Consider the following 72,089-nt stretch of genomic DNA (forward strand, 5'->3'; position numbering starts at 1 on the left):
GATTTGCTGGCCTTGTGTTCACTGCAGTTGCAGGACCCGTACGTTACCCTTTCCAGCCCCCCCCCGTGCTGTATCTTTGCCTGAAATTTTGGCAATGCACCAAGCCAAAGCACTGACTTTTGTCTGTTCCCTGGCAAGGTTTCACAGAGGCTGGGGCACATCTGTGGTAAGAGGTATGATGTCTCTCTGGTGCTTGCCAGCACCTTGAACTGTGGTGGGTCTGAGGGTGCATGGGTGGGAGGTTCTTCTTGCACCTCTAACCCAGCAGGGTGCTAATGCAAGCAGTGGAAAAGCCATGCCAGACTATCACCCTCTTAATGGTCCTAGCGGGGACCTAGAAAGGAGTAGGTGGAAAAGGGGATGAAGGCAGGCATAAAACACCATTTCCACTTGCACAAGGAGCTCAGGAAACAGTCAAACAGGCTGCACTGGTTCAAACATTCACGAAGTCCTGATCTCCGTTTTGCCTCTCTCCCACTGCAGCGCGAGCGGTAGAGCCAAATCAGCCCATGTGGTGACTCACAGCTTAGTTGAAATCCACCTCATCAGTAAGGCGGGCTCCTTCATTGAAGTGCTGGAGCTGCACCCTGCTGCGCTGGCATCCCGCGGGGAGCTGCAGGACAACATGGGGTTGTGGGTCCGGCTTCTGGGCACCCCTGTGCAGGGCCTGCTGCTGCACTGGCTGCTGATAGTTGGTTAATTTTGCTTATCGTTGCTCTGCTTTTCACAGGTTCTGGTCGGCTTTTTAGGGTTGCATCCTGCATGGCTGTTCTTCAGCCACGTGGGGCTGAGTTCCCTCTGTGATTCCCCACCAAAAGCGTGCCTGCACACAATGAGGGCTTCACAACCTCTATGCTGGCTCTTACAGGATAGGTATTGGGATGCTCTAAACCAGTGAGGAAATGGGTTCCTTGGGGTGGCTGCTGGCATCTCCTCTGGGCTTGCATGTACTGGGGGACACTTGTGGTACAGCCAGTCCCATGCTACTTCAGCCTGTGGTGGAGAGGGGACCAGGCTTTGCAGGCAGGCTGGCATGTGTATTGCTATACAGGCTGCTTTGGGTAAAATGACTGTTGCTTGGCACATCCAGCTCCGTTTAACTGTGTGAACAGCTTGCTCAGCAGGTACAGCGCCAGCTGGACGCATGGTTACAAATGTAAGCACAAGGAAGAGGCATTCGCATAATCTGAGAAACAAAACGTGACTCTTAAAGGCCAGTTAGTTGTTTTTCTTAAGCTGAGATATACGTTGGCTTCTCGGATTATTATCACAGCCTTATGCCGGAGATATGTGTTAGGCGTGGAAATGTTCGGTGTTACCACCTGTCGGTAACCTTTACGAGTTGGAGCTTGCCAATCTCATTGACTTGATCAGTACTTTATCGAACATGTCCAGAGACATGTTTTCTCTGGAAATACTTATGTAGCACTACCTACATGTGACCTAATGACATTGTTTAATTTGGCACTTCATTATTATTGCTACTGTTACTGTGCCTCTAAAGCACTGCAGCATTGCCTGGAGTCCTCCCTGTGCAAGAGCTGTCCAGGAGGGTGGCAGCAGCAGCTAGCTTAAGGAGCTTAAAGTAGCAAATTAAGTTTCAAAATGACCTTCCAAATATTATTCCTGCCCTGACCCTGGGTTGGATGTTGTACCCATTCAAAGACAGGTATCACCCCAGCCCTGAATACTTCTAATGGCCTTCATTCATAGGTCTCAGAAAGGTAATCACAATGCACAAACATGAGTTAAAAAGCTGTTTATAAAGCCAAAATGTAGGGCATCCTTAGTTTATGTAGATGGATGAAGGCAGCAGGCACTCATTCTCATACAGTTCTAAAATTTTGGAGCTGGAGGCTGGGTACTTACATGCAGCCACCAGTTGTGGCTTGACAGTGGCAGAGCTGAGCAAAGATTATTTATTTCCATGTAGCAGAGCCATAATGAAAAACTTCTTGCCTCAGACAGGCACAGTCCTCACCTGGCTCCTTCTGTGCTGATGGACAGGAAAGCAAATGAGGTTTTACTTGCCTGTGGAAAAAGAATCCACAAAGAAAGCCAGCCTGAGCTCACCTCGGAGGGGCTGCCAGCGACTTTTAAAGCTGTTTTGGAGGGTAGGGCAGTAGTAAAGTAATTATTATCTGAATGCAAGCATACAGTAAAATGGGTATGTTTTCTAAATGTCTCTTTTAAAGCAAAACTGAGTAGTAAGTAGGAATGCTTCCCTGCAGGCTGGCAGAAGGACACAGTTGGTATCACACATTTCAGCAGCTGGCATGTTAATGAGGACATTTTTATTGAAATGAGCTAAATACTATTAACATTTGCGGACTCCCAACTGATTTCTGAAGCATTTATTGAACTTCAAAAAGTGCTTCAAGAATCAATTAAAAATAATTTTTTAGATTTGATAGAAAGAAGACCAAAGAAAATTGTGCCGCCACATTTATGTTTATCTGAACAGATCTTACTTTTGTGTTGCTGACTTTAAACAGTTTCCTCTCTTTGTTTTCCTTTCTGTGCTCTAAATAATGCTGGAAAATATATCTTTTGAGAAAGTGATAAGGTGGTTTGTAGCCAACCTGATTTTGTTGGTGTGGGTTTTCTCCTGCGCGGGAAGATGGTTGGTGTGTGGTTGAAAGTGACTATATGGCTCTGTTACACAGTGATTGCACTTGGCCACTTGTACCTGTGACTATATGGCTCTGTTACACAGTGATTGCACTTGGCCACTTGTACCAGTGAACTTAAAGTGTATTTAAACTATTGATTAAAATACTAAAAAGTTTTAGAGAGGAAGAAAGCAATGTAGAGCTGTCTGCCTTGGCATTGCAGGAGGGGTGGACGGCAAGCAGTGCTTCCCGTCTCTGCTTTCTTCAGGCAGGTCTAGGGGAAACCCTTGAGCTTTGACGTGTTTTGGGAAGCCTGCGCAACCAGGTCTGGCAGCAGTGGTGAGGCGCCGCTTGCCATGCCAGCAGGGCATCTGGTGGTTCAGCACACCCAGCCCCACCACAGCACAGGAGGTGAAGCGCTGCCGACTCCTCAGCTGCTTCCCTTGGCTACGTGAAAGCTGCAGCCAGTCCAATATTTAAAGCGTTGTGACAAGCTCTAGTATCTCCGAGGCAGAGTCAATTATTCGGTGCTAAGGTGAGGAGCTTGTTGGTAAAGACAAATGTTTAAAGGAAAAATCAAGCCACGTTCTTGAAAGCAACATTAATCTAAGCAGCGTGTCAGCTCGCAGATGCTCGTGGAGTCATTATCCCAAGCTGAAACAACAGCCTATGCAATTTTATTTCCCTCGTTTTGTATTTTTTGTCCCAGCAGGTATTCGTTGCCTGCAAATGTGTGTAACGTTTGTGAAAGACAGCCAAAGGTTGTCCTGTGCCTTGTGGTGCATTAGGGTGGCAGGAGCCGGGCATGCCACGGTGGCTGGTGGCACCCCCCAGGCGACGGGCTAAGTGTCCTGTGCAGCTGATGCAGGTGGGGGCAAATTCAGAAAAAGGGATGGCTGACCAATCTGTTGAAATAAATCTAGATAAGGACAATTGGGCCATCCTCTGGCCTCCCGCAGGAGCGGCAGGGGTATAGGTGCTACCTGTCAGGTGGCCTCTACAGCCAGAGCAGAAAACCTGCTCATCAGCAAGACTCCCAGGCAAGCAAGTTTGTGCATTCAATGCTCTTGGAGGGACTGACACAAAAAACTGTAGTAAGAATTCCAGTCCTTGCCATAAGTGCACCTTGCCTATTTACTAATGAATCCAGCCTGTGGCAAAGGAATGCTGTTGGGTCCATTTAGCAGCTCTGGAGAGGAAGGCAGAGCATTAAGAGTATCACCTACAGTTACGTACCAAAAATATGGGCTGTTAGGTCTGTGTGCAATCTGCAAGACCACAGTGTGCCACAAATGTGCAACCATGCAGCAGCTAAAACGAACGGCATTTCAGTTTCTGTACCTGTTCCAAAAAGTTGTATCATTGCTTCTAGTTTTACCTTATATCTAACCTGACAATTACTGGCCACTATGTGCTGATTTTTTTTTTCATTGGTTTCCTTCGGACAAAAAAAAGACAACAAAACAAATCCTCAAAAACAAGCAAAAAAAATCCCACAATAAAAGCACAGCACATGCAAAAATAAACCAGTAGGCCAGAAAGAAAAAAGACTACTTACTGTAAAAATATGCCTAGAGGTGGTTGAGTTTTTTTCTCATTTGACTTGAGTCTTTTCCCAAACTTTAAAAACAGCCTGATCAGAAGAAAGGAGAAGGAAACCAGAAGAAACAGCCTGTCACTCCAGTGCCCTTAATAGCAAACCTGTGCTTCCCCAATCTGCCAGGCAGTCACCCAGACAGCACTTGGGTGGTGGGAGCGTGACACCAAGGGAAGGAGGCCAGAGCTCACCAGGCAGTGAAGGAAGGAGCTTCTCTCACCCTTAAATGCTGGAGACAAGACATATAAGCCTGGCAGGTTGGGACGGTGTGGAGCTGGAGCTGGGGCAGTGGCACAAGATGGTGTAGGCTCATCCTGCCAGCTGAGAGCAATGTCCCCCACTTGCTTCCTTCACCCTCCCTTGCTGATGGCATCCCCTGCATGCTCGTGCTTTTGGCCATCAGGGGGTAACAGTGCACTGGAACAAGTGTGATGCACCTTGCGTGGAGGTTTTTGGGGACCTAGATCACAGCTGACAAAGTCAGCAAACTACAGCTGGTATAGGAGAGATACTTGGTTTACATTTCTTCACTCTTCCTGGTCGAGTTTTGTCATATGAAAAAGACACATGGATGATGCAGTCGCCTAAGTTAATTGCTAAACATTGATCTTCATTATTTAGCCCTGTGGCAAAATCTGTTTTACCTGTTTGTTGTCTCTCAGGCTGCACAATTGCTTCAGCCTTCATGCAGGGAGGCCTTTATCCTTTTACCATTATGAAAATCATAGACTGTTTCTCAGTGTGTGAGACACAGCATCCTCGACAAAGTACATGCAGACTTATCCTCCGTTGGGCACAAACACATGTGAGCACCCAAGGTGCACTGAAATTTCGCACTCATTTACCCACTCTCTCAATGATCTCTGTGCTTGCATATTTTGCATTTACCTAAAGAGTCCAGGGTCAGTGTTTCAGCTGGCATAATTTGACTTCTTTTCATTAATATCACTGTCATTCCGCTGATGTAGTACAGCTGTGGGTCTTGATCATTCTCTTTAAAATACAGATTGAAAACACTCTTAAAATGCTTTATGAGTACTTTCTAAATAACTGGAAACCCCCTTCCAACTCCTTTTTGCTGAGCTTCACTCACACAATTTGCAGGACAGGGGCAGGGTGCAGGTAGCTCTGCTAAATGAGGGCTGTGAGCATCGCCGTGGCAGAAATCAATCCAAGATGTGCTTGTGGCTGTGCTGCAATTTCAACACACAAGTAATTAACATGTTTAAATAAAAAGCCCAGCCGAGGTATTTGGTGATAAAGGCAATGTTCAAAGCTCCATAAACTAATCCCTGGGCAGGGTTGGGGCTCCGCAAGACCAGGAGCTGCCATGAGGCTGGAGGCTATACAGGAGTAAGGGCTGGCTCCAGCCCTGGCATCATGCAACCAGGCACAAATCCAATGGGTTATCGTTTGTTGGTTTTAACATTACTTAGATGACTTGCATAGGCCTCTTTTTAGATGCTGAATGGTTTTATGGCAGCTGCTGCCTGGAAAGCTTCACATGCCAGGGCCCTAATCTCGAAGTAGTCGTTTAGGTGATAACTCTTAGTAAGATTAATAGCTCCATTCACGGGATGGGGATGGCTCCTAGTAATTAATTGTGCAAAAGTGTGGTGGAAGATGATGCAGCTGAAGATCTGAAATCAGCAAGAGGATGTAATAACTGATAGGTGTTGGAGGAGGCAGAAAGGATAACTGGGATGATGTCATTAATGAGACAAGATTTCATTTTAATTCTCCTTATAGCCATATAACTTCCCTCCTATAGTTTATTCTTGGTCTTATTTCTGGTTTGGTTGATTGTGTTTTTTTCCTTTCTACAGGTCTCCATTTCCATGTGTTATTGTTCAGGGAAATCCACCTCACCCAGCCCCTGGCTGTCTTGGTGCCTTTGCTGCTGCAGGGAGGTCCCTGCCACCCTGCCCAGTTTGGCCATGAGGAACACTGGCAGTGCCTCCGTGGCAAGCTTTGCAGTTTGGATGCCTTTTCATTTATTTTTAATTTTTTAAATGAGAATATTTACTAGTGGTGGGTACCTTGCCCACAGGACCCCAGTATGCCAAAATGAGTGGAGCCAAACGGTGCCGGTTGCAGCTCCCTGTCTGTGCTGGGTGCCAGATCTGAGCAGCGTTTGCAGACGCTGGGTGAGCCCTGGGTGGGTTTGCTGATTCTTGTATGACACAGGGAGAAATGTTAAAAAGCGGGGCTGGCTCTTGCCTACAGAGAAGGTAGGTAGCTGCTGATGAGCAGCAAAAAAAGCTGTTTATTACCTGAGAGGGCTAATAGCTGCTTTCTCTGGCAAATGAGAACTTAGAGTTGGCACAAGTAAAGATTAACTTTCCCTGCTGCCTCCCATGTGTAAGGCTGTCCCTGGGTGAAGGTCTGGGAGGAGGCTGGAGGGTTTGCAGGGTGGGGAGAGACCTGCACAGGAGCTTGAGAGGGGAGATCCCAGAACAAACACTGTGGCCAAACCCTTCTCCTCTGGGCTTGTCTTTGCCTCCCTGTTTGCTAGGAGGGTGTCTCTGTGACAGACAGCCCTCACCTGGCCTGTGCGACAGGGAAGAGCTGCAAAGAGCTGCTCCCTGAACACAACAATAGGAAGTGAGCTCAGACGGGGGCTGGCATCTCCTTTGTTGCTCACGGGGTGACAGCATCAGCCTCAGCTACTGTATATAACCCAGAGGCTTTAACTCGAGGTGACTTGTTCAGGAAATACTGTTTTCCCTCCGTCCCCCTCCAACCATTCCTGTCTTCCAAAGTGGTGGTGCCCTCTCCATCTGCTCGGCCCTTCCCCAGCCCAGCACATGGGAACAGGGGAACGGTGGCAGCCTGAGCTCACCTCCCTGCCTGTGCCTGCTGGTGGCTTGCCCCGGGCAGCAGCAAGGAGCTGAGGGTTCCCCTGCAGACATGCAAAGCATTTTGGATGCTTGCCCAAACCCAAGCAGACTTCTCAGTGTGATGTTGACTCCAGCTCCCACACCTGGGCATGTGCCTGGCGCTGTGCCGAGCCCCTGGTTTTTCCAGTCTCACTCCGTTGTGTTCAGGAGGCACCACTCTGCCTCCCTAAAAAAAAAACCCAAGAACAATTAAAAAAAACCAACAACCAACCAAAAACAAACCAAAAAGCTCCTGCGAGGTGGAGAAAGGGTGTTTTAACAAAATGAGTCAAATGAAAGCGCTTTGATCTGAGCTTTGCTCTCTAATGTCACAGTGTGGTCAAAGCGAAGAAACAAAAGGTCAGATGTTTTTGAGGCTTAAATAAGTAATTTTTAGCACAAACAAGGCATAAAGGCTGGGTCCAGACCTAATACTGCCTGAGTTAGTAGCAGGTGCCATTAGATGTGCAAAACCAGGGAAACTGGGACTCTTTGAGGAGCCGGTAATGGTCTGTTCATGGTAAAGCTGGACATGAAATCATCGTGATTAGTAAAACCAACTCTTCTCACAGGATCAGCCCTTTTGCAAAAACTTCCTACATCACCACCTCCCACTCATAATGAAGAACACAAGGGGCCACCTTTTGAATTACCTGGCTATTTCATTTATATCTAAGCACCTTGAAATCGTATGATGGTGCTGTAGCCTTCTCCAGAAAAATGCTTCTTTAAACAGAAACCTCTCTGCCCACAGAACTGTAAAAGTTGTATGGCTCTGTAAACAGAAACTAAAAGGGCTGAATTTATTCTTCCTGTAACTTCGATAAAGCTGATGCTATGGTCTGTGTCTGTACGAATGAAATCAGCCTGAACAGCAAGGGAGCCAACTTTATACCAGATTATTGCAATTGTTTGCAAATACTCTGCTTTGCTACAGAAGCGCATTGCTTTCGTGCAAAATTTAAGTACCATGTATCACATAAAACCAGAAATAGGAAGCTCTGCTTTGTTAAATGACTGCATATCAAGTGTTTATTATGTACACTCGGCTTTGTGAGGCATTGGGAAACTGCTATCACATACATTTTAGGAGCTCGCTTGCAGACCAGCAGTCTCTAGGAAAACACAGAGTCTCAACCTTGACTTTGCAATGGGGTGGTTTAAATGGTTAGTTTTGGTGAATTTCTGCTGTTCTGGATTTTAAGCAAAGTTATTGTCTGCTGCTGTTCCTCTCTTCAGGAATGGTGCTGCTATTTTTTACTTCCCGGTGAATGGCAAAAGCATAAAGCAAGCTGGCATCAAGGATTGTGCTTTATAAGAAAGGAAAGATAAAATGGCTGCATATGGCAATATGGACAGTTTCCAACTTAATGGAAATAAAAGAGTCTGATTTTTTGCAGCGTATACTGAGAACTGAACTGTATTTTTATGCAAATGCTATAGAAAATGCAGCTCAGCAAAGGCTGTTTTCCTAATGTTGGTTGGAAAGCGTTTTGAGCACCTAAAGACTTACATTTTCCATGAGAACTTGGTGAGAAAGAATGTAAAGAGATAACAGAACATCTAAAAATATTATGCCTACCACAGTGGGTTTTTTGTTGGTTTTTTTTTTTTTGGGGGGGGGGGTAAGTTGTTGGTTTTTTTAATCCAAGTTTCACCTCTATATTCAGCTAAGAGGAAGAAATACTACTGAGCCTTTAATAAGATGAAATAGTGATTATTCCTTGTTTGTTTGTTTTTGTTTTTTTTTCTGAAGTGCAAGTCAAGAGCAATTTGTTTGTAAGGTAAAACACCAGAAAGATGGTGTATGTCTGTACAGCATGATTCAGCCCTGAGGGCAGCCACCAGAGGTACTTTAGGTGCAGTATAGCTTTGATAGTGTGGAGCTTTATATAATCAGAGGGGAAAGGCAAAGTATAGCAGCATGGCACTGGTGTGCAGTGCTAATTCATCTCTGCTACTGAGAGGACCCAGCCTCACCCAGGTACCTCTGTGCTGAATGACATTGTGCCACGCCAACTGAAAAACTCATTGCATGTGATGAATAAAATGGTACCACCATCAGAGGGAGCCGATAATCTAGAAACGCCTTTGGGATAGGGTAATTGGGACACATTGGGGTATGGATGAGCGTGGCTCAGAACCGGGATGCTCCTTAGAGAAAGAGTTGAAGGATGCAACCCCCTTTACTAGCCTGGGTGGGATGGGCTGACTTCCTATATAGTCTGTTAATGTGAATATAAATGATGCAGCGTTAAGCCTGGGGGCCCGTGCAGGCTATCCCAGGGAGTCTATCGAAGAAAAATTTCTAGAATAAGTCTGAAGGAAATGAACTTGCTGCTATGGTGTCCCAGAAAGGAGAGATAAGGAGTTTTAGGCTGTGTGCTTATCGCGGTAACTTTTCAATATACCTGTTTGCCATTAGAGTTAATTGTGTCTGAAGGAGACCATCTCCTGCTGACAGGCAGAAAGTGGCAATATATAAGTGTAAACCAGACTGAAAAGCAGCATGCTAGAGACCTGCCAGGGAGAGGGAGCTCACAGGTAAAACACTGAGTCATATTTAGGGCAGAGATTTGTTTTATAAGCCGGCACAACAGGAAGGCTGGAAGGAGCAGGCGATGCCGTTTCTCAGTTTGTGTGAGCGAGGGTAGTGCCATTTGTGTACGGGAGGGTGGCTGCAGACATGTGGCCGGACGGATTGGAGGAGCAGTGGGATGGATTGCAGAGGCAAGGTATAATTTCACCTGCAGTGCCAGAGCCAGGGCTGTACCAGCCATATGTGCTCCCAAGACCCACAGTGAGGTAAGGATTTGTGGGAACTATAAAGTTACTGTAAATCTCCAGCTGCAAATGGATCAATACCCAATTCCTACACCATAAGATTCATACACAGAAGTTTCAAGAAGTGGGGAATTCATATCTCCAGCTTGCTCCCTGGTCTTCCAAAAGGATCTGATAGTGAACGTACCCAGGGGGCTATTTACAAACATGGTATTAACCCCCAGTGGCCAATCCATATGCCACAGGATGAGGGGGGTAAGAGTTAGTTGGTTTTTTGGATAATGTATTAATGAACGGGATGAGCTCAGAGGAACACTTCTAAAAGCTGAAGGAGACACTAAAGAGATTGCAAATATATGGCTTTACTACTAACAGAAGTAAGCATGTTTCACTTCACCAGACTTGTCTGGAGCACTGTATAGGTGCAGAAGCAATCTGCTTACTAAAAGGGAAAACAAAAATTACTAAGAACATACCATTACCACAGAATACTGCCTCTGGTCATGTTATGCTGTTGTAGTTTAGAAGTGTGCTCCAAATATATTAGCTTTGATCAGCATGATGTCTGGCTTGGTTTTTTTTCTAAAAAAAGCTTCATTTAGAAGAGTGAAATTAGGTATTTTGACAATCAAATAGCTTGAGTGAACCCTTTGACGCATTTTATTCTTTAGCATTAATGTTAGTACCTCCACTGGGAGGGCTGGTTCCTGTATTTTCAAGTATCTATTAAGAGATGAGTAAAAAAAACCCCATATAGTTATTTTACTGAACATTTTCAAAACCAGCCAGCGTTCCTCTTAAATAATACTGCTCTGCTTCCCACCTTTCACTGCAAAAACCTTTTGTCCATCATTTGCGGATAAATGCTAAAATGACCTGTTGGGATGAAAATATTGTCCTCATTGCCAATCCAAAACTACTGCTAGAAGCATGGAGGCTGAGAATATGCATTTCTCTGCTGGCAGAAGCCAGATAGCAGATGCTGAGTTTTGTTAGATAAGCATTTTACCAAAATATTTTTTAGAATAGACCCTCAAAAATGCTTTCTTGTACTCGTAGGGGGTGGGGAAAGCAGTTCAGTGTATATTTTCTACTCTACAGACCTTTTCTTAATAGTGCTGAAGAAATTGTTCTGGAAACAAGAAAAAACTACATTTTGGTTATAGTTTTACACTCTGGACTTTAGGGATGGCTTCATTACATCACCAGAAGCCAGCTTAAGTCAGAGTGCTTTTCGAAAATTTGTGGTCCCCTCAGCTCTTTGCCAGGGGGAATACTAGGGACGATAAAAAAACGCTTACAAGGAGACACACCAGCGTAATTACCCAAGTAACACTAAGAAACTATTGAATTGAAAAGGAGGTAAAAAGTAATTTTGTGTGCCTACTGCTGGTGCATATTGCTGGTGCCAGGACGGGATGTGCAGGACAGGAACCTGTGCTGTAAAACAGCCCAAGTGCCTCATGAAGCAAAATTTGCTGAAAACAGACCCAGCCAGCCCCCACGGTGCCCACAGTCCTGGGCTGCCCACCCTGCCAACAGGACCAGCTACACGCTTCAGAAGGGAGATGGTAGGAGAGACTCGCTTTGGTGTGCTGCTACAGCTTCCCTCGGTGCGCAGAAAAACTATTCCCAGGCATCCCTAACGTAACACATTCCCCATGCTGAAATCAAGCAGATGCAAAACATCTGGCAATAGAAAATCCCCCTTATGGTTTTCTGCTTCCCCATGTAATGCCTTAAGTTTCTGCTTGGGGCTGAAGGTACCAGTATGCAACTGGATGGGACAGAGAAATTTGGGAAAAGGCATGGTAAAACAGATTTTGGTGCCAGTGACTTATTAAGTAGAGGTTGAAGGGATGCACTGATTAATTGTCTAGGGAAAAGCTTAGAGCAGATGTAATATGTGGCTCCAGAAGTTAATAAAAATGGCTTTATCTTTACAGATTTTTGTTGTGTCAGAAAATGATAGTGAAGGAAAGAAAAGGATGAAAAGATGTGCTGGGTCCCAGAAGGAAGGAAGAATAAGATTAAATTCAGATGTTGGATTCCCTCCTTGATGCCCAGCACTGACCACTGTGAATTCAGAGAGCTCCCTCAGGGTTAGGCTTCTGATTTATTTTTCTATTGGGGATGTCATTCAGGTAATGCACAAGGGAGAAGCATGCTGTATTGACAAGCTGCGTGTTAAAGCTTTTGGTGCTGCTGATTTCCAGTTCACTGGGTAAAAAGCATCTAAGATTTTGTTCCTCATTTCCATCATGATTATGGCACAGTGGGGGCTGATGGTCCTTCTGCAGCCACTTCCTCACAAGAGTTAGTGGTTTTTAACTTCTTCATATATATCAGCTACCTAACTGTTTGGAAACAGAGCATAGAAATTTATATGGAAGATAACTGCAGTGATATAAAAAAACTAGATAGAAATTAACTTTAAAGGTAATTGTAGTAATCTCCTTCAGATTTTTGCAATGGGCAGAACAAATGACTTAAAACTGATAATGTTCTTTGTCAGAGAGATGATACGTTGCTCACTGGGAAGACAAACACCCACACGCCTTTAAGAGGCAAGTCCCCAATGGGCCATAAGCCCCCACCCTTTCCCATGCTGTGACCACTTGCTGGGGCATGAGCCATGGTTTGGTCCAGGTAAAGGGATGCTACTCAGCTGATGGCCCAGGGGGAACCTGGTCAGATACTGACTTTGTTGGTTTGTTGACCCTCAGGCAAAGGCAGGAGAGGATTTGTGTTAGGTCCTCTGTGCTCTGGGTTTGGTGCATGAGCAGAGGGCTGCGGCAGCCCTTCCCCAAAGGCAGAAGGGCAGCTGTGGACAGCTCTTTGCCTCTTTCTTTAAGGACTAAGCCTTGCAAGACGTTTATACTCCAGCTGCCTGCTTTTATAGTCTGCCACATTTTTCTCCTACGTGATTCAAAAAGAAAAAAAAATGTCAGATTGTAATTCTTAGCTTGCTCTTCCTAAAGGGATGAGAATTTGCTCCTTTGGAGGCTATTAGTATTGCCAAAGTTTACTTATTAAATGTTTATCTCTTATGGACTGTCCCTGTAAATCTCAGAGCTGTCTGTACCTTTAGCACTGCCAAATCACAAGCTGAAGGGGAAAGAGCTTTCCTTGAAGCTGTAGCTCTGGGATTCATATGATTAAAGCCAGATTCTTGTTTTCCATTGAAAAAGTAAGTTTCCAGCTGCTGTGATTGCAAAGAAAAGGTTGAAAGTGTAAGCCTGAAGTATGCAAAGGAAGAGAAGCAAACATAAAGAATATGAGGGGTTTTTTTTTTCATTTAGTCCTATGTTTTGAACTACTCCTCCATTCTCCAGGAGACTGATTCATTCTTTTGAATGGATTGTGCTGGCAATACCTTATTTTTTTGTTCCCCAAGGGATAACTTCAGAGCTTTTCTTTCAAAACCACTTCGCTAAGTTTAGACATCTCTCAGAAAAACTAAATGAGAAGGAATTTTTAAGAAAAAATAATGATCTGCTACATAAATTTTTCACAACTTTGTACACGGATGGAGTGGGTTTGTAGAATTACGGAACTGCAGTGACTAATAATAGTAATAAAGTGTCTGATTGTATTATGTGGTTAAAGATAGTCATAATACTCTCATTGTCTTTGCCGTTTTCCCACTCCTTGCTGTGACATCAGCCCATCCCAGACCATCACATCCTGCTCATGGCTGTGTCTTTGTTGATAAATAATGAGTCATTATACACTCTGCTCTATGACTCGTACAGCTGTATTGCCCAATTTTCCTCTCTCCAGAATGAAATCCCTCTTTGCAAGGATTTAGTATGCCTTTAAAACAGCAAAGTTTATTTGATGACAAATGTGCACTTCAGCAGAAGGAATGGATGGAATAAGGTTCTTTCTGGACATTTGGTACCTGGAGTAGACTCACCTACTGTAAATGATGTGGTTTTATTAATGACAAAACCCCACCGCCACTTTGTACTGATGGCACAATCCACCACATGCTGAAGCCGTGATTTCCATGGACTGTCCCTGCAGGGCACATTCAGTTCAAAGAGCCCTGCTGCTGCACAGGCATCTACACTGCATGAAATATTTGGATGTTTACATGTAAATAGATACACACAAAGTTGCATGTTTTCTCCACAATTGTCAAACTGATTTAGTAATGCTGAAATCAAAATTTCTTGCTCTCCAGCATGCTGCTATCTACACAGCATGCTTAGGAAGCTCTCCTAAAAAATTGATAATAAAATATATTAAAAAGTGCAAGAATTAATTGTAATGTTTTCCAAAAAGGCCAAAGTACACACGCACCCTTTGCTCTGACACCCAGAAAACTGAAGAAGTACCATGAGCAGCCTGGCACTAAACAGCTGATTTGCATTGTTGGGAGGTAGTTGTTTTCCTTCATTTTAATTTGAAAGTATGATCAAGCATGTGGCATAGCAAACTTCTGGCTCTGCAGACCTGCTTAACTAATACAAATTTCTTACTAACAGCCAATGTGCAATCCAGTATGCCTGCTTTGTACAGATGAGTTGCAGGGGGAAAGATCCTAAAGTACAACAGATCCTCAGTGAGGCAAGACGTGATGCATTTGGCTTTTCTTCCTCCATTTTAATCAGTTATTTTGACACTCACCCTTGCAAAGTATGAGAGATCAGGTGGCCTGGGGAGTGGCAGTGAGAGCATTCATGGATAAAGGAGGGATAAGCAAAAACCAGACAAAACATGTGGTCCCTGGGGCTGCTTGATGGATGGATGGATGGATGGATGGATGGATGGATGGATTGGATGGATGGATAGCTGGCCTTCAAGCCCTGTTCACATCTCTGTTGCCATGCCTTCCCTTTGCTTTCTCTAGATTGAGGGCCCCAAACCTCAGCCTGCCAGTTGCCAGGCACAAGATGCACATAGACAGGGATCTGGTGTGGAAAAAACCCTTGGCCAAAATCTTGGCTGTAAATCTTGCTTGGCTGGTGACCCCCTGTGGGGCTGCAGCTGTGTCCCTCAAGGGCTTTCCACCCCCTTTTCCCTGTCTGTAAGCACAAAGGTGTAATATCCATCCCACAAGCATGGTGTGAGGTGGTCAGGTGTTGCATGAGTGTGCTGCTATCAAGCAATATGTACACTTGCCAAATATTGCATACTGATGTTCAGGGGTGGTGGAGTGGAGGTGGTTTATTGATGCCTGTCACCTTGCTGGCAGAGCCCGTGTGTCATGTTGAGCATGCCTTTCCTCACAGTCTGGCCTGCAGAACCTCCTCATGCACATCTCTTTTTCACTAGACCTGAAGTGATCTAGGAAAGTCCCATCTTGAATCTCTTCCAGAATGATCCTGAGCGAAGCTTTCTCACGCCTGGCCCATTCTCCATGAGCTGGCCTGGGCTGGGTGCCAGGACGCCGCTCTCACCTCACTAACAAACCTCCTGCAGAAACAAAGATGTTTAGACGGCAACAAACTGGCATACATAGTTCACTGCAAAACAACTCTGTTGTTGACTGCTTGCGTGCCTGCAGCTTTCTTCCCCATATCACAGCCACCTCCTTTGGGTGTCTGAGGGCTGGGGGCACCATAAAGTCCTGCTCATGGTGCATCAGGGATGCAAACCTATGCAAGGCACCCTCTGCTCCCTAGCCCCATTTAAGAGCCTTTCTTGTGCAGAGGAGGGTTCGGCCACACAGAGAAGTGCCCCTGCAGCCATGCACAGGAGATGAGTCAACTGCCCATTTGCTGCCTCTCTCTCTTCCCGTTCCTTCTGATGTATTTTTGGGTGGAGGGACTGCAAATTTGATTTGTTAAATAGGTTTAAAAAAATGTAAATGATAATTATAAAATTCCACGAGTCTTTTTTTTCCATGATAAATTTTATGTGGCTGGCAGTTAAAATAAGTGATTACCCCATAAATACCACTTTAATAGCCTAGTCAACGGTGTAGCCTTTGCTGTTCTGAGATTTTTATCTTGGGAAAGGCAGGGAAAAAAATCCTTTTCCATGGATTTATATTGCTGTAGCAGCTGCTGCTGCCGCTCGTTACTTGCCGAGTAATTTGGGGAGAACGTGTTTCTACCGTGGGCAGTCAGGGATGAGTGAGCATGGATGCTGGTGGGGGCCGGCCACCCTGCACCCATGCAGCCAGCTGTGCCCCGGCTGGTGGTGGCCCCAGCCAGTGTGTCAAGCGCTCTGCCTGATTCTTTTGGGGTAACAACGTCCTGTTTTCCAAAGCCTGTAGTTTCTGTGCACAGGCACTGCCTTCCTCCATCAGCAACAGCCAGGCAGGCCAGGACCCTGCCAATGTTCTTGTTGCTGACTTGGAGAGATACGGGTTTGGTGGATGGGCAATGGCTCAATGTCCAAAGCAGATGGGTAACATGGGGTGTCCCTCAGGTGTCTGTACTGGGACTGGTACCGCTCTGTATGTGTTTCGATGCCACAGACGGCAGTGCTGGGTGCTCCCGCAGTGAGCCCGCAGCCGACAGCCAGCCCAGTGGTGTGGTGGATCCGCTGAAGGGAGCGACAACAGCCAGAGGGACCGTGACAGGCTGGAGGAGTGCCCCCATGTGAACCTCATGAACTTCAACAAGGCCCAGGGAAACCCTTCCGACCCCTTTCAATACACAGAAGGGGCTTAAAAGAAAGATGAAGAAAGACTTTTTACTAAGACCTGTAGTGACAGGGCAAGAGGCAACAGTTTTAAACAGAGAGGGTACGTTTCGGCTGGACATGAGGAAGAACTGCTGTACAATGAGGGTGGTGGGACACTGGCCAGGTGGCCTAGAGAGGCTGTGGATGCCCCATCCCTGGCCGTGCTCAGGGCCAGGCTGGATGGGGCTCTGAGCAACCTGGTCTAGTGGAAGGTGTCCCTGCCCAGGGCATTGGGGTTGGGACTGCATGGCCTCCAAGGGTCTCTCCCAACCCCAACCCTTCTGTGAGGGTGGCCTGGGGCACCCTCCGGTTTCAATTCACAAATCCTTAAAAAACAAGGCAAGCACCCCCCCACCATCACCGGCTTCCCAGCAAGCGGCCGCAGCGGCTGCGCCGCGGGCAACCCGCTCCCGCCGCCCCGCCGCCGCCCCCCAGGCCGGAGGCAGCGCTGCCCCTGCCCGGGCTCGGCCGCCGCCCTGCGCGGTCCGGGCCGGCAGCGGCGCCGCCAGGGTGCTGCGGGCGGGGCGGCGGCGCGGCGGGGCGGCGGCAGGGGGCGCTGCGGCCCCGCCATTGCGGCGGCGGCGGCGCGGGGGCGGCGGGAGCGTTGATCCTAATTGGAGCCGACGCGCGGCTCCTCCATAATCCTCCGACATCCCCCCGCCGGCTCGTAATTCCTGGGCGGGCGCTGCCGCCGGCTCCGCGGGGGAGCCGCCGCCGCCGCAGCAGCCGGGCAGGTGTTGCCGCCGGGCGGGTCGCGCCGCGCTGTGCCGCGCCGTGCGGCGCCGCCTCCCCACCGCGGGGGGCCCAGCGGCCATGTTGTCCCTTGGCGCGGCGGTAACGCTGCGGCCGCCGGCTGCCACAGCCGCGCTCCCCGGCGGCGTGACGAAGCAGAAAGGTGGGGAAGAGACACCCGCCGCCCCTCGGGGTTAATGATTAAGCGCTAAAAGTGCCTTTGTGTTCTTAATTGGCGCACGCTGCCCGAGTGCCGCGCGTTCGAGCGCGGGTGCCGTTCCCGCACAGGCGAGAGCTGGCGGAGCTGCCGGGCAGGGAGCTCCCGGCCCTCCGCGCTCGGCCCCCCGGCCCCGCCGCACGGGAGGGTGGGCAGCGCCTCCGCCCTGCCAAGATGCTGGGCCTCGGCCCCGGCGAGCGGCCTGAGCACCCGGGGTGGCCGGTGGCGTGACTTGGGGCGCTGCAGAAGCCTTAAATAAGCTTTAGGCGGTCACAGCCGGTGCGGTACCTCACAGGCCAGTTGCGCGCCTACAGTGTTTTGAAGTCAGTATTTTGCTGGACAGACTGTTCGGGGGCCCGGCGGTATTTGAGGGAAAAGTACTGTGCAGCTGGGTTAGGCCCTAAACCTGTGTTTGCACAGGTACCAGTACTTCCAGTAGTAATGCAAGTGACTTTCCGGGTTGCATGGGAGCTCTTCCTTTGGCCCAGGCAAGGGGTTGTGGAGTTCAGCATGGCTGCTGGTCAGTAGAAGCAGCCAAGTGCCTTCTTTTCCCCTTGCATCTGGCCAAGGGCCTGCCTGAGAGGTAGATTTTTTTGGTTTGTTTTTTTTTTTTTTCCTCTATGTGCTCCCTAAACAAAAGGTATACATTGATTTTGCTCTAGGCTTTGTGGGGCCCCTGGACCTTGCACAGCTCGTGTGCCAGGGCCAATGCAATGTGTGCATGTTTGGGGGATGGGACGGAGAGATACCAGCGGCTACTGGCTCCCAGTCCTGCTGTTCCAGGCTGTTATTATCAGATGAGCGCTATCTGTATGTTCACATGGGCACTCGTTTTTCCTCTCCATGTGAGCACACAAATTAGTCTTGCTAGGGACTGCATGCTTCTGCAGGTTTGCCAGAAGTGGAAATATGAATTGTTAAAGCTCAGGAATTGTAAAACTCTTAAGGTTGTTTCCACCCTCATTTTAAACAGATGTAAATCTAGAGTTAACTCTGCTGAAGGAAGAGTTATGCAGCACAAAACCAGTGTGCATGTCTGTGAACAGATACAGCTGACTGTCGGAGAAATAAAAATAATGAAGTAGTGGTGAATAAGCTGGGCACCTTACTTTCAGCCGTAATAAGCAGAGTTTCTGAGAAGCAGATGTTCTCCCTCTTGCAAGCGCTGGTCTCTAGCTGAACATGGCTGAGAAGGCAGTGAGGTCCCTGAAGCCTGTGTGAGGCATGAATGTATATACAGGCTTTAATGATGTCTTAGAGGCAGAGTCCCCGCAATATGATCCTTAGAATTACAGTATTAGATACACTGCCAGACGTGTTGCTGACATGGGTTGGCTTTATAGGGATCTGCCTTTGCATGTCTCCTTGTGTGTGCCATAAACTATTAAAGCAAGATTAACGGATGTATTCTTCTGCAGCTTTGTTCTCTTGGGGCAGATTTATATGCCTAGGTGGCTCCTGTAAGCACTGGTGCCATACATTATACCTTCTGCTGACTGCTAGTGCCAGTGTAACATGTTAAGGGCTCTTGCAGTCCTTTAAACCAGGTAGTAGTGCCATTTTCAACAGGCAGCTCTACTGCCCAGGGTATTGCGTATTAGCGGGATTGATGAAGGTTTCTCCTGTCCTTTCATTTTAACATGCTCCTTGATCCCAGAAAATAGCTGTGTAGTGAACTGGGACAATGCTTCTCTGACCTTTACGTGAGCCTGGAATAAGCAGGAGGAAAAACTCTCCACCTAGTCTGTTCCTCTGTTGTTTCTGCATTTGGACTTGGGTAAACATGGCCTCTAAAAATACTCCATTCTCAAATGCTTCTGTTTTTCTTGTGACCACCTAGAAAAGACCGCTTATCTTATGCTTTAAAGAGGTTTGCTTTACAGGAGTTTGTAACAATTTTCTGTATTTAAATTGCTTTCTGTTTCTTTGCATTGACTTTCTTCCCCGTATAACACCTGCATGCTTTCTTCTCTGGTATCTCACAGTCACCTAGAATGGAAAGTAAGGATGTATTTATTTATCTTTGCTGTTACATTGTCAAAGAACATACTGCATTCCCCAACAAGAATTTTATTTTTCTGTTTTGTGTGTTTACTATTGGATCTTCACTTGTGCTCCCAGCCCTTGCACATTTTAATACCTTTTCAGCTATTCTCTTTTCCAAACTGTCAAGTTTTTGTTCCCTCCACCCCACACCCCCAAGCCCCCGCCTTTAACTTGTGGAGTTCTTTTTGAATTTCTTCTTTTTCATTCTGTGGCTGTTTGAAGTCCTGATTCTGCTTTGTCATTGTGTCTTCTAGCTTCTTCATGTTGGCTGTCAGGTTGCTCTTCACAGCTTCACTTCTTAGCCATTCCACTCCTGTGCAAAGCTGCTGGTAAACTGTGAAAGACCTTGCTATTTCTCAGCTTGCACTTCTAGGGTGTTTAGTTTGCTCGTGCCCTATAGCCTTTTCAGTTTGGAGCTGACTATTACCTGTTGTTGGTCACTGCAAGTGAAAGTTTTTTTTCTTTTCTTTTGAATGTTTGCACTTGCAAATGCTGAACAAGCTGAGTGTCATTCTGGAAATTATACATCTTCTGTAATGATGCTGCTGAGCTGTATGGGCCCATACTCCTCTAACACATATGCAAGTGCTGCACTGGTTTCTGTATTCAGTAATTGTGTCTTTCTGTAGCTTTAATAATTTGCCCCTTAAAGCCTTGGCTGTTTAGAGAAGGTCTGTGAAGATCGGTTAAAAAATTATGATTTGCATTGTGGTCTCGTGATCCAAGACAGTGAACTCTCTTGTGGATACTAGTTGGTAGAACATAGCATAGATACTATCCAGTGCCTTGTTCTGCATGTAACATAGGTCTGGAGGAAAGAGATTTAAACGAGCATTTACCTGCCTCTTGCTATCTTCAACAGTGATTTACATAAAGTCTGGAGGGCTGGACTTTATGATTTGGGATAGACCTGGAGACTTCTGAATCTCTCCCACTTTTGTCATTCTGAGCAAATTTTGTTCCAGTTTTGTATACACTTATGCATGTTTCCTTTGGTAAATGGTATTGCTTGTATTTACCAGCAGCAGTTCTGCAGATCTCTGATTTTTTTCCTTTTGGTTCTTCTGAGCAAATTTAATTCTAATTTTGGTGTATATATTTAGAAGAGGGTATCTCTTCATATTTACTGATGTCAGTTCAGCTGCAGAAGTTCCTGAATCAAATTTAGTTTGTCCTATGGAAGGAGCCAACTACCAACCCAACCAGTCATAGAGCTGTAGGATAACCGATAACCAGAGTGGTTTCCAGGTGTGTTCACTTCCAGCCATGCATGTAAGGAACAGGCTACACAAGCTTGTGGGTATGCACTGGTGGTATCTCATGGACTTTGCTGCCACCAGTGGAATCCATCTGTACCTATCACTTTACATAGCTACTGCAGCAGGAGGAAAAAAAAAAGAAAGAAAGAAAAAAATTCAACCTCTAAGTGAAGAACTGTGGCTGTGGTTTTACTTAAAGGAGAACAAAAAAGGAGAGGAAAACAAAGGGGTTAGTATTTATAGTGAGTAGGTGAGGCTGCTAGTCCGCCCTTCAAAAGATGGTACTTGGTACTCTTCTCTCTTCATGGGAAAAAATTCAGCCATCATATTTTAGATCCATAGTGATAGAGTAGATCAGTCTTCTTACTTCAGAAGTCGGTTCTTTCTTAAACAAAAATCTGATTGCTGGATCTCTGTAGTTCAGACTGTACAGTTCTGTTTGTGTTTTTAAGTGGTATGTTTGCTGAAGAAAACAAATACTCCAGGGAGACCAAATCTGCTTCGGTGTGACATGAAATTTGGTGAAGGTTTATTATAGCTCAGCCCCCCACCCCCAAATCAAAGAAAGGGAGAAAAGGAAAGGTTTAAAAAAATGATTCAATTTTGTGGGCTTTTTTTTCCTTTTCAGGTCAAAAATAGAGAACAGAGGATTTACTACTTCAAAGGCAAACATTTCCTTGTTGTTTTCTTTTTTTTTTTTCTTAGCCAAACCATCCCCCTTAGCTTTTATTTCAAGTAGAATCAACTGAAATTTTTTCTGCCCATGATTGTTTTTTGTTTGGCCGTTGAACCAGATAATCCAATATTTGCACAGCTTTCCCTGGAGCTGCACAAAGAGGTAATGCTGTCATTATGACAGGTAGACCTCAGGAGATTATGTGGAAACACGGGGTCTCCTAGCAGAAGCTCCCTGGCCTTTAAATGTTCACTCTTAGATCTTCAGGATTTCCCTGCAGATCTATGGACTGTGTTATATTAGAGGGGGTTGAAGTGTTGAGGGGTCTACATCCCCAAAGGAAGGCAGAGGAAAAATGATATTCATCATCAGGGCATGGAGTTTCTGGACTGTTCAAGAATACTTTTTCCCTAGGGAAGGATAAGGCTTCTAGTGCTAAATGGTAGGATTTACTCATATATGTATTTGAACTTTATTTTATTTTTAGTTTGTGGTTTCTTATTGTTCTGAAAGCATGGTGACATATATACCTCTTTCTTGCTATTGGTTCTTGCTTATGCCAATGTACCTTGGTCTGTTTATACAAAAATATTTGTTACCAGTTAAACTCACCTTCTTCTGTTTGCACCAAAACATCTTAGGCTCATGAAAACTGTCTGACCAATGAAACTGTCTGCTTGGACAGACAATTTCTGCAGATCACTCAGTTTGCATGTGGAAATACAGTTTTTCCAGTCTGGCTTCGATGATTAGTAGTATAGATTTTCTAAGAAAATGCCCACTGTTATAAGCAGCTGTAGGTTTGTGCTTATGAAACCTATTTGCACAAATATTATCAGCCACCAAAGTCTCCACCCAAGTCTGCCACAGTTGTTCAGATCTTCCAACAATTACAATCTAATTAGAGCCGGCATTCAAAGTTGCCTCCAGCATTTCAAACAAAAGTAATTTAGTGGTAATAAAAGTGGTAGATTGACAGCTCTGGAATCTGAACTCAGCTTATCCGCAAAACATACCCAGGGTGGGAAAGAGCTACAAGAATCACGGCAACAACTCTCTGAAGGGCTTGACCCCTTGCCTTGAAATGACAACCTCCAAGGGATGAACATATGGGTAATTTTCTACAAGTCCCTCTACTGCCACTGCCAAGAGTGCTGCTAATTACTGACAATAATTAGTATATTGTCTGTAGCTTGAATACTTTTCCACTAGGAAAAACACCTGTATGATAACAATCAAATGCCCATCATGTAGTGATGGTGTTTATGAAGCTAAGAATTATTCTGAATTTGAACTGCAGCCTGTGAGGTGAAAGGCTTTATCCTATTACCAGTCCCCTGGATCATTCAGTCTACAGTGTGTGAGGCACAGGGCTGTGATTACCAATTCATTTCATAAAGGCCAGCCATTTAAAATTCTCTCAAACTAGCAGCTGCTGGAGGAAGAAAAAAGCACCTGGATCTGGACAAATATATTTTTCTTCTTCTGGGTTAATCTAAAAAGAAAACCAACAATTCTTTCCCCTGAAAAATGAGACTTTCAATCAGCGCTGAGCTATCACTGCAAAAGGATAACCTCTCTTTGCTTACTTGACATATGGGATTCTTCCAGTTCCAGAGGTGGAAGTCATGGTTAGGCTGAAGAGCACTTGAAAAAATAAGCCGCTTCATGCTGCTGGTCAGTAAAAGGAATCATTTGGATATGATGTGGAGAAAAGAATAGGCAATCCACCTGCTTCAGTTTTTTGTGGTGTTGCTGGATCCTTTTATTGCTGTTACATACAAGCACAGGCAGAGACAAGAAATACTTCTACTTCTTTCCTGTCTTCTGGTTCTCTTTCCTCTATCCCTTGGTTTCTATGCTCTAAAACACTAAATTATAACATAGGAAGGACCACCATGACTTCTGAAATCTGACAGGTCTTAGCTTTCTTCCAGCTGAGTTAACATACACCTTACTGCGGCAGGCAAACCTTAATTCAGTTGGCAGTAGGATTACAGCAGGTATATTTACCCTCAAGAACACTCATTTTCCATATCTAATTATCTCCTCATCTGCTGAGTCAGGGGGAAAATCAAAATTATCCTCTGTTTTAGATTATGTTTTCCTAGGACTGACATGAGAATTCTAGGTGACATTCTCAAAACCATCCAATTTATATAGGATCAAGAGACTCTGGCGTTCAGGGGATCATCTGCTCCTCAGATGTATTAGGGACATTAGAAAACAGTACCTTTGGTTTTTAACATTGGAGATGGAGGCACAGATAGAAGATTGCTGCATTTATAGCCATCTTTATAGAAGAAGATCATAATTTATGTTTTCAGATGAGGCTTTGAAAATGTCAATCTTGCATGTTCTAACTGGAAACCGAACTGCCCATGGGGTGTGTTTCAAGAGTATGAATTTGCACTAGTAATTCCACTATTTTTTTTTCTTTGTTCCTTTGCAATATATTTTTCTGGCAGCCGTAATCCACTCCAGAGGAGGAAGGAGAAGGTTGGGAGTTTTGTGTGTGTGTGAAAAAAGCTTTTGATTTATGCTGGGGGCAGCTGGTTTGGGTTTTTTTCTTCAGTTCTGCAGCATTCGTCTGTGATCTGCAGATTACTATTCCCTATTTGAAAACTGGGTATAAGCAAGATGGTTTTCTACCTCCTTCATCAGTCTGTTCCTCTTAGCCTACAAGCAGATTCAGCCAGAAGCTGTCTGTCATTCCAGTAGTATGTACACCTCTAATATCCATGCCTTAATGGTCTAGAAATACTATGCTATCCCACTCACTAGCCAAGGCTGATGTGGAGCGGTTGTAGACACATGCACTGCAGGTCCTTTTCTCATCCAGTTCTGTTCCCTCATCCCTATTTGGGAAAAGCAGGATTTCCTTGATATAGCCATGTCTGTGAACAACTTATGACAGCCAGCAGCCTGGCTCATCTCTGACTGCATGTTGCTGTGTCAGCAATTTGGCCCAGCATCTAACCCAACACCTCCTAAATCTCACCAAAATACAAATGCTAAGATGATAATACAGATGGAGTAAGATATGTAAGATGACAATACAGATGGAAGCATTGAAGTTAATATATGGTTTGTAGAGTAGTTTGGGATCCTTTGGGTTGGTAAATGCTGTGTAAGTTTAAAGCGCTGTTTTGTCTCATGCTCACGTAACTTACATTCCTTGGCTTTGCACTTTGGTGTGTGGATTAAGTTATAGCAGATCTGTCTAGAACACCCATTGAGGCTAAACAGTGGTGCATCTTCTGCTTCATTGTTTAATATCAGATGCTTTATTATGGAAATTCAAATAAAACTTGACCTAAACAAGGCAGGCCTTCCTGCTATTTTTAGAACATTATGCTATATCCCATGTCTGTGTTTCACAGGCTGGTGTGTAATTAATGATGTGTGTCCTTCCTTCCCTTGTTAATTGATGCACAAGCTTTTGGGAGGTATGCATCATTATCTAATGTAATCATGCAGAAAAGGGAAGAAAAGAAAAAATCCACGTGTTTAGATGTCTTACCACATTTGAAGCAGGAGGGAGAGAGCAGGCTGCCCTAGCAAGTTTGGAACTGGACTGCCTCGCAGTATCGCCAGGATCCACGAGTTTTGAACAGTCTCTGGCTCCAAATGCCTCCATGATCCTGTTTAGAGAAGTTGTTTTAAACATGTCTGTTCCTTCTGCTGCCCCTTGCCCTGGCATCTGGCAAGAGGGCAGAGGAGCCTCTCCCTCCATTTTCTGCTCAGTGATCTCCCAACTTGCCATCGTTTGCTTTCAGGTTGGAGGCAGGTGTGCAGGAGACCATAGGTTCCTTTAATCTCTATTAAGAACAGCAGATCACAGTGGCCCCTCTGGCCTTGTTCCCTATGACTATGAAACTAGCTTTAGCAGCACAGAGATTTAATCTTTCTAGTGGAAATGTAGCGCCAGTCAAAGGTCTACACTGCATCTTTTAGGACAGTTTCTTAGCTGTGTGAAGTTAATCGTGAGGCAGTGTCCGTTCCAAGTTGCAGATTTTGGAAGAAGGCTTGTGCTACAGATTGCCTTTCTGCAGCTCTGCTCTCTTCCTTGGGAGAGATCCCAGAGAGAAAAGCCACAAACTCTGGCAGAGGTGCAGAGTGGGCCTCTGGCCCCTCTTGGAGGCTCCTTCTCTCACCTGACTCCTTTTCCCACCACCTATCTGGTGACCAGAGGGAGCGAATGAGCGGCTCTAGGTGCACTGTGAGCTGCCTGGGGATGATAAGCAGGTCTTTGTGTCTCTGTTATCTTTAAAACCTACCTGGTGCAGTCTGTCAGCTGCTTTAGGTTCTCTGAGAGCGCAGATGGGGGCGAGCCAAGGTGGCTAAGCTATGTAGCACTCTGGCTGTACCCCTGCCAGTGCATGCAGCAGGCAGGATGGGCTAATTGGAAGCAGCCAGTCACCCTTTCAGCTGTTGCTCCCAGTTTTGTTCCTCCATCTTCAGTCAATTTAGATCATACCTAAAGTGCGTCCACAACTACATTTAAGCAAAAGTGGTTACCATAGTAACACTGGAGATTTTCCAAATGCAGTCTATGATGTAAACAGCTAAAATGACTGTTACCCCAAATAGTTGTTTATTTCTTCTGTGAGGTTTATTGAGTATTTAAATCTGTTGTAGCACACACAGATTTACCACTTCTAAGTATAACTTGGAGGAGTAACACATTTTTTCTTATTGCTTCCATTTCAGCAGATCTGTTTCCATGTCAACAGCTCACATTGATAAAGAATTGACATTCTGACTGCATTTGGCAGTGTAGGGTACAAGGTGACAATTAAAATAAATCAATGTTTCTAATGATGCTGATGTTAAAACCCTGCCAAAATACTGGGGTCCCCATGCACAGTAGCCAGAGATCGCTTCTTGAATCTGCAGAGAGCGAGTCAGGAATTCTCATGGGAACAGACTTTCTTTGCAAGGTTTTTAAGCCTTCCTGCTTACAGATGCAGAAAGACTGGGAAAGCAAACTCTCACAGAAAAACACACCTATCACTCTGTGTGTGTGCACGCACATGTGTGTTTGCGTTGGCCCATCCACTTCTAATCTAGCTGAGGTCTAGAAATGCATAAAGCATGCAGTAAAAAATTAGAGCACAATTCTTGGTCTAACCTGTTTTGAGTCAAGTTTCTGGCAAAAATTGTGGAGCAGTAGGGCTTAATTAACCCCCCCTCCTTCCACTCCTGATTTCCTTGTGGTGAATATATGTATTGAAATTACTGAGGGACAACAAACATGGAGGCCCAGAAGGGCAGTTTTTAAGCTTGCAAGCCTGTTCAACAAAGACTGGCACTTTGAATTATATATTTGGGGGATGAAAGTGGACTGCTTTTCTCTGTCTGTGTGAGCAGCATGTAGATACACAATCGCCACAGTTGAGGTGTCATCAGTGTGCTTGTTTTCCCATAGTGCGTAAAGGAGCTAAGATCAGTGGCCCACTATATTAAGCATCCCGTTTACACACAATAGGAGAGACAGACACAATCCACAAAAATCCCCAGACTAAGCAGACAGCAAACAGGGAAGGAAGGAAAACTGTTACCCCCATTTTACAGGGGCAGAGAGGGATTAAAAGGATTTTTTTCAAAGCTGCAGATAAGAGTGGTGGCTTCCAGGTGATGCAGGCTCCCCACCTGCACTTTGGATGCCAGAAAATCCCTTACCTGGTGTTGGCTCAGTGTCATACTGGAGTCTCGTGGTAGATGTGGCAATCCAAATCAGCGCTCCTGAATTGAAATGTGCACACCTTCAAGGGTGAGCAGAGTTTGGCAATACATTTCCATAGAGACATTCAGCTTGTCTGAAGGCACTCTGTGTGGTTTGAATTAGGTTTGAATCTGTAATTTCTGTTGCATCTGGGGACTATACATACTTTCTAATGTTGGGCATCTAAATGATTTGCTTAGTGATCTTAGTTGCTGTTGGTTCTCTTGGTAGCAAATGGAAAGAAGTAGTTGTGTCCAAGCAACAGTTCAGGTCACCTTCAGCAGGTGTCTAGCACTGCCTGATACTGCTTCATGAATGTGTAAATTCACTTGTTATGTCTTTCGTATCATGGGATCATATAATTTTTGTGGGTTTAACAAGTCCACAAACTTACTTTGTCTAGTGAGCCTTCTATTTTTAAATGAAATTCTTAGATACTGGTTTAGAGAAAAGAATAAAAAAGCAGAAATACTGTTAAGAGTCACGTGATTCCTGGTACCACTGAGGTATACCAAAATGTGGTGAGTTTTCACTCTCATACATACAAGAGCAAACTCCATACCCCACAACCAGTCATCTGTGTAATGGATATGAATATAGTAAATCCCCCACATGTACAAATGATAATTTTATTTCCAGATTGCATTCTTTGGAGGATCTCTGAGCGCTTCAGAAGGATTAATGAATTATGCCTCACAGCAGCCCATAAGGTGGTAAGTATTATTACTGTATTTTGTAAATGTGAAAGAATTGTGGGATGTTGATAAACAGAAATTGCCAATTCAGTCAAGTCTGTGGCAAGTAACTTTTCCCTGTAGAAAAATGCCACTCTTTCAAGATACAGGGCAGATACAATGTTTATATGTTTCAGCAAATGAGCCATTGCTGAATTACTTTAATTTGATTACACAGGAGTGAGACACTTTCAGGACATATCCTGTGAATGTCACTGAGGTGCTCTAACACAAAAAATAGATTGCAACTGAGAAGGAATGTGTAATCTCTGTTGAATATTGGCAGTGGCTGACAGTAGAACAGCAGCTGGTTGGATGGGTCTGCACAATAACGAGGGTTAAGACGATCTAGTGCTCTGTTGAACTGCTGTTGGCCTTCCTTATCATATTACCTCATCTCCTAGCTGCAGGGACTGGCAATCTTTCAAGGAGGTATGCACAATATTGTTTTCCCCCACTTTGAATTAGAGGTATGAAAGTAGCAGGGGCTGTAAGTGCTGCTTCTCAGAGGTTGAGCTGAGCATGGGGTCCTGCGAGGGGGTAACCTCCAGCACCTGTGAAATTTGGCTTTGGAGGGTGCCAGGGTTAGGGAAGCATCCCTCCTGGTGCACAGCTTCCAGTACCTGGCCCGTCAGAAGCCCTTTACCACACACTTGTGGCTGTCAGCTCTCAAGCTAAGTTTCAGTACCTGCAGCCATTGTTCCATGGAGATGTGACTAGCCATATGGTAGTGCTGTTTCTACCCCCATTTTATTAGCTAAATCTAATTAACAGGCCATTATAATAACCAGACAGACAAATATAATAATCTACTGTCATGCTTCATTGTAAATAATGGCTGTAGTAGCCACAGCAATATTATTTGACTTAATATGAATGTGTTTGACATACGCCATCAAGAATGAGATGAACATGATGCCTCAGACAAACTGTGTATTCACATGTGGTCCCTGTTGTTCAAAAGCTCTGGAAACACGGCTGTAATCAGTAACAGTAAAGTTCTGAAGAATGAAAGGATGGTCACAACCATTTATATACGAGTTAATGCAAACCAGAAGAAACACATAACCAAACACAGACTGGAGTTGAAGAAGAGATATAACATAGTCCCAGAAATTCTGTACTAGAGGCCTAAATTTTAACAGGAGTAAACAAGACCCATTCCTGAGATGCCGTTGAGAAATCTTTGTGTGAAACAGGAGGAATATATAAGTGAAAGATGTCAAATGGTGTTTGGCTGTAATTGGATACAGCATGAATGCTGTGAAAATGTTAACCTAAATCTGTCCTAAATCTGAAACAAAACTTTGCTCTTGCTACCTAAGATTTCTTCTAAGCTTTGCTGAGGTGCAGTTGTGGAATGACTAATTGAAAGAAAACTATAATTCTAATAGTTGAACATTCCCTTTTGTCACCAGTGTTGTCCAACACTAGAAAGTAGAGGAGGAAAGAAATAAGTTACTTTACAGCCGTTTGTGTAAAAAAAAAAAATAAATGGGGTGGGAAATAATAAAAAAATGTAGGTTTTGTAATAAATCAGATATATTAAGCTGAAGGCTTCTGCCCTTCTAAAATAAAAGGAAGTAAGAGATTTTTGGTGGCAAAGATACTACCTTGTGGGATTTTAATGGAATTGTAAAACCCATTCCCCTGACTTCAGGATGATGTAGTGAAAATGCAAGGTGTTAATCACAGTTCTGCTTGATTTCATTCAGGATCTGAGTTGCTTTGTGTCATCAGTGGGGTGCAATTCCTATGGAGTGAAACAACGCATACAGCATGGACTAAAGTGCTTCAGAACAGCTGTGTGCTGCCTTAGGCAGTACCTCAGTGGTTAATAGGACTAATGAATGTGCACGCTAACAACAGCGAACACAATTTAAGGATCAAGACCAAAGGTTATTTTCAGATAAGAGAAAAGAGAAGGTGAAAATATACAGGCATGCAGAAACAGAGTATTGTGAGAAGATTTAGGGCCTTGGCATCAAGCAAAAATCGTCACTTTGCTGTTACTTTGCAAGAAAGGTTGCAACCTGAAACATACCTACGTAAAATACTGCTTCAAGCTTCCTTAAACTTCACAGAGGCTCTGTTCTACTGATGAAGCTTGGGCAGAGCAGAAGGGAAGGGTGGTAGCTTGGGCTTGCTAAAAACTAGTGAGACTTTCTGCTGGGGCACGTATTATTGAGCAGTCACTTTGCTATCTTTTGAAAGAATAGACGTGCCTCTCCTGGTCTGTCCATGCTGGTGAAGATAGGTGTGCAGACACAGAAACCTGGTACTAGAGAGGATGCCACAGTGATTCATAGGCAATAAATTTTTGGCCAAAACCAGAGTGAAAGAGCATGCAGTGACACATGAGATGTCCCCTGTCTACCTCTGCTGCCCTGGATGTGCCAGGTATAGTCTAGTTCTTTTTCTAGGCCACAGTGGAGGAGAAACACAGCAAGTAATTGTCTAGCTGGTTGCTCCATTCACTCCCATACCTAAGATGAAGAGCTGTTGCTACCACAGGAGGGGTAGCAGTGGGTGTCTGGTGACAAGGTAAGCAGGTACCAGGGACTGGCAAGTGCATACTGCAGTGAAAGGGGAATCCCAGGGTGTCAGAAATGTCTCACCTTAGTTCTGTGTCTGGATGTTGAAATGCTGAGCCAGCATCTCAATGCACTTTGTTATTCTGGAAGAAAGTTACTCCATTTACTCCTCAGGTTCCTGGAAGGATTGCTGGGGTCAGAGACTGGCCTATAATTGCAGCTGTCAGCTCACTGTTAAATGGAGAGATGTAAAATACCTCCTTGCACATCATTTATTAACATTTAAAACCTGTCAGGGGACATATAAAACATTCCTTTTTTTGTAGCATTTATAAACTACTGAGAAGCACAGACACATTCCCCTATATTAATTACCCTAATTTAGGCAATGTCCATGGAGGGCCTGTGAGCACAGTAGCTATGATTTCCACACCCCCAACCCCCCCAGTTCTTTTATTTCTAGGCATTGAGGTTCCCCTGAGCCCATTCCAGCTGCAAATTCTGCTGGCATGAAGCAGGGTAATTCTGGAGAGTGAATGTATTTTCAGACCTTGTATACATGAGGGAGTTGCACTAAGATTACTGGTAAACCTGCTTAGTTAAACCAATGCAAAATGTGACATGGACAGTCCTATTTCATCTCGTTGCTTCTTTTAGATTTGGATTAGGTTTGAAATCAAGTAAACCCCCATTTAACATCTTTAAATAAAGATGTATGAAGGCATTCACATCAGTTTAACTTGAATTGTTTCAGTCAGATTTAAATGAAACCGGTGAAATTTTCTTGTACTAAGAGGACTTCAGTAAATACAAATTCCTGTTTCTCTTCTACAGGCCTGAGGTGTTGCAGCTCTTCTGGCTTTTCACAAGGCATAATTTTAGTCACCTATGCTAGGAGTCAGTGGGAATTACAGGCTCTGCTGGATCAGGGTAAATCAAGAAAGGGGCATTTAGTGGTCAAAGAAGGAACATGAAAGGCATCGTTATTTGTCTCACTCAGTGAAAATGATCACAGCAGATCTTTTCAACCTCTGCAGGCCTAGTGCTATGACCGGGTTGGACCTGCCATATATCCTCAGTGTTGTCTTGTTGCTGTCAGAGTATCCAATGGGGCTAGCACACATGGGGTGGTCCAAGTGATGCATCTGAGTGGGGAAGGTTCAGCCTACAGCATCTTCACATGGCAAATTCCTCTCTGCTGAGCTCTGGTATTGGTACCTATGTGTGAGAGCAAGAGACTGGGCAGGTATCTATTCCCCTTGGGTTATTTCAGCCAGCTGATAAAAAGGAAGAAATGTGGCTACTCTCAGGTCATGAAACATTTGTGGTGGGCATGTTTTGCTGCAGTAGTATGATGTTTGGAGAATAAAATGTTATACTGAATGTCATCTTGAGTTTCCTCCATGAAATAATTTGGAGAGTGTTCCCCAGCTACATGTGCTGAGCTGTGAGAATTGTTGCTGAAAGCACATAATGTTGTGTATCCTTAATTTTAAAGGACTCCACCATGGAGAAGTCTGTATGTGTTAGAGAATTACTATGGTTTTGAATGGTACAGATCTATGGTTTTCTTTATCAGAGGTGAAGCCATATAAATGCTGCTTGTCACTTTCTTGCTGTCACCTGTGAATGTTTTGGTGAGTGTCCCAAATCAGTGATGGAAAAGCACTGAGAAATACCTAGAGTAGTTGGGTTCTTGTGCAGAGGGGAGCTGATTAGGTCCAGTGCCTGGAGGAGGATCCTTCTGCAGAGGTATTCCTCCCATTAGCTGTGCCACTAAGCCATATATCATAGGAGGGCTGAAATTTGTTTTTATCAATTCAGGAACAAGATCCTACATCTGTTCCTAATTACAGGTAGGGGTCTCAGAGGAGGTCTGAGTTACAGTGTATGTGGATATCAAAATGCATAGCTCTCATTACTTGAATAGGTAAATAATTTTATTCATCATCTGTGCAGGGACGTAGGAAGCGTAGCCCAGGAGATGTTAACAATTAACTGCAATCTCATTTGCATTACTGGCTATCAATATCTTCAGCTCTTCTGCATAGTAGTTTAATATTGACTACATAAACCTTCTGAAAAGGGGTTAACTTTTTTGTGTGAATTGTGCATTTACAAATATATTTCTATTTTTGTCAGATTGAATATACATGATGTTTTGCTATAGAGGATGTGTTTTTTATAGTGCTTTGCTTTGGGGAATGAGGGACCAAATGTCTTCTGTAAAATCTGGGCTACCACAGCTTATGACTAGCTTCTATTCAAGTCAAGGTGCTAACCACCATGCAGGAATGACTGCTGTGTATGAAACAGATCATTTCCCTGGACTGAAAATTTTAGTTTTGGCAGAGTCAGTGTTGTTGCTTATGCTTTTGAGGGCAGCTGTCTCTGTCCCATATGGTGTACAGATTTTGCAGTCTAGTAAATGCAAGGATTTGATCTTGTTTTTTTAAACAACTTGCCCTCACTGTAGGGTTACTCTGGTTGCCTCCAAAAAAGTCACATGTAAGAAATGCACCAACCCATATTGATACAATTTATTGCTATGGATTCAAACAGACATAAGAGAAAAATATCGAGAAGTGTGGCTATTGGCAGGCAAATACACTACTATTCTTATTTTGAACTTGGGCTGGCTTAACTGAAGCATACTGGTGCCTTTTGCTGGAGTTGTCTGCATGGATGGGAGAGTATAGGCAACAACTTGAGTTAATACCTGGAAAACTCTTCTTTTTCTGTTAGAAATTCCAATTGTATTCCAGGCAGTGCAAAATACTGCTGACAGATTGGTTCTGCTCTTCGTTAATTGTGTGGTGGCAAAAGTGCTTTGATGGTTTGTGTCTATGGGGTTGGGAAATCCCTCTAAGAACCTTCACATGTGCAGTAATGTAAAATGCACTGCTGCTGTTACTTGAATTGTTAAATTTCTTGAGGTGAGCAGTAGCAACCTGCAAATGGGAACAGCAGAAAATGCAGTGATTTCAAAGCAGTGCATTTAACTTGAACTCAGTACCAAGCACATTGCTGGAGTTATTAGTAATCAGTTCAGAAGCAACTACAGCAATACAGGTGGTAAATAGATGGCAGCATGGATTTATTAAAAGTAAATAATACAAACTAACTTAATTTCTTTCTCTGATGGGATAAAAAGCTTAATGGATAAGGTAAATCCACCAGAATAATGTTTCTCTGTTTCATGAACTGTTTTCTTAACAGTTCCATGCAGCAGTCTCATAAGAAAATGAGAAGTGTGGATAAGGTATAATTTTTAGAAAATATGATGGATTGTAATCAATTTTGAGTGACAGTAAATGTATATGTCAAGGTATATCTCAAGTGCTTGTCGCATTGGTGCTTATATATTAATAACTCAGTTTTGTGAGAGGAGAGAGCTGTCTTTCAGGAATCAATTCTGGCTCCAATACTAAGTTAATGTGCTCTATTTTCATTAATTGCTTTGATGGTAGGATTAAGACTTCATTGATCGTATGTGTGAATGATATTAAGTCTTGTTGGGATTGCAAATACCATGCAGAGAGTAGTCATTAAAATATATCCTTCTCTGGACATGCCTCTGGCATACGCTCTAGAGCCTCAGAGAGGGAATATGTGCATGGCTGGACCACTTTGGAATTTTCTCTATAAAGCAAAACTCCCTCTGTCCTTCTGGCTGGGGTCAAGAGATTGGCTCTCTATCTGCAATTACATTAAAAAAACCCCCAACAAACCACACCAAAAAAACCCCAACTAAAAAACCTTACATTAAAAGAACATTGAGGTTGTAAAGCCAACCACTGAGTAATTAGGAAATAATAGAATTCAAGTGGCCTGTATAATTTTATTTCATCTTCCTAATGCATATGTATTATGAGGCAGTTTTTAATTCCAGGAATCCATACTATTTTTAACTCAGGATTCTCCTTTGGTAGCCCTCTGAACAGAAAGGAATTTCATACAGGCTGAGCATTGCTTCATGCGATTTCATTAAAAATTCCTCAGAACATCCTTTAAGGCCAGTTTGCAGCCCACCATTTCTAATGATATTCTTGCAAAATGGAGATGTCCGTGCAGAAACATAGAAGCACTTCAGTGTAATGTTTCAGAAGCAGTGAGAAGAGATAGGAAGTTTTGAAGTGCAACAATGATATAAGGAATTAGTGAAATCTAACATTTTTTGGTAAATCAAAAATTTAAAAATCTTTCCAAATTTAGGTTTCACTGCATATGTTTTGCAATATCTCTAGTTAAAGTCATAATATGATCTGTAATATGTACACTGAATCTTTGTGTCTGAAGGTTTCCACAGTTGCCTTAGATGCATAACAATTAGGCATTTTCGTTGGATGCTCTGGATAATACCATTAGATGCACAATAATTAGGTGTTTTAATCTCATTAATATTCATTTTCATACATTTAAATGCCTCTCTTATAGCATTTGTTAATTAACATACATTTACAATGGTATATTCCTCTTCCCCATTCAGCCATTCTGACTAATTTAATGAGCTGACATATCAGATGACTTCTCTTACAGGATTCTGCTGTTGTATCTTTGGTGGGAACAAAGAAGTGGTTATTGTGCTGTTTGTGAGCAGAATTAGTGCAGTTATTTTTTCTCACAAGGAATCTGGGGCATGGAGAGTCTGTCCTCAGTGATGCTGTTGCAAAATAGAGGGCTCCTTACTGTGTGTTTCCTTTTATTTGTATTATTAACACCTGCATCCCAGAAGCAAAGTTTGGGCCCTAATGTGTTTTTCAAATTGAAAGTGAATATAGTTTGCACCCCTAAAAGTTTGTTTCGTGCATCTTGGAGAGTAGAGCGCAGCCTGCAAAACTGTAGTGAGGGACACACCAACATTAAAAAAATATCTTTCCTTATTCTTGTAAGTAGGGCTAATTTAAAAGGTAAACTAAAACATTCAGGGGAGTTGAAGGAAATCTCTGTCTCCTGAAAACGCTTGCAAGGAGGTGAAGTAGTAACTGAAAAGCTGCTGTATAATTACACCTACTGGGGATATTCATTATGATTCTTGGGTTACTCTGGAGTCTGACTATTAGTATTAAGTTAGACAGCTTGCCTGTTATCATACAAATATTTTAACAGACTGTGCACGGCACCACCCACAATAATGCCTGTGGTTTCAGTTCCTGTGTTGCTGCTGAAGTACAAATAATAATAGTAAATGCATACAGAAAATAAACATAGTTCCTTCTGTAGATTTAGCAGATAGAGTTTTGGGTGATGGTACATTTCAGTTTTTTGAGTCTCATTTCATCAAAAATTAAGGGGAAAAACTCCTGTAAAATTCTTCATACTGATAAATCAAAAAGCAATCTCAGCAGTTAACAGATTATTCAAATTCAAGTGGAAAAAACACACCTGGAGGAGAATTTTCAAAAAGGCTCAATGTCAACTTAATTCTGTTCCCACTGAAGTCAATGGGAGTTAAGCCAGTACAGAGCGTTTTTCAAAATCTTAACCCTAGGATCTGCATACCCATCTAAGTTCGATGAGGTTTATTCTTTAGGAGATTCCAAGTTATTAAGGAAGAGATTTTCAGTAGCACCTGGGGGATTTAGAAGCACAGTTCAATTAGTCTTTCACTGCAATTTGTGCTTCTAAATACCTGAGACAGGTTTGAAAATCTCACGCTAAAACCCTGTCTCAGCTGTTGGTTAAAGCCTCAGTGCACATGTCTATTCTGATAAAAATAGGATTCCAGTCTGAGGCACATGCAGAATTTTGCATGTGGTTAGATGGTACGCCAGGAGAATAGGCTGTCACATTATCGTTAACTATAAATGAAGGGCATTGTCAAGTGAGGAACATTTGAACAACATTGCAAACACTGCCACCACAGTCCTGCGGTGGCTTCTGCTTAATACTAAAGTCATGTTGTGTGACCTGTGTTAAACTGAGAGGTGTGTAGCTCCCTGAAGATGCCAAGAGGGTAAGTTAGTATTCATTTTGAGCACAATGGAAAGATCTGGTGCCCCACTTTTTGGATTGGCATATCATTTAGGAGTGATGGATGCGGTTATACGTCAGTGAACATGATTTACATGGGTTTAAATGGCTCCTTTTGACGTCGTTTTTATACAGTGTTGCTGCAGCCACCCAACAAAACCCTGCCCTGCTAGTGTAGTGAAGATGATCAGTTTTAGGTGTCTTGACAGCCCTCGCTTTTTCTGCTGGCAAGAAAAGACATATCCCTGCTTTCCTGAATTTCATGGACGAGAAAACACAATTCCTTTAAAGTGTCTGGAAGAGAAAAGAAGAGAGAGTTCTGTCAGTGCATTAGAAACTGGGAGAGTTTCAGCCATGGTCCTTGGGAGGAAGGGTTCAAAGCCCAGTGTTACTTCACTTGGGGGCAGCTTGGTTGCCAATGCCAAGTTAACCCCCTCACTGTTAGGGACCTCCAGGTATGATATGCCAGTGGTTCACAGTTCAGTCTACCTTTTGTACTCATAGGATGCAGTGTATGTTTCATACAGAAACAGACATATGCCTCTTTTTAGAGGTCAGATTCTCCATCAGATACATCTCTTCTAAGAACTCCCAGTGATGAAAACTAGTTGGGTGGCTACTGAACAACGTTACTGCTAGAATGATGTTTTGTACTGTACCAGTCCATCTCAGGACCTCTTGTGAAGGTGCCTTGCTTTGCATTTTCAACTCTGCTGCAGTGTAGCTGAACAGGAATTTGGGGGTCAGGCAGGAGAAATGGCAGTAAGAAGCTGAAAAATGTTTTCCTTTAAAAAGGATGGCTAAAAAAAGGAAACTAAATCTGAAATATTTTAGTGTGCAAATACACAAAAATGAAGAGGAAGCTTCATTCATACAGGGGATGTCCTAGTCATGCTAAAATTAAGCCTAACAGGACAGCCAGTCTTAGTCTTTACTTGGGTAAGCAGATGGATGAAGGAAAGTAAGTCTGGTTTTGTACCATCCCTTCTCAGCAGGCCTTGTACTCATGGCACAGGGAGGAGAAGCAGGAACATTGCAGCAGCATACCTAGAGAAATGCCAGATGCTCTTCTCCTGTGAGCAAAGCGGGATGAAGTGGCAGGAAATGAAAGAAGCCTCATCCTGACAAATGCAGGGAGGTATCGAGTTCTGCAAAGCAGGGTGAAATAGCTTCCCACTCTGTAAAAGGAAGGAGGCTGGGAGGTGAAGTAGCTGTAATTCACGCAACCCATGCCAGCCTATTCAAGGCACTACTGTGTAATTCAATACAGAGTGAAGAATTACCATCTTTATACACTATTGAACTTAAACCAAGCCCACTGGGGCCAAACTGTTTCAAAGGAGATCATTTGGACTTGCACTGGAAATTACAATTAACTAATGGCTGTACAAGGTTCACATTACTTTAGGAGCTAAGTTTTACTGTCTGTCCAGGTTATGTCTTTATGACAATACCTTTGTTTAAAATATAGATAGCCCATTGGAGCTGCTTGATAAAGGAAAATATGAAACATTGATGTCATGGCGTTAGCCCCTGAGGGACAAGGACTCTTGCTCCTGAGGCCTTCTGAGCACACTAAAGCAGTGAAGCTCTTGGCTTTAGAAGGGTGGAAGAGGGTTTGAAACAGGCAGCTCCTAAACTGAATGAGACCAGGCAGTGTGGGGCTGACCATCAGGTCAAAGAATGGTTGCATTGTGGGCACACTAATGGCATGGGAACCTAGGATAGGTAAGGAAGCAACTGAACTGGAGGTGAGCAAAGTGAATCATGGAACAGTCTGGGTTGGAAGGGACCTTTAAAGGTTATCTAGCTTACCTCCCCTGCAGTGAGTAGGAATATCGCCAACTAGATCAGGTTGCTTAGAGCCTTGTCCAACCTGACCTTGAATGTTTCCAGGGATGGGGCATCTACAACCTCTCTGGACAACCTGTTCCAGTGTTTTGCCACCCTCTTTGTAAAACATTTCTTCCTTGTATCTAGTCTGAATGTACCCTCTTAGTTTAAAGCCGTTACCCCTTGTCCTGTCACTGCCCTGTTAAAAAGTCTGTCCTCATCTTTCTTATAAGCCTCCTCTATATAAGGATAGGTTTCAATAAGGTCTCCCTGGAACCTTCTCTTCTCCAGACTAAACAACCCCAAGGCTCTCGGGGCTGGGTTCCACCCCTCTGATCATTTTTGTGGCCCTTCTCTGGATCCACTCCAACAGGTCCATGTCTTTCCTGTGCTGATGGCTCTAGAGCTGGACACAGCACTCCAGGTGGGATCTCATCAGAGTAGAATAGAGGGGCAGAATCACCTCTCTTGATCTTCTGGCCATGCTTCTTTTGATGTGGCCCAGGATATGGCTGGCCTTCTGGGCTGTGAAGGTACATTGCTGGCTCATGTCCAGCTTTTCATCCACCATTATCCCCTAAGTCCTTCTCCACAGGGCTGCTCTCAATCCCTTCATCCCCCAGCCTGTATTGATACCAGGGGGTGCCCTGACCCAGGTGCAGGATCTTGCACTTGGCCTTGTTGAACCTCATGAGGTTCACATGGGCCCACTTCCTGAGCTTGTCCACATCCCTCTGGATGGTATCCCGTCCCTCAGGCATGTCAACCACACCACTCAGCTTGGGGTTGTCTGCAAACTTGCTGAGGATGCACTCAATCCCACTGTCAATGTCATTGATGAAGATATTAAATAGTACTGGTTCCAATACAGACCCTTGAGGGATACCATTTGTCACCGACCTCCATCCAGACGTTGAGCTATTGACCACTACTCTCCGGATACGACCATCCAGCCAATTCCTTATCCACCAGATAGTCCATCCATCAAATCCATATATCTCCAATTTAGAGAGAATGATGTTGTGGGGGACCATGTCAGAGGCCTTACACAGGTCCAGATAGTTAGTATCCATAGCTTTTCCTTTGTCCACTGAAGGGATAAGCTGTTGGAGTGGTCACAGGAAAATGTAGCATGTACAGAAGGATGCAAAGGAGTGAGAAGACAAAAGTAGCCCCATGACCCCGATAAAAGACTGAAGAGTTGCAGGCAACTTTTCTGATTTGGGATGGAAAAGTGCCTGACCCACAGAGACTTCTGGTCTGGTGGTCAGTTTCTGAACAAGTACTTATGTAGTCTGTTTTACTTTGGTTTCTGTGAACAACTGCAGCTCCTGATAAATGTTAGAAATATCCTTTTGATTCTGCATGGCTTGCCTGGCCTGTAGGCTCAGTCCAGAGTGATGTGTAATGGGAGCTTTGCTGTGACAGGAGCTCTGTACAGATTGGTGATTTGGAGAGTAACGTTTTCTTCCCTCTTGGCCTAATCTTGGAGGAAGTTGAGTCAGTGCTATCTTTCTTTCATTTGCTTGGAGGTTGTGCTGGTAGGGAGAACACATTATAGAAGAGTCAAGTTTCCCATTCTTCCTTTCTATACCTGTTTCCTCTCTTGTGCTAACTCATCCCACTTAATATGGATGTGTTGTGGTTTAACCCCAGGCAGTGACTAAGCACCACGCAGCCACTCACTCACTCCCCTTACAGTGGGATAGGGGAGAGGATCAGAAGGGTAAAAGTGAGAAAACTGGTAGGCTGAGATGAAGACAGTTTAACAGGTAAAGCAAAAGCTGCACACACAAGCAAAGCAAAAAAAGGAATTCATTGACTACTTTCCATCAGCAGGCAGGTGTTCAGCCATCCCCAGGACAGCAGGGCTCCATCACACATAACGGTTACTTGGGAATACAAATGACATAATTCCAAACGTCTCCCCCTTCCTTCTCTTCCCCTGATTTATATGCTAAGCATGACATTCTACAGTATGGAACATCCCTTCAGCTAGTTCTGGTCAGCTGTCCTGGCTGTGTCCCTTCCCAATTCCCCGTGCCCCTCCAGCCCTCTGGCTGGCAGGGTCTGAGAAACTGAAAAGTCTTTGACTAAGTATAAATATTACTTAGCAACAACTAAAAACATTGGTATCCTATCAGCATTGTTCTCACACCAAATCCAAAACACAGCACTGCACCAGCTGCTAAGAAGAAAATTAACCCTATACAGGAAGAAACAACTGGACTTGAAATGGAGTCAATGAATGAGTGGCTCTAAAAGGGACAGATGAGGTATTTACATAGTGGCGTCTGTTCATTCCTGCCACCTAGCCTAGCCTACATCTGCCTTTAACTGGCTCAAGGAAGAGCGATGATAGGGTAGCAGTGCTGTACTCTTCCCCTACAGGCAGAACCTGAGACTTGTGCAGCTTCTTGGGGACGTAGTGAACCTGCAGCAGTGAACCCTGTGTGAGCTGTTAATCCTGTTGTAAGGATGGTAGCAGTGCAAAGCTGTCTTAACGTCAGCATTAGCCGGATGGGCAGGTATGGTGTAGGGATGGGTTGTTCAAGAATTCCAGGACATTCCAGGAGGCCTCCTGTCCCTCACCTTCAGCTGAGCTGCTCTGACAGCACTGAGGCTGAAGGCTGGGACGCTTTGCATATTCTGAGGTGAAAACAGCAGCATACACTGCATTTTTTGCTGTTCTCTTTCCTGACGTAATCAAGTACTGTAAGTTTTACACACCAGTGCACAGATTACTGGCATTTACTAGGAAGCAGGAGGAGCAGGCTGGCAACTGCTTGGAGGCATGCGGAATATACAGGCAATTGCTCTGGAGCATGGGGACACACAGGCAATTCAATTCCCAACTGGTTTCTAGGCAGGAGCTACCAATTAAAATTAAAAGAATAAAAGACTGTAAGCTTGAGACTGATGATATGCTCTAGAGAGAGGAGTTGCCAACAGCTTGTGCTACAAAGATGCCTCTCTTTCAGTGAATTTCAAATGGTGAAAGAAACTCAGGTAACAGATCATTCTTTTCTTCTGGCTTCCCTGATTTTCATGTACTCAGTCGTGCAGCCAAAATTCCTACAAAGACAGACGGGGCTGCTCCCCATGAATTCCAAGCAGCGAGCCAGCCTTTTGAGAGCTGATGCAGTGAATATGCTAGTAGTCAGCTATACCTAGGAAGCGAGATTCTAAAACCAAGCATCAGGTGCCTGAGCAAAGAGTGTTGAATTATGGGGCTCAGATAATTACTAATGAGAGCATAACGTTTATTTATATATATATGAAATTATTTAGGATTATTATTTAAAAAAAATCTAATATGTCTTTCACATTAATTGTTAATGAGTCTCTGAAGCAGGCCTACCCTTCTGATGGAGAAAACTGATGCTTAACTAGGTGAGGTTATTAGACATACATGGGATCTGCAAAGCTGGGATTTATTCTGTGCCCATCACAGTGGTCCCTGAGGATCATGTAGGAAGTGGGCAAGTTTTAACTGCAATTACCAAACTGCAGCTACCATGGGGTAGATGAAGTTGTAAATCACGATCTGTCATTGGTGATAATGTCGTAAATCATAATCTGTCATTGGTTATGAAGGCAGAGCATGCTTCCCATGCTCCTTTCAGAAGTTGTGTGACTGTTGATGAGCTAGTCAGGTGGAGGTTGCTGGATGGGAGAATTTTCACAAAAAGCAGTGAGTTTGCCCGATTTTAAAAATTATTTGTACAAAAGAAGATAACACAGACTATTAGTGCTTCAAGACATGGAAGTTGTAATGGTGGGGCAAGGCAAGAACTGTGATCTTACCTGAACTCCCTGCCAACCAGAGAAAAAGCTGTGCCCATCAGCCACTGAAAAATGGTGACACTAATCCAAGCAAAATGTCTAGAGGTAGTGTATGCGTTGTTTTAAGATGCATATCGTCACATCTGGCCTTTACTTGGGAAGCAGAGTAAGAAAGTGAAGATTTCAGGCACTTCACCTCCATCAGGTAACTTGGTAATGACCAGACTCCATGCCACAGTACTTCAAAGGCATTATGGTACCTCATGTCTACACAATTCTGCTACATTAGGGTTTGCTTTGTGAACGACTATCTGTGTAGCTTTCAAATTTCTCTCTCAGAGAGCTTAACTCAGAAACTGATCCACTAGCAGGTACAGGATGGAATCATTTATTATTGCTTAGCTTAATAAACTGCATCTTAAATTATGATATCGATTACAATGTTGAATGAAAAGGCTGAGCTGGCATTATGGTATTGGACACAAGCAGCATTTTAAAATGTTTACACTGATTGTGTGATGCATCAGTATTGTTTTTGGAAAGCAATAGACTTTAAATACGGTGTTACATGAAGTGCTAGGTGCTTCTGAATTAATTTGCTTATATTTTGATGTAAAAATCAAAGACACTGTATGGCAAAAGGTGCTCACCCAGAGTTCTTGTCCCCATTAGCAAACACAAACCAACATTTGATGTATCAGTTCACCAAATTAATGACATTAAAGCACAGCAAAAATACATTTGCAGCAACCCTAGCAAGTTCTGTGGGATCTCCTGACAGGATAAACATGTCTTCTCTGCCCTCCTTTTTTTCCCTCCTCCCAAACAAGCAATAAAAACATTTTGCATAAACAAATTCCAAATTACAACTAATCATAGGAAAGCTGACAAATGTATGCTATGCTAGTCTGTGAAAATACTAATCAAAGCAGCCTGTCAATTGTTAAAGTTAATGATTTAGATATGCAAAACTCTGACAAAATTTTTGTGGATAATTACATAATTACGCCTGGGTTAACACAATCAAAAATAGCAATTGCATGCTCCATCTTGAAATCACCATGGCAGTTCCCTGCTATCTTTTAAAGGTCTCTTTACCCTTGTTCCCTCTGCACATGAAGTGTAGTAGGGAAAGGAAAAAACCCTGGGAACCAGCTAGGAAAGAAAAGCAAATGTGATAGGTGCCTCCTGCCTACTCCATCCACTCTTTGCCCTCTGCAGAAACAATCCCCTGGAGAGCAAAGCACCTGCTAGAGTGGGTGGAGGTGTCAAAAAAGCCAACCAGGTAATGGAGGACCAGAAACAGGAGAGTTATCTGTTGTAGCCAGCTGCAATAGCAACACCTCTACCCATGTATTAAAATACGTGTGACAATGAGCTTTTCCTGTGGGAGGCCTTTCCCATTGAAGAGGAGGGAGTTTATACTTTGTTTTAAAGGTCTTGCTATGATACAGGAACGCAGGACTGGTAAGGCTTACCTAGGTCATTCAATTTTTCATTAAATTATCAAATCATTCAAAAGTTCCGGTTCATCCCAAACAGTCCCTTCCCAGGTGTTTGGTGTAGAAGGGGCTATCAACCTCTTCCATCCAAACTGCTACCCCCGTGAGCTATGAAATGCCCCTCCACTTCACCACATGCTTAAAGGTGTTGTCAGAGGAAGGTAGGCTGTTGGTGGAGGGGAAATGAAAGGGGGTAAGCAAGCCAAATCCTGTGGGGCACTGGTCTTTTTTTTTCTCCTTTGAAAATAGCTTTGAGTCTATTATAAGCACCTTTGAAAAGCTTAGGCCTTAGAAATCTTGGATTTTGCTGGCAGCACTGGTGTTTTCCTTTACATGTTGGCTTCTTGTTCCCTTTTTATACTAGATCTAACTGATACAGTGTAGAGATTCCAGATGTCAGGAATCTCAGGGAGGTGACATAGTATAAATAAAATGAATATTGGGCTCTTTCCTGAATGTCACATTGGCTGGGATGGGGTAATGATAATGATGGGGATTTAAAAAGTAATATATCTCTTGTGTAATTTTTTATCATAATTTTTCTATACAGTTTCCATTAAGTAGATAAATGACCTAAATGAAAAAGAGAAATAAAGTGAAAGTATAAAATCAGTCCCTGTCAAGAGCTACATAAAGAGTCAGGGCCCCAGCCTGCTGAAATTGGCTTTCTAAACTCCTAAATCTGCAAGTAGGTATTCAGATGGATTGAATGGCTTTACTAGTGGCTTACTAGCAGTAGGGACCTAACACGTGAGGGAAGCAAATGCACATTGATGTAGATGTATTCCATCCCCCGGCAAATATACTGTCAAAGTCAGCTTCAACCAACTGATGTTATGGGGCCCCTTATTGCTTTTGTTATATTTTCAAGAGTAACTATTACAAATCCACTTGGTGCATTGCTCAGCCTGTAATAACGGCATGAAATTAAATAGTAGTGTGGTTGGATGTCTGAATGAAACCTGAAATGTTGTTTTGGAAACCTCACAAGCACCTGGAGCAATAGCAGGGCTCTGAGGCACGATTCAGCAGTCTTACACTGCTTACTTCTGCTGCATTGATGAAGCAAAAATAAACTTCCTGTACTTAGACAGATTTTAAACATTTTTCTACAAGACAGAAACCAGATGGAATATTTTCACAGCTGACACCAAAATTCACAGTTTTTGTGACTTCTGTGATATTGTGATTTATACAGGGACTTTCTATATCAGCAGCCCTGAGCAGACAGCCTCTTGCCATTCAAGCTTTTAAACATTATTTGGATTGGTGGGTCAAAAGATTGTGTTAGCTGTGTGAAATGTGAAGTATCAGTGGATTTAAATGATGGCTCTGTGGGCTGTTCTGTTTCTGCATCTTGACTGTAAGTCATAATAATAAAATATGTTAAAAGTACACTGCTCCAAAATGGATAGCAAACCCTTAAATGCCTTGAAATTAGTCATTTCTAGAAGCAAACAAAAAATTCTTATGTCAGGGCACGAGCACAAGGCAGGGTATTGTCTTCAAGCATTTGCTTGCTCTCTTAAAGGGAGGACTTGAGTGGCAGAAGGCATTCTACTTGGGGCTGTGTGTTTCACAGGCAGTATTTTCAGTTAAACCTGACAAAAACCCGTTGAAGGCTGGTTTTGGGGTGGGTTTTGTTTGTTTTGTTTTTTTTTCCCTTGCTGGGGATTGAGAAGCCAAGTCAAAGCTACTGGTAGACCAGGTAGAAGGAACTGGTGGAGAGTATGGGACCTGGCAGAGCTGGATGCAGGCAGAGGTTTTCCCCGCGCATCCTGTTCCGTTTGCTCTCCATTTGTGCTTGGATCAGCTTGTTGTTCTTTGCAGTCAAGCTTCTTCCCACCTTTGTGGGAATTCATGGTTTCCTGGGAAACTTGTGTTGACCTGTGCCTGAAGAAAACTTCAGAAACATATTGATTTTTCTGTTTTTACAGGGCTTTCTCTATGCAGGAGAGCAGTATTTCAGCAACCCTGGTGGCTGCCTGCCTGTTTCCAGATGTTATGTTTCCCTTTCGCAGTCTTAGGTGATGTGGCTTTTGGCTGTGTGATATCCTTACAAATCTGGAGCAGCACATTGGTGTTCCTGGTGCCAACAGTACTCAGGGGTTCAGCCTGCTGAGGGAGACAGCGTTGGAGGTATTCCTTGTGCATGTGTATTTATGGGGTCCCATACTCTGAAATCCATCTCTCTCCCCATCCAAGAGAGCTGGTTTGCACAGGGCTCCTGAGATCAGCAAAGTGCCTTGTCTTTAATCAGGTGTTTGCTTAGGAAAGGACGTGTTGTTGCTAGGGGATGTGATTTCTCTTCAGCTCTGAGAAAAAGGCAGGTATATATAATTTTAGGTGCTTATAATATGTACACCTTATCTTTATAGGAGGATTTATAGTGTAAATCGATGACAAAATAAACGGTAATGGCTCCTATGCAGCCAGGGCAAGGGAAAGGCTCACTCTCTAATGCGTTTTTCCTGCCTAACTAGTTCTTAAGGCTACTGGCATACCAAAGCATCCTTCAGTCTTCTGTAATGTATGTGTCAGTCTCAACGCCAATGCAATGGTCAAACGAAGTAGCATAAAACCACATTTATCCTTCACAGTGAAATGGTACTTGATGTTTTTTGGACCTGATGTGTGAGACTTCCCCAACCACCACCCCCATCCCCTCCCCTCACCCCCCCCCCCCCCCCCAAAAAAAAAAAGGTAGAAATATGGTAGAGACAGGAAGAGGTTGGTTATTAATCTGTAGCAAATCTTACTGAATTATATGCTAAATACATGTTGGTTCCAATGATATCTGCTGAAAATTGGCATACAACAAAACATTTGGTGATAACATATGGAAGGAGATGTGGAAGACAGTAGAAGCTTTTCCACTTTTCTGTACGTGTTTATAATCTAGTGTCCTCAACATTATAGATACTACATACTGAAACTGTCTGTATGCAAGTACGCAACCTGGCTTACAAAAAAAAAAAAAAAAAGGAGAAGCGCTGATATGAGTAGAAAATACTGCCATTCTTAACATGTTATTTCCCCACTTGGACATTTCTTCCCTGTTGTTTTTCTTTCTTTTCCCACCCTGCCTTCCCCAGCCAGCTTCAGTGAATACAGACACTGTATTATAGGGCTCATGCTAATGAGCAATCATTTAGAAGGCTGTAGCACAAATCCATAATATTCTCCTTCTATAGACAGCCACTGAAATCCAGGAAACCACATTTTAAATATAACGCTGGTATATATCTAAGGCACTTTAAACAAATGCAGTCACTTCTGCAAGATACTTCCTTTGGCTACGCTGATCTGGCAAATTGCTTAAATATATGCTTAAATCCCATGTGTACTTGCTTTGAAGTCAATGGGATTACTTATATGTTTATATACTCTGCTGGTTTGAGGCCTTAAAACATAGGAGGACATTTGGCATTTAGAAAAACAGGGCTGGAAGGAGTCTGAAGAAGTCCCTCTTCTGCAGAATTGGTTATATTTATGTCATTCCTGGCAGAATTTTGTTTTCTAGGCTGTTCTTAAAAACATCTGGTGATGGAGATTCCAGATTCCATAGCTTTCCCAGGCTCCACCCCAGTGCTTCACTATCTTAATTACCATAAATGTTTTTCTCTAATGGCTGACCTGCATCCATCTTGCTGCAAGTTAAGCCTGTTATTGTTTGAACTTTCTAACATGCAAGACCCCTGTGTGTGACAAGCTTTTACACATTCCAAGTCTTAAAATTGCCTTCCCAAGAATTCTTTTCTCTGAAGACCCCAAAGTTTTCAAATATTTTCTCCTGGACACATTTTCTGGACCTCTGGTCATTTCCGTTGTGTTTCTTCAGGGCCTCTCCAATTAGTCCATCTCTGCCTTGTACTCTTCTCCTCTCCATACCCTTTGAAATTCAGCCCTTTTCTTGACACTGCTGTAATTTGTCAACATCTCTTCAAACTCTGAGCCTCTATACTTGCAGTTGTCCTTTGCAGACCGTTTGTATAGTCTGCAAGCAAGTAAGTGTGCTGTTTCATGGCCAGATTCACAAAAGCACTAAACAGAATCATACCCACAGCAGAGTTTTGCAATCCTGCTGTCCCCCTAGATGGCTTGCTTTGACTAGGCAAATGGTAACTTTCTCCACTTACCATGCCCAGCCACTTTTGTACCTGTCTCACAACCATTTCATTAAGACCATGTTTTGTTAGTGTGCATGTGAGAGTGACATTTGAGACAGCACCAAAGGCTTTACTGAATCACAAAATGTGACATCTCCTGCTTTGCTTTTGCCATGAGGCCTGTTCCCATATGGCAGAAGAAAATTAAATTGATTTGACAGGATTTATTCTCTACAAATCCATACTAGCTGCTATTCATTTCCATGGTATCTTCTAGGCACTTACAAATAGTTTGATTAACTTCTTCTGGTGTTTTTCTGAGGACTGAAGATAAACTGACTGGCTGGTAACTCCTTAGCTGTGCTTTTCCTGCTTTGTAGAGCTAGATATTGTTTGCTCTTTCCCAGCGTTTTGGCACCTCATATTCTACTCTTGCATTCTCAGAGGTGACTGTCCAATGATTCAGATTGCAGAAATGGCTACTTAAGAATCACAAGTTGAAATTCATAGTGCCCAGTCAGTTTGAAGACCTCTGATTTATTTAAGGGCATTTTAATCAGCTCTTTTTAGGCCATTGTCTTCCTGCTGCTACATCTTCTGTGTCCTTTAGAAGTTTCTCAGCAGCACAACCAATTCTTCTAAACTTTTTATTTTTGCCTTCCATGAGACCTCTTGAGTTTAGGTCAACTGCTAGAGTTTAATCCTGCTATCATCATTGTGTTGCTTCTGGATCAAGGCTTAATTGGAGACTATGGAAGGAACTTGCATTTCTGGTTCTTACTGGGACAGTAGTCTTACTCAAGTGCAGGACCCCTGAATGAAACTAAGAACTGCAATAATGACACCTGTGGTAGGCTGCAATTTGGGATGCCTGCTGACTAACTTGCGGAAGGCAGGGTTTGAGCTGGTGTATTGATTCATTTTCAGCTGAACAAATAGCTCAACTGTCACTCAGGGAGCTTAATGAACACTTGTGCTACAGTGTCTGCTCCTCTATGTTAGAGCTGAGGATTTATTTTAACAAATAGTATGTTTAGAGAATGAATTGACCACATTGTGTTTACCTCCTGAAGTTTTTGTTTGTGGTGGCGCTTTCTCATTTGCAGTTCTTTGCTGTCAGTCAGGTACTAGAATGGTATCTTCACCCTTTATGTGTTTCCCTAAAAGAAGTGAAGTAGGGAGCATCGTTAGAAATGTGTACATGAACAAAAGTTCATGAGAGTTTCTGTGATGTCAGCTTTTCCATAGTCAAAAAAAGAAGCTCGATTGAGATTACTCTTGAATTAATAATTTACTGTATATAAACCAAAACTTTCTGTGCTAACTATAATACATATATGATGGCTTTTAGTTTCTCTCCTACAGAAGAGTATTTTCATTCCTATTATGTTTTTGCGTAATCTTTTTTTCTGAAAGGAAGAAATGCAAAAACTGAATAGACAAGGTTGTCATTTTAAGATGTGCAATGAAAGACTAGGCTAAAAGAAACTGCAATATTCTATATAATTTCATGGGGTCTTCTAAAGAAATATGACAATTTTATGGGGGCTCTTATGGAAAAATTCTGATTTCATGTGGATTCAGGTGAAAAGGTAAATTTCATGGGATTTCTGAAAATGTCTGGATTTCACTGGTTCCATGAAATCTATGACAGCCATGGAAAAATGCACAGTTCTTGTCATGGAGTAAATTTTTATTGCGGTCTGCAGAACTTTTATTTTCTGTGTACATCTGTTCCTCTGACACATATTATGCATTCTGGACCTCTTCCTCATCTTGCAGTCTCTTCCTGTGAATATTTTACACTTCTTGATGGATGCATAGTGCTCTGATCCTCAGATGATAGAAATCCATGACTGCCTACAAAGGAGGCTCAGTGTGCGAGTGTGTGGGGGGGAAGGGCATGAAAAATAAGCAATACTTAATACAGTCCTGGGGATTTCATATTTTATGGTAATACCAGCTTATTTTATGCAACATAGGAAGGAAAATAATCAGGAGTAAAGAGTGGGAATGATTTATCATATTCAACGTGAGATCTAAGCAATGTAGCATCAAAAGCAACCTACTTGCAATTTGCGAAATCCTGGCCTGTGCAGAGGGTCCAGCACAAGACCACCCGAGGAGCATATAAAGCTTCAGAGGAGAAAGACTGTGTTGTGGCATCTCAATTTATCCTGTAAGCAATGCCCTCGTTGGCTAGGACACAAGTGTGACTGTAGCATGCTTGCGTTGTTCCCTGTCTTCATAGAGGCAGCACAGCTGAAATAGATCTTGCTTTTCAAGGAGAGAAATTAAGACACAGAGGAGAAAAGGAATGCATCCTCAGACAGGGCTTGAAAATCAATGGTGAAATGAGGTGAAAACTTACAGGAAGGCTGTGTCGGAAGGGCATGGAAAATGACAAAGAAAAAGCAGTATTAGATAAGTGGGGGAATTGGAAAGGAAAGAATTGTGAAGCAGATTAAGCCAAATCTATGCATGGTTTTAAATGAAGAAGTCTGAACAGTGTCTTGAGACAAACAGGGAGCCATCTGATTAGCTTTGATTTAATGATATTCTTGAACATCTTTGTGTGCCTCAGCAGCCAGAACTGAGAACATTCCTGACAGTGGAGACGAAGCCTCTCCTGGGGAATTGCTTTCCCCTTAACTGAGGGGAGATGTGGAGAAACCTCACAAAGTACAGCAGAGGCAGTGGGGCTGTGGGTCATTCCTCATGCAGGACAACAGGGGAAATAAATATCAGGGTCTTGGATGATGTCCTGTACCGCTCCCACTTCTGTGAGAAATGGGAAGCGGTGAGCTGAAACTAAGGCTAGCTATTGATGCACATCAGGGCTTGTCTATATTTAGCAAAGCCAAGGGGAGGTTCTGAGGGGCAAGAGGGACAAATCAAAAGCAATGTCTGGTGTATGAGGGAGCTGTTCATGTTAGCTGCGATGAGCACAGGTATTTGTGCTGCATGTTATGCAGCTCTTTATTGCCTGCTTCCCACTCTCTTCACTGAACCTAATAAGTTCCTAGGATCTGTATTCCCTTTTGCTCAGTTTCTGTAAATGCTAAATAGAATTTTGCCATGTATAATGTTTTCCAGAGAAAACATCATCACCTTTTGTTATATTATTTTGAAGGAGGTTTTGGCCTGCTGGGACCTAGAACTGTTTTCCCCCCTTCCCTATCAAACAGCCTACAATCCAGCTCTCTTTTGCATAATCCTATTTCAAATATGAACAATATGAATCCTCCAGTTTATGCTAGCAAGGAAATTTGGTTGGTTATATTTCATCATTGCCTTAGAGAAGAAGGGCAGGGCGGCTGCCAGGCTGTCTCTGTACAGCTTTTCTCTGCTGAAATCTAGTGAAGAAACTGTAGTCGTCTTGATAACATATTCAGGCTGTTTTTCCCCCTCTTTTGCTAGCTCCGCAGTATCAGCAAGTTGTGGCTGAGCATTTTTCGCTTGCAGTGGATAACAACAGCCTGACCATCTCATCCCCAAAGGGTACAGGTCAGACAAAGTCCTGTTGTCTCTTTCTCTGGCTGCAGCTTCCTGATACATCTGCCTCTGTCTTCGTGACCCTCAGATCACTGTAGTGATGCCTGTATTGCCTCTAGGATTTCTAGTAAAAAATGACTAGTTAAAATATTCTGTACCAGCATGTAGTGAACTAGTTGGAGGCCTACCTTTTAGCTTTAGTGAGCTTTTCAACACAGAAAAGGTGTGTTCAGCTTGAGGGTAGTAAAGCCCAAAAGGAGATGTCTGTAATAGCATTGACCAGACAAGCCTGCAGGTTGGGAGGAGGTGGGAGCCTTCATGAGAAGCTGTGGGAGATTGGGGTGGTTGCTCTGCATCTGGCCTTTGCCATAGTCATCCCTCCTTTGCCAGGGAGTTGAACTCTTGGAGCTGCCAGGGTTAATCACCAGCAGAGCTTCTCCAGCCCCACTCTTTGTGTATGGCAGAGTTAGAGTTTGTGTTTCTTGGGGGCTCCCATGCTGCACCTGGTCCTTGTGGTGTAGGAATTGAAGCTAGGTATGCTGTCTTGCGGTGTCAGAACAGGATGCATTGGTATGTCTAGTCGAGAACATAAATCAGCTTTGTTCTTTGAAACTTTCCTGTTACTCCTTTTCCTTACATGCAGTGTACACTTGCCTTATATGTTTTGTCGAGTCAGGTAAGAAGAGAATGTCCACTTTGTAATAGGTTTTGGCAGGCTTTCCCTTTTTCCCCAGAAGCAATTTGTGCCAATATCTAACTACTCTACCAACTAAATATACATGGCTAACGCCTACAAACTTATTCATGCTGATGGGCCCTGCTTGCTGAAAGTGTTCTGTTCACACCAGATGCTTCAACCCTGACCACCCATTTGTGGATTAGCACACTTGATTAAACATGTGTGCAGAACTGGGGATCGCAGTACAAAGGCATGGAATATCTGAGCCTTTAATCTCAAATGTAGCCCATGGGTAAGGTAGATGAACTAGTATCATCACATGTAATCATATAATTTTACTTCTCAACCCCTTTGATTGCCTCTGTTTTGGGAATCACCAAAGATCCAGAGAGTTGCGAGGCCCAGAGATGCCAGAGTTCACATAAGCAAAGACACATATTACCTGTGGTGGTTGTTCTTTCCACCAAGGGAGAACTAGGTGGCAACCCAGCTATCTCCTTTTGGTGTCTCCTTTCAAAACGGTCAAAGGCAGTGGTACTTGGAATGCTTGATGCCCTGCTGTTTGCCTGTATCTGACATCGTAATTTCTTCTCCAGAGTAAGCTGGCTAAATTAATTTGATTTTAAAGAAGTGAAGCACTGAGTCTGTGCCTGACATTTTCAGGATTCCAGGACGCTGTGTTCCCAGATCAATATGCTGATTTAGTAACATAACTTATGCTCAGGAAGGCCATGTGACACTCCCAGACCCATCCATCTTAGTCGAGCATTTCTATTAGAGCTGTGCAAATCCTTTCCAGGACAGCAAGTGAGATTTTACAAGTTTCCCATTAGGAAGAGATAGTGTGGAATTACAAACACCCCCTGACCTGACCCTCCCCCCCACCCCCTGCAAACACCAGATTTGAATATACACCTTTTCTCACGTTTGAATCTCAAGCACGTCCTGACACAAGACCACCTCTACATTGGTAGTAGTCAAATAGGCACAAATATAAATCGATGTGCAGATATAACAATAATAGCCTACTGCCCCTAAAATTGTGCACTTGCGTATGCAGATAAAGAAGATCCATTTCTAAACGGGTGCTTTTTTTGGATTAAAAAATGCACTTGAAAAGGTAAAGGGGCACCTCAAGTACCAAGATATCATGTATTTAAAAACCAAGGAGAGATTTCCGTTCTTCACAGACTTACATAGAATCAGAATAGTGCAGAAATGTGAGTTTACCTGCATGAAAATAAACCAGATATCATTTGGTCATGTAGCTCATTTAGTTATCTATCAAAACTCTTTGGCTGCAGGCTATTCATGTTTGTGATACCCATAGAAACAGCACATTGGAGTCAGTGACTGTTGTGTCACTCAAACTAAAAGGGACTTTAGGACACAGACAATATGAGTCAGCTTCTTATTCTGGCAAAAGTCTTAGTAAAAGTATATCAGAAAAAATGCTGCTTCCATTTTCGGTGTTTAAACAGCTGGCGTTGTAGCTTTCTTACATGACACAATGCTTAGAGTTTGTACTTCCTTTACTTATTAAGGTATTGTCAGCTCAATCTCCTAATAGTGCTAGAAAAATCTTCATGTTATTTATTTCAAGGTGCACAGAAACTCTGTTTTAAATGAGCCAGCTTTCTTTTCTGAAGAGAGCAGAAATTAATGTAGTTGATCATAGCAGTGAAGTTGCCTAACTTCTAAACCAATAGCACTTGTTTTCATATTTGCCCAGCTTTGATTTGGGATATTTCAGTACCATGCTGTTTACCTGTAGGGACATTTGCCTGACTACATGTTTTAAGAACAGGTCTAAATTTATGCTGGAATGTTGTCTGCTCCTTACCAAAGGATACAATTTTTCTTCTAAGTGCCTTTCCTACTCCAGGTAGCCCAAGTACTCCTGAAGGTATCACATTCTTTACGCCCCATGCAATGGCTGACAGAGCCTTGCACATCAGAACCCTTTGTGCTCACCAGGGAACCAGGATTTGAAGGATCACTAAACTTAGCCATTTTGTGTATCAGTCCACGAGGCAGCACTTTAGTAATGTATTTTCAAGGTTAGAGTGTTCATTTTGGCCTCATACTTGCTAAGTGGCATAGAGATGTTATGCGTGGTACATGGTAATGCTATAATCTATTGCTTTCTAAAAGCCACCCAAAGTACTGCACTGCAATCAAATAGCACTTCTTGATGACATTGCGTGCTCCAGCTGTATCCTGAAACAGACTGACACAAATAAGTCATTTAATGATGCACAGCCAATCAGGAAATCTTGCTAAATGGAGGACTTGTGTATAAACGGTTTTCTATCTTTTTAAATAATGGCTTTGTTTTAACGAAGCATTTGCTAACAGTGAAGCTACATACACACATTTGGTCTGTCCCTGTTGTTCTCAACAAGGTAACTGATGTGGCCATATTCTGATCTGCAAGATGGGACCAGCCTGAGGTTAGTTTGTCTCTGTGAGGAAGAAAATATGCCTGTTACTCCTGCTCTTGACTTTGGTTACTAACCAAAAACCTACATGTTTTTATACTGGGAAAAAACCCAGACCAACAGCCAGAAGACTTAAACAGATGATGACATCTGCCCTCAAAGTGGCTGTTTCTAATGGAGTTATTTTCTTCTTTTTTACTGCAGAACCTATGAACCTCCAAAACCTATCTGCTTTCTGCCTCAGGTGGTTCTTATAAACATTAGCAGGTTACTTTAGATAGTGTGAAGGACATTAGTTTTTGTCAGGCTTGTATCGTTAAAAAGTCTCCTTTCTCATTTGCGGTGTGTCCTTTGCATGTCACTCAAAGGACAGTCTTCCTCCTGACTTCCCCTTTTTTTCGGAGGGGTCTCAAATGACCACTTCCCACCCATTTCCTCCTGGAGCCCCAGCTGAGCAAGCTCACAGTTCATGACACTTCAGCTCTTACCTTTGCTGATGTGCATCCAGCTCCTTGAGTGGCCAGTTTTCTGCCTGTGCTGCCTTCTTGGCTTTACTGGATGTCTAGTGCAGAATGCCTGCTTGTCAACTGGGGTGTTGTACAGTCCAGTCCAGGCATCGTTTCTGCCACACTGTCCTGTCATTCTCCCACCACTTACGGGAGCTGCTCTTTCATGCCTCAAGGTACCTTGTCCAGGTACCTTCAGGTACAGAAAACAGCCTCAAGTTCTCTTGATTGTGGGAGACAGGTGAATCTCAGCAGATCTTTTTGCTGTATTTCTGAGAGTAATGAAGAGATGTTTGTATGGGTAGGCCAACCTCTGCCTCTGTGTGACAGGCAGACATGTTTACAAAGTGTCAGCCAGGTTTTGAGAGCTATCTGGGACAGGCATGCCTTTAAGCCTTGTATGGAATAAAAAGCACACACATCATCATTACTTCATTACCAATCAGTACGATAACAAGTAAACAAAGTTGGTATATTCAATATCACACCTAATTCTTGGTGTAACATTGCACTGAGTCTCTGTAGAAATGTAGCCTGTATATTGGGAAGCAGGGGATCAGGTTCAACATGGCGAGTATGTCCCAACAACGTAAATACAATTGTTGCACCTTAATTTGCAGAAATGTAATATTTAGCTATGTCTGATATATTTTAGAATGCTTTTCTGCACCATTTACTCGATAATTTATTTTATAAGACAGCTTGGCTAATGCTACAATTCCTGGAGGCCCGTGTTCTGTAGCATAAAGAGAAGCTGGCATATTTATGCCTTCTGAAGCCAGTGGAAGTCTGTCTGTTGACTTTCATGGGGCTCTGGATTAGATCTTTAATGAACATCTCCTGATATCATTATAGGAGCAAATATTGGAACAGCATCATGAAAACTTCAGATTTAGTCGATACGAAGGATTTATTAAATTTTTTTAGAACATAAAGTAGTTTGAAAATTGCTTCTTGAAAATTGCTTCTTCACCTGCTGCTCTGTTCATGCTTATCCCACAGTGACCTGAGCCACCCAAAAGAATAGTTTGTCAGAAAGGAGCTGAGGCCAAGATTTGGACAAAGGAAGAAACCTTGCAACGTAAAATCAACCAGTTGCTTTGAAACAAATAGGCAAGTTGCAAATTCAAAAATCAAATCTGAATGCACCCAAAGAGATGTGAGGATAACTTCTTGAATGTGACAATTTCAGAAGTGTGGTGTGTTGGGTTGCAGAGAACCTGATAGTTTTGAGATGTAAACACATAATATGTAAAACATAAGCCGCAGAATTAATGAATCATGTTAATTTCACACTGCCCCCGCTTTGGACTAATTAGTGCAAATTACATGCTGCACTTGTCAGGCAGAGGAGTTTGTGCACCATGCATTGCATTAAGAATTATTTTTGGATCCATTTGCACAATGTGAAAATAGTGTGAAAATATTTTTATTTCAATTAGTCGTAGTTTTACAGTCATTAAAAGATTTCTTTAATAGGCTTAGACTCCCATGGCCTGCACAGCTGCGTGAGGTCTGGTTTGCATTTAAAGGTGGGAAAAGATGTAGTGGGAAGGAAGACATTTAGCTGACTGGATTTACTTAATTACCCCCACCCCATTCTAAAATGCCAAACCAGGCTGATCAATTATCTGTCCCTTCATCAGAGGCCAATTGCTTAATTGCAAATTATCCCTAATAATTACACAGTCAAATAACTACTGGATTTATTTTTAATGAATGTGGGAGCCCTTAACAAGGATTTAAATGTACCCACCAGGATTACTCAAAATCGACAGCTATCAAAGGGCCGGAATCTGCCACTCTCACTTACGTGGAGGAGAACCTCATTCCACTTATTTTCTCTTCGTTTTCAGTGAGATGCGGGGAAGTAAAGATGCCATGTCCATGCTTGGTAATGTTTTTAGGGTCTAACATGGTAATGTTTTTAGGGTCTAACATTTCCATTGTTCCAGTGAGATGGACTGAAAATGAGAGATTACTGAAAATGAGAAAGGGTATCTGAATGTGGGGTGCTGCGAAGCTGGGGCAGAATATAGGGCAGGACGTGGAAACACTGCCTTTGACGAAATGAGATGGAGCTCTGCCAGGCAGCAAACAAAGGGATTGTCAAAACAGCAGCGCACTCCCCCTTGGAGGCATTCCCGGCGTGGGGAGAGGGGTCTGCGGGCTGCTGGGGTGGGAGGCCTTCCCCCTCGGTGGGATGCAGCGCTCAGAACTGGCCGGCAGCAGGGATGTAATTAGTGCTGACACAAAACACAAGGCAAGGCTTTTGACACTTGTTTTCCAGTCTTGACAGAGAGGGGAAACATAAGAAAAGTGTCTTTCTAACCACCTCCCACCCCCCTTCCCCGCTCCTTAAATAGCTTTCTCTCTTCAGATTACCTTAAATCACTGAGTTCACGGCCAACACCGTGCTGGCCACTCCTCAGCGCACTTGTTAGCCTGGAAACAAGAGGTGTACTTTGTTGAAATACTAAACCAAATGAGAACAGAAATTTAAATATAGTGCTGTGTCTGCTCACAAGCAGGCAAAGAAGATTTGGTAGTTGAGTAAGTAACTGAAAATTTGGAGTGTGAAAGACGAAATAAACTGAATGCAAAGGAGCATGCAGAGAGGAGCTAAACTACGTATTTCCAACGTGGTGCAGGTAAATTAAAGTGGCTGAACTGTTTTGAAATGGAAACTCGTCACCTGTCTGTTCTTTACCTTTCTTGTATTGATGTCCAGAGGCCCAGTTGAGAAATCGGGGTCCCACTGTGCTAACCACAATACTGTAACTCTGTGTCCCCCACCACCATTGCCCAGCTTCTAAGCAAAAGCACACTCTTGGTTCTGATTTGCTTTTCCACTCCTATGTTGCCTGCTCTTTGTAGGTCATGTGTAAGCAATTTTTTTCTGCTGCTTTTTCTAGGAGGTTAAGTAATTAACTTGGAGAATGGGAAGCTGTGATCTCGCCTCACTTTGAAAGGCCTTTTCCTGAGATTTCTGCAGCATGCCTCTTCCTCCTCTGAAATTTCTTACTCTGGACTCTTGCATGGGGAGTTGATATTCTTGACTTCAAAGCCCCAGCTGGTATCTTTCTTGATTGTGAAGCATCCTATGGTATATTATACTCCTAAAGAGATTTTAACACAGACAAAGTGAGGCATGAGGGAATATTGGACTGAAGTTCTTTTGCGGTTGTGATTTTTTTTAATGCCTGAGTCCTGTCTGCTTGTACTCTGCTGTGACGGGTGTCAGAGTTTGCTAATGCAGTCACAGCCTGAAAATTTCAGATTGTGCTTAATGGCTCAGTGGCTAGAGGACACGATCCCGAAGTTCCTAAAGCATGGCTGGATTTTCTGGTTGTCACTATGTGAAATAGTGACCCCATGACCGGTGTAAACTTGACTTGTCACCTAAAATCTGAATTTATTTAAAATGTAGATGATCCTCAAAAGAGATTCGGTAGCATTCATCATTTTCATGTATGACTTTGAATTATTCTCTAGTCTCTCTGTGCTGTTGTCAGTCTGCTGGGTTTGTTCCTTACAGGGTTCACGAAGAATACTCAGGTTAGTACACATGGAATTAACACGTTAAAGTCAATGTGGTTTTCCACCTACACCCCTTGTTCACAAAATGGAAAGGAAGATCTTTGCACTGCAAAAGCAGTTGCTGGATTTATTCTCTGTACCAGATGCCAGTAATGTGGTGGGGGTGGGGAGGAAGAATCATCCACTCATCCTTCTCAACTGAGGAGATCTTTCCTGTTTTTCTAATTGATTTACCTTATCCTTTGATGTTTTTATTAGCAGTTTCTCATTCCTTCCTCCTTGGTTTCTTTTTCCCTTAAATACACATCCCAGTCTGCGCTGTTGTTTGCTCCTCTTAAGTTGTGGTGTAGTCTTGACTTCTATTTGCATTAAGAATACCTTGTCCCAGAATTTGCACCCCCAAAAAAAAATGCCTGTAGTGGTTAAGGGTGCCAGAATCTAGTTCAATATTACCAAGAAAATTCTAGCATTGTTGCATATCTTCTGCTCTTCTTTTTAATTTGCAATCAGTGCATCTTCCAGCTTTCTCAACTCCCTTGAAATTTGTTCAGCGTGATCACTCCTCCAAGAGCAATACTAGGTACAGGCACCTTTTTTTTTTTTTTTTTAAATCTTTTTCATCCTATGCTTAATGTGGCTTTTTATGCATCAGAAATAAAAGTGTAAAGCAACCTTTTCCTCAGCCTGGTTTAAAGCATGTTTCTCAATGAGTCTTCTCTTCCCATGTGCTTTGTCTTGTCACAATAAACAATCAACAGTTCTGAAGAATGCTGTAATTAAAATTTCCTCAAGGAATAGTTGTTGTTATGGATACCGTTAAGTATACTGAGACGTGTCATGGGTTACCGAGAAAGAAGAAATACTTATGTTTAGTCTTTTGACCTTGTTTTGACCTGGGGGGGCATTAAAGCAGGCAGGTGAAGTACAGGTATGCGGTTTTATTCCGATAACGCATCCTGGCTGGAATACGCAGCGCTGCTTCAGCGCGCTCCTCCGGGGGAGCGGCCTCAGTGGGCACGACAGCCCCGGCGGCCGGGGGAGCCCGGGCCTGGCCTTCGCTACCCTCCCGGCGGGCTCGGGCGGCCGGGCCTGGTGCCGGCGGGGCTGCGGGCAGCCGCTGAGCGGGCCGGCGCGGCAGGGGCGCTGTGCCGCCCGCCCGGGGCAGCCCTGGCACCGGCCGCCGCTCGCTCCCGTAGGGCTGCGCGGCCCCTCCGGGCATCCCCGCGCGGGGGGTACTGGATCGCGGCCGAGCGTGAGCCCCCGCCTGCTGGGGGAGGCGGCCTGCGGCAGGGAGCTGGCCCTTGCGGCCCGGCGGCCCCGCTCCCGCCGGCTGTGCCGCTTGCGGAGCCGGAATGCCCGCTGCCGGCGGGGCCGGGCGCCTCCGCTTGCCTCATGGCTGGCCGGAGGGGGTCTGGCCAACGCTCCTTGAAAAGTCCGAGCAGTCTGTGTCAGCTGGGTTTTCGCTGCCTGCTCTTGCTGACAGCCTCAGAGGGTCTAGCAGATTAGAGAGGACTGGTTTTTAAAAAGAAAATAAATTAATTTTTTATTTTATAAAAAGAAGTGGGACAGGTTTGTCCATATTCCATTTACCTAGCTATAGCTTCAACTGCTATTGCCCATACTAAAGTATGGCTCCTGGCTCTGCAGGCACTTTTAGCCATAGCTACGTATAAACTTTATGGCATGTTTGTTTTAAAAGATACCATTAAAAATTTGGCAGAAAATAACATATTTGTTACCTGCTCAGCAATTTAACTCTCCAGATTTTTTTAATATCGTTTAATCCAACCCACCCAATTTCTTAATTTGGCCTGCTGGCCTGTATTTTTACTCCTAATTGAAAAGTAAAGGATAGTGCAATGGCATTCTCTGCTGTGAATACACAGAGAATCTCTTTGCAATATAGATAATGGTCCACCCAAGGTCTAGAGGCTATGGCTTTGCGTCTACACCCTACTGCAATGTCAGTGCTGTTGGTGTTGCCCCCTATAAAGGTCAGTGATCTGCCCAATAATTCTTTAAAATGTGTAAAAGCAGATTGCAGGGAAGAGAGAAAATTACCCTGGGACATACTGGGAAGCCCTAGAAAGATCTACAAACAAAAGCAAGAAAAGTCTAGAATGAGCTAAAGGAAAGATAAACCTTGAAAAACAATTAAAATGGGGAAAGCACAGAAATGGTCTCTCAAGTGCTGTGAAGGCCTCTTGTGTTTGAATACCTAGTTAAGCAGCTGCATGGGAATTGAGCACCTAAATACCTGAAAATCTGGCCCCAAATAGCTAAGATTTTAAGCTGTCTGAGAAGGAAGTGATCTTCTCTTTCAGGATACGGAAAATACAGGATGAGCAGTTACATTCCACTCCATGTATTTAAGATTTATCTCATCAATCATAAGCCTAGGAAATAATAGTGAAGATGTAAATTCTGTGTGGCTGTGTACTGGTTTATTCTAGGAAACACAGAATGAGAAGAAATAATAGAGGTCTTACCATATGAATTAAGTATCTTGTAAATGGAGGTTGTATCCTGTAAAGCGTTTGGTGCTAAGCACGTGTGGAGCTCTGTGGGACTGTCTCCATGCTTGGTTAGGTGGGCATGTGAGCATCCCTTGATAGATCAAGACGCATCCTGGTTCAGCCAGGAAAAGCTCACAGGCTGGAGCAAACGCATTCAAGCTATACAGAAATACTCTTACCCGATAGAGATATTTCAAACTTCTGTTCCTTTTAAAAGACAAACCCAACTCTTTTCATTCAGTTCTAGGCATGACAATTTTGGAGTTTTAGGAGAAAACTGCTTTTGGCTTATGATGCAGAACTAAATTAGGAAATGGAGAGGGGAGAAAAAAGCATTCCAAAGATACAGTTTGGAGTTAATGCTAAAAAATTTCAGCATATAGACAAAATTATAAGTAGCAAAGAATAGGAGTTTAAAAACTACTGTGCCCTCTCAGCCGTGCCATTGATGTTGCTACCATGACACTACAGTAATTTATTGTTGCAGAACATTCCCTCCTAGAAGTCTCTAAATATTTTAAGGAATTTCAATTACATATTGCACGGAAACATCTTTAAAAGCATTTGTGTTTGCTAACTTTAAGGACCTTAGAGGAATCCATATGCAGAAAAGCAAACAAAACCAGTGAGAAATGTACACTGTTTAATTAAAATACCAGGTTTTGGCACATTCTTTTTCTTGCTAACCATGACTTATTAAGGAAAAAAGCCACGCATAAAATCCTTTAAGTGTACAGATAGAATTTTTTTTCCTTCTGAGCTTTGTTCCAGTGCCTTGTATGTCACCAGGAAAAAAAAACCCAAAACAAACCAACAACAAAAACATAGAGGGGTATATTTTTTGTTCTTTTCATATGTTAATTTTATGGACTGTTTTGGACCGTTTATGTGATCAATAATTTAAATGCTCATTGTCCTAAGAAATGTTGAATTCATTATGAGAGAAGTACTAGATTCAGTATCTTCATCTCAGTGATCAATTGTTAGGATAGGTGTTCAGTTACGGTGGATGCAGGCAGGCAGGGGAGCTGCTTCGTGAAGAGCACTGCCACCCTCGGTGCCAGCCAGAACTTGCTGGCTCTCAAGTTTTGTGTGGGAACACACAGGTTATTTTTGCTACACGGGTGTACGTGACTAAGGGGTGTAATTTTCAGGCTGTTGCAACAATAGACTTTGTACTTTCAACACAAAGCAACTCTCCTCTTTGCACTCTGCATGAATCTTTAACAATTCCAAAGAGTGTGATTAAGAAGGGGAGGAAGGCTTGGATGCTTCAGTGAATCGTTAAGGGCATTTTGTAGCTCAGTTATGGGTGGCTGTCCTGTATCAGCTGTCTCTGCAGTTCAGTGCAAAGTACTTTGCAGCAAAATAATTTTATGTAGAACACACTTAAAAATCTCCGTCCGGGAGGCAGTAAATAGAGTTTCTGTTTTCTAACTGTGTTTAGTTAAGAGCCAAAATTTTCCTGATTTCTATATGACTTTGGCTTCTAAATTACTGCAACATTTTCTGCTTCACTTGAATGCCGGACACTGCTGTTGTCCGCTTTGTGAAGCTGCATAAGTGATACATCTCAATCTTTAGAAATAAATGCTCGCTTCCTTTCAAAGTACAAACTGAGCACACTGCTGCTAGATTAAAGTTAAGAAGGAGTTGTGAAGGGGTAAACCTGCCACCATGATGATAGATGATAGGAGGCCTTTTGGGGAGTCATACAGGTATCTTGATGCATCAGGAAAAATGTGCTCATGCCTTGTTGGAACCCAGCACTGTGAGTGAAGGAAAATCCTGGGCATGATTCTGGGCCTTGTGGACTAGGCTTGACCCTGCAGCTCAGTGAAGCAGTCCATCTCTGCCTGCACCAGTTCAGTACTGGGTACACCAAGGGATATGCACTGCAGGAGCTGATAAGTAGCCATGCCTACCTCTTACGTAGGAATGATCAGTATGAAAAATTTGTTCCAAGTTTTGCTCTCAGTAACACCAGTGTTCCCCTAAAATAAACCAGGAAAGAAAATGTAGCAGAGAGTACAGCGTGACTATTCATTTTTACATTCTCTTGTGTCTGTGGTCTTAGTGATGGGACCTGATGCTATCAAGTGCCCTAACTCTGAGCACCCCCCAGCAGGCACTCAGCTCACCAGCCCAGACCAGGCTGTTTGATACTAGTTAATTCTAAAGAGGGCTAAGTGGGTTCCAGGAATGATATTACTAGTATTAAGGTAACTGGGTGACACACCAGAAGAATCTGAAATCGTAGCTCAGTTATGAGCATAGGGGACTTTAGCTTATTCTGCCTTGAATATACTCTTTCTGTATTCCCTTGACTGCAATTAAACTGCAGAATATTTACCTGCCTGATTGTTGTTTGTAAATCTCAGCTCTTTTCTCCCCGCCCCCCTCCTAAATCTCCTTTAGATGCTGAGAGGAAAAAATAGCATACAGAGAAAGTGGCTGTAAAGCATTTCTTTTCTGTTTTGCCTCTCTGCGTAGAGCTTTTTGTGGCACTCAGGGGTGCAGTAGGGCTTGAACAGTCCAGACAGTGTGCCAAGGCGTATTCCTGTAGGACATCACTAGAGATCCCTGCTCGTAAACCCTGCCTGCAGAGCTGTAACCAGAGAGAGAAAGAGAGAGAGGGAAAGAGGTGAAGCAGGGAGGACGCAGAGGTGTGATTAAGGGCTTCCAGAGAAGGCAGAGTGGGAAAACGGAGAGAGAAAATAGCGGACAGACTGGGGAGATGTGAAACAACAACATTCAAGGGCCAGGCTGAAGACAAAGGGGCTGAAACAGAGAGCAAAGGAAAAAGGGTAATTGCAGTCCTGGGGTAATATATTAAGATGGAAAGCTGGGCCAGTCACAAGCAACCTGTGTGGCAAGTCCAAGAGTTGGCTGGGAATCAGCAGGCAGAGGCTGTGAGAAAAACAGAGAGGTGGAAGAAAGAGGTTGGCTGTGAGAGCAAGAAAATGTGCTGTGCTTTGTGAGGGATTGAGAATCATTCCACTGGGAAGGTCTCTTTGGTTGTGGGCAAAATGCTTGGAAATCTACAGGGAGAGATGGAAAAGACCTTTTGCAAAGAGACAGTGTGAAGAGCTTCACGTAGTGGTAATTTTTAACAAAAAAGGCAGTGATTTCATTAAAAACTGCTGGATGCTTAGCACAGTTGAATCTCAGGCCACCTATCTGACTATCTAAATGTGGATTTATGGGTGCAACTTCACACATGTGAAAGAAAAAGAAGTGGATCAGGGGGCTTGTTATACCTTCTTTGCTGGTATAAATATATGGAAATTGGAAGAGTTACCTGGATGGCAGAAGGCAGATTACTGCTATTAAAATAGATTGTTGCCAAATCAGTTTTTCATTCTTAGAAACAGGAGAATCTGAGATAGTGGAAAGAGAAGTTGGTGGAGCTCTTGCAACCCATGCTAGTGCAGAATCTGCCTGGATGTTTTTACTTACGAATCAGCTTCATCTTGGTTTCTAATGAATGATTTGAAAACTGTTGCCCATTTGCGAGAAGCACTTGTATACTGCTAATATTCTTACCTGTATTGTCTTGTTAGTCTCGTAATTTATTTCTGCATTTGGCTAGCTTTCCTCAAACACGTATAGTGTAAAACTTCACACAAATTCTATACTGCCAGTGGTGTTAAATACCAGTTTTAATGCAGGGTTTTATTGCATTTGTCTGTGACTGAACAGAAACTGAAGAATCTAGGCAGCATTAAGAGGTTCTTGAAAATTTTAGCTCCTTCTGACTTCCATGCCATGAGAAATTGGAAGTGGATAAGTGAATGGGGCTGGTTAGGGCAGTTTGAGGGCTGCTTTTCTTCCCTTATTCAATTCATGGCAACTTTCATTAAATTATGGATAAACTCTCAATAAGAACAAAAGAGTAAAAGAGTGACAGCTGTGTTTTCAGACTCTGATGACCTAAAAAATTACTTTAAAGACATAAGGAAACACAAAGAATTGAAATGTGTGACTGTAAACATCCAGAGGTACATTATATTGTCTTTTCTCAGGTAGATTCAGCTTCTGATGTTCACGTTCATGAATAGCCCATTTCAGTGATGTTACTGGGACAAGATCCCTAAGAGTATAATTCCCGTTACTCCACTAACATCCGTTTGAGTCAACAGCTCTACAGGGATTTGAACTTGCTTGATGAATTCTGTGAGGTTTGCATTATACAGGCAACCAGATGTGGCTGCTGTCACCAAATGGACATATGTCGGAAGCTGGTGGCAAGTACTATCTGTTGGCTGCACAGGTAGAAGGCTGCAAAGTGCAGAGTAGTTCTTGACCAAGCGGCAAAGGACTCTGTGAGGTGTCCGGTGTGGGGAGGAGTGGGAAGGAAGGTTGTGAGTGGCGTCCATCACAGAACAGCAGCTAAGGACTCCCAGGGAGCAGGTACTCTAGAAAAGCGCTGAATGTCCAAAACCAGTTCAGCAAATACCTTTCTATTAAGTTGAATGGAGCTTCCACAAGGGAATATGAGCAACAGACAAGCAGCTTTATTAATATGGCTTGTTCAGCAAGCTAACATTGTTTAATAAGCTAAGTGAAGAAAGTAAAAAAATGTTACCAAACCATTGCAGAAAGGTGAGGAATATTGTAATTGGAAGGGATGAAACTCTGGAACCATGTGTTAGTTTCCTATGAGAGGCCAAAAGAAAGGGGGACACCTGAAACACTTACAAGGTTTAAGACTTAGCAGTTGCATGGATAATTTGGAAACCTTCATTCCGATATAGATGGTAATGGACATCAGAGACCCAAACTGTGAACAGGAATGTTAGAAGATCCTGATTTAACCTTAAAAACCAGTAAGGATGCAAGAGGCGACAGCGCAGAGGCAGACAAGGCTGCAGGTGCTGGAAGGAAAACCAAGGTGACAATCCCCTGAATCGGGGCTGCAATCCATCACAAGCCCATGGGAGTGCAGGAGGCAGAGCAAAGCTGATGACTCCAAGGGGAAATCTGCCAAAATATACCCAGAGCTCTCTTTAAAGGCTGCCCTGGCACACTGCACTATCTGCATGTGATGGCTTTCAGCAGGCTGCGTGAAATGATTTGGTAGCCTTAGCTGAGTCCCACCACAGAAATGCCAAGCTTCTTAAGCTGCTTAACAGGCTTGGCGAAGAGGATAATGATTAACCGTTTATTAAAGTCAGCCCCTCCAGGTCAGGATGAGTGATATTGGTTGTGAGAAAGCCCGCGCTGCTCTTGCCTTCCCACTGCCTTTTATGCAGATAGGGGACTTCAGCCTTCGGGGATACAGTCACTGGTATTAAATTTACTTAAAAGTATGAAGTGGCTTAATTTCTGTTCTGAATGCCACTGTGGGCCATTGTAAACATCCCCTGTGCAGTTTGAATCTCCTTAAAGGCAGACATGCACTGGTTTCTAAGAATAACTCTACGGAGAGCATGCCGTGTACATGTCAACTTAATTAAATGAATTTGTTTAAAATACGATCGATGGTGTGTGAAATTATATAATTATTCCATAAATACACTTTGTTAATTAATTAATATTTTAATTAAAGGGTAATTGGAAACTCTTTGCGTTGCTACCTTTTTTGAAGGACATGAATGTGTCTTTACCTCATACTCTCTGATTAGACCAAAAAAAAATTTTAAAATAAGGTATTAAACTACGAGCCCGATAGAGTAAAAAAAACAACCTCAGATGACAGCTATGTCCCAGTTTGCCATAGGAAGGAATTTCTTCTCAATCAGCCTTCGTGTTTTCTAATATCCTTCGTGTCTCTTATTCTGGGAGAGTGATTGTCTCTCAGGGAGGCTTGCCTTGAAATGTCTCCCTGGAAAACGAACTTGGAACAAAGTGCTGTGGACTAGTTGTTGGTTGAGAGAGCTGGTATTAGCAGTTTGTCAGAGCTAGACATAAATCCCTCTTTTCCCCTTATAATCATTTTCCTCCAGTATCTTTCAGTTTACCTGTTTATTTTGAAGACTATCCATATTAACAAACCCAGGCTCCCTATTACTCACTGCCAGAATGGCACTCCAATCCCCAGACCACTTTTTGTAACTGCTGGTGTGGAATAAATGAAAAGAAATGACTGGAAACCGAGAAGAGAGAGAAATGACTGTGGCCCTTATCTTGCCCCTGGAAATTCATATATAATTCACACTGAAGCCAATAGGATAGGAAGGGCAAATTTGAGGCCTGTCTGTGAAAAATTATCAAAAGCTCCCAAATTAAGGCCCTGATTTTGCAAACTTGCACAGTTAAATATGAATGCTTGCCGTGAAGGCAGTGGACAGGGTGCTGCTTGCAGGTCTGAAGTGAGCTCATGCTTTTGGTTGCAGCGTTGGGACATAGGCAAATATGAACCAGGAAATTCTGGACAGTAGGTAATTATTCTGCATATTTTGATCTTCTGCTTACATGGCAGAATTAAACTGATAACTCTCTGCAGCTGTTTACTCTGCAACTGCTTGCTACTCCTGAATACATGAAGAGCTAGTAAGCATTGTTTGACTGAGACTGATCTGAAATGTCAGTGCTTTTGGATTTCTAACCTGTCCTGCAGTACCATGCCCAGTGTGGACCTAGAAGGTCCTAAGAGAAATCATAGTTCTTTGCAGTGACAGTGCTTTAGTGTGTGAGATAAGAGGATTGTGAGGTTAGCACAGAAGGAACAAGGAGCACTGTAACTAGCAGAGGGACAAGTAAAAACTAAGTCAGGAGTACGTTACAGCCCATCTTAAGACAGGCAAAGGACCCAGTATGCATATATTTGCACAGAAAAAGTTGCATAGCTTCAGTGGTTTACAGAAAACAGTTTGCCAGGGAACAGTCTTTTAAACAATCTAATTTGGGATTTAAAATATTTTTTAATTCCTAATTGCAAAATTGAGCTCACTGCCTTGTATCCACGTAGAAAGCTACTCTTATTTGTCTTTAGATTCAACAGTGAATCACAAGCCATGCCTGACTTATTCATGCGTGAGATGTCAGGTGCATGAGAGCTTATATCACATGCCATGCGGATGCATAAAATTTTTAAACCTGCCCTTGACAACTGAACAATTCAGCAACCTGGACGCAAGCTGCAAGGATCAAAAAGTAGGACAAAAATTACAACTGTTTATACAGCTTTGCACAATGCCATGGCAATGCTTTTTGCAAGAAGAAATATTTACTGAGAGTAAACAGAGTTTAGAATGAGATTTAATGTCTGTGTCTTCTCTGTGGGGATCTACACACAGAACGCTGGGTTTAATGCTGCTTGAAGAGGCTGCGTTTTTACCTTGGCGAGTCCTCTGTTTTTCAAAGGTACAGGAATGACTGGGGTAAAAGAAAGTGTCTATGACATGAAGAAAAACTGGCATAGGCAAAAGGGAAATTGAATGTAAGTGCTGCTTCTGGGTTTTTTGCTGTACTGCAGATTGTTTGACAAGGATGATAGCAATTAGTGCCAAAGACAGCATAGTTTATAATACTGACATCTGTCCAACAGAAACTGCCCCCAAAACATCAAACTTATCTTGCAGATGTCACTGAATAATCATTAGGTGGGGATAATTTTCAGTTGCCCAGTGGGGAAAGGTTCTAGCATATTAAATGGACAAAAGGTTTCTGAATTTCAAAACTATTGCAGTGAGAATTTTCACTTGAGACAGTGGGCTGAGGGTTTGTAATTCATCTTCCACTTCCTTGCAAAGCATTAGAGCAGACAGAATGGTCTTTTCAGCAAGGCTGGAGAAAGTCTGAAATATTTCTTGGGATCTGTGTTCTGACTGGATTTACAGGTCCAAATTTATCTTGGGGTTAACGCCACTGGCATCTCTGAAGTCATGCCTGTTTATCTCCAGGCTGAATTTGCACCAACAGAAACCTGATCATTCTGACAGAGACATTTTATTACATTCAGGAACTATCTAAATGTTGAGGTGATTTTAGTCGATACCTGTTTCACATCTTTTTATATCATCCACAAACATTCAGGCTTGCAAAACTGAAATTATGAACCTCCATCTATAGGAAGTCACCTAAATAAATGGCTTGATTTTTATCCCCCCAGGAGTGCTGTAAACAGACAGGGCTTAGTGAAAGCTGTAGCCACACACCAGCTCTGATCATTGAGCTTCCTATTTAAGTGAATAAAAATGAAGTTAGGCGGCACTGGACATTCATGTGGCTTGCATTTAGAGATCTGAGTATGTCCTCAGTTATACTGGGGACAGTATGACTTATATATCCTTTTTGTTTGTTTGTTTAACTCCAAAATTATCTCCTTAAGAAAGAGCCTCTCCCACCATTTCCAGACAAGGCCTTAAATTTGGAAGGGACAAGTCTACGCAATACTTGTATCAGGCCCAAACTAAGAGATGAGTGAGAATAAATCTAAGATGCTATGTTGTGTACTTCTAGATTACTCAGCCTCTTCCTGACAATGATAAAGGGATTGGGATTCCTTTCCGTGTAAATCCAGGAGGAGGACAGCCAAAGCCTGCAGGGAAAATCTCATCCCTTCTCACACCCCAGTGCAGAATTTACACCTTCTTACACATCAGCTCTGAAATTAATCCTCTTGGTCTAACTGAATCTGAAGGAGTCTAACATGGAATAATTTACATGATGAGGGGCTGAAAGAGATGTGTAGCAAGAAAGACAGCAATCTGAAGGATGTAAGAAGATAGAAATTAAAGTAAGTGGTAGCTAGCTTACACCAGCTAGCTTGCTTTAGGTGGAATACTTCACATTCACTTAGATTTGTATGTGAATTTAGTCCTTACTGTGAGGCAGAAAGCAAGACCTCATTGTTTCCTGTTGCTAGATGAGAGAGACATAACAATATCAATGTTTTTTAATTCCTATATACCTGATTTTAGAAGGAATTATGAAATGGATATGATTCTTGTTCTATTTTTGAATTGTATGCTGGGAAGACAATGCACTCACGTAGATATGAACAGAAATCATTGCAGCCTGTTAAAGCAAATTAGGAAATGTCCTTTCAAATCTTAATACAATTTCTAGAAGAAGGAGCCTCTTGACTTGAATGGTAAAGGTCTGAGAATGGTCAGAGAGTCATAGAGCTAAGTAGGGATCCCAATTACAGATTAGCAATAATGCAAATGTTGCTGCAGAGGGACCACTCAGCTTCTGCAGCTCAGGAGCTGTGGCTGTGGCTAGAGCACAGGCATAAAAAACCAGTCTCTCATTATTGTTTTTAATTATCTGCACAACAACAGAGCTGGAATACCTGCTGCGCACTGAGGCCCTTTGTGCAAGCCCATCAGCAGAGGCTCTGCAGGCCAAAGCCCATATTTTTTGCCTTCTGGAAGTCTTTCAGCTGAATGTTGCTTTCATGCAGATGCCTTTCTTTCCTATTTCCTCCTTATCTTCACTGGCTATTTCCCCTGCTCCACTGAACATAAGCAACAGATGCAGCCTCATGTGATGACACCAGGGTTCAGCTATCCAGCTGTGATCCTGAAGTTCTCATGTGCAACTGTAAGATTCTTGCATTCCCATGAGTGTGCAAGGCTGGCCTCGGAGCACAGACCTCTTGGAGACGAGCAGTGAGTATCTAGCCTCCTCCCTCTTTCATAAAGGAGCTTGCAGGCTTGGATGAAAGAGCAAGAAGCTGACAAGCTCTTTGTTAAACTCTGGAATGAGGCATTAGTCCATGCTCTGGTCTTCTCATATGTTAGACTGATAGTTGGTGTGCCCTCGTTCTTGTAGCTCATCCCTGTGTCTTTCCCATGTACTTAGCGGGCACAGTGTACTTTCATGAGGAGGATAAAGCAACCAGGAAAACTAAGAGGAAGAGGCAAGAGCTGGCAGAGGGAGGTTTCCTTTCTTGCAGACAGTCACTGAAACTAATCCCTTCTGAGAAAATGTTGCCAAAGTTATATTGCAAGTTATGCTTCCAGCTAGAGGCTGCATAGTTGGAGACCATGTAAAAACTTAAAATACTGCTGGTGTACCTTTGGCTTGGACCTACTTGATTGTGTGTTTGGAGATGCTGTGCCTGTAGCACTGGGAGAAAAAAAGGGACTGACTGCAGTCTGTGTGTCCTGGAGCTGGAGAATCCGGGCCAGGACGTGTGGACAGGTAAGCACCAGCAAAATGAACACTGAGCACAGGTGAGGAGTGGTAACTGGAACCAGTCAGAAACAGGGAATGCAAGGAAAGCTGGCCCAGGTTTTGGCCCCTTGACAATGCTTGGCTGCTCTAAGAGGGTAGGAAAGAAGCAGAAACAAGCCCCTCCCCACAACGAGCACCTTCTTGCCCATTGCAGAGTCTTTGTCCCCAACTCGGTTGCATTGTGAGGAGTCTGAGGAAGAGTTAATAGCAAAGGATACAGGCAACCGCTGACTGATGTTGCCGAGGTATCGGGGTTTATGATAATGCAGACACTCCTTGTTCACCTTACCTGTTTTCCTGACGGCTCTGTGCCAGAGGTTCCTGTGGCAGCAAATGTCTACTTCTTGTAGACGCATGAAGGATTTTATATATATGAAGGCATAAGTTACCTTTTTGTCAACAGAGAAGCAGGCCGATGAAAGCAAGAGTATAACCTAGAAAAAGCAGTGTGGTAGGGATAGAGGGGGAGGTAGCAAAGCTGGCCAAAGCTGTCTGGGGAATGAGAACCAACTGTACGAACGCATCAGCGGGAGGACTGATGCTACGAAGAGCATGTCCGTTAATAAGTGAGGAGGGGGAGGAAAGGAGTGATAAGTAAAGTAGTAACAACAGTAAACTATTTTTAAAATAAAGGATGATTGGAAAGTAATACATATCTTGGGAACATAGGTCTTAGAAAGAGAGGGGATAGTGAGAATAAATGCAAATCAGCTGGCCTACATCATGCATATCCACATGAAGGCAATAAAGTGACAAACTTAGTGAATCACTAATCGCTGGTTCTCAGAAATCACTGAGAGCTGCAGCAGCAGCTCTGGAGAGAAGGAGCGGGGGGAGAAGCGGAGGTGAAATTCCACACTGAGCCTGGCAGGGCCGAGCAATTAAAGCCCAGTCAATCCAGCCGCAGTCCTCTGGGAAATAACGCAGCAAGTGAACGGAGGAAAGAAAAATCTTTAAGGGAAGAGGAAATGATGAATGGCGAGGGGTGGCCCTGTGCAGCTCTCCTCAAGGTGATAGGAACAGTGCAAAGTGAATTCCTGAAAGTTAAGATTTGAACCCTGGGCTGTGATTTGGGGCTCCTTGATGTTCTCCGGGCAATTCAGAAGGGCAGCATAGGGGGAGGCTATGCTTGCATGTATCT

The 72,089-nt window shown here is 43.3% G+C and overlaps 1 long non-coding RNA gene across 1 annotated transcript; it reads left to right on the top strand.

Annotated features, from left to right (window-relative positions):
- Positions 1-17,648: 17,648 nt before the first annotated feature.
- Positions 17,649-55,871, top strand: LOC114015365 (uncharacterized). Its single transcript, XR_003559252.2, has 3 exons — positions 17,649-18,046; positions 27,812-27,885; positions 55,767-55,871. It is a non-coding gene; the product is annotated as an uncharacterized LOC114015365 (long non-coding RNA).
- Positions 55,872-72,089: the final 16,218 nt, after the last annotated feature.

The sequence above is a fragment of the Falco cherrug genome, chromosome 1 (genome assembly GCF_023634085.1).
Source record: "Falco cherrug isolate bFalChe1 chromosome 1, bFalChe1.pri, whole genome shotgun sequence".
Lineage (NCBI taxonomy): Eukaryota > Metazoa > Chordata > Aves > Falconiformes > Falconidae > Falco > Falco cherrug.